General features: G+C 44.6%; 2 protein-coding genes across 4 annotated transcripts in view; one reads left to right on the top strand and one right to left on the bottom strand.

Annotated features, from left to right (window-relative positions):
* Nucleotides 1–5,258, top strand: part of YEATS4 (YEATS domain containing 4) — a 17,832-nt gene extending 12,574 nt beyond the window's left edge. Inside the window, exons 6-7 of the mRNA XM_040409675.1 lie at nucleotides 4,828–4,915; nucleotides 4,995–5,258. Coding sequence (XP_040265609.1) covers nucleotides 4,828–4,915; nucleotides 4,995–5,164 — 258 coding nt within the window. The 3' untranslated portion in view covers nucleotides 5,165–5,258. The remainder of the gene's footprint in view (nucleotides 1–4,827; nucleotides 4,916–4,994) is intronic.
* A 12,629-nt stretch (nucleotides 5,259–17,887) lies between these two features.
* NUP107 (nucleoporin 107) lies at nucleotides 17,888–51,585 on the bottom strand. Of its 3 annotated transcripts, XM_040409644.1 has the most exons (28): nucleotides 51,495–51,585; nucleotides 49,892–49,980; nucleotides 48,475–48,555; nucleotides 46,157–46,272; nucleotides 45,924–46,065; nucleotides 40,769–40,872; nucleotides 38,943–39,070; nucleotides 37,484–37,532; nucleotides 36,841–36,912; nucleotides 36,121–36,209; nucleotides 35,374–35,449; nucleotides 33,195–33,308; nucleotides 32,699–32,789; nucleotides 31,980–32,056; nucleotides 31,321–31,380; nucleotides 28,946–29,091; nucleotides 28,802–28,850; nucleotides 27,987–28,056; nucleotides 27,676–27,794; nucleotides 26,941–26,979; nucleotides 25,963–26,113; nucleotides 25,702–25,814; nucleotides 24,617–24,719; nucleotides 22,841–23,001; nucleotides 21,823–21,948; nucleotides 21,577–21,690; nucleotides 18,688–18,855; nucleotides 17,888–18,079 (listed from the first exon to the last, which is right to left on the bottom strand). In XM_040409644.1, the coding sequence occupies exons 1-28, from the start codon at nucleotides 51,515–51,517 to the stop codon at nucleotides 17,972–17,974; spliced, it is 2,778 nt and encodes a 925-aa protein (XP_040265578.1). In that variant the 5' UTR covers nucleotides 51,518–51,585; the 3' UTR covers nucleotides 17,888–17,971. The 3 variants fall into 3 exon arrangements, with proteins under 3 accessions (XP_040265578.1, XP_040265587.1, XP_040265596.1); XM_040409653.1 differs by lacking the exons at nucleotides 45,924–46,065; nucleotides 46,157–46,272; nucleotides 48,475–48,555; nucleotides 49,892–49,980; nucleotides 51,495–51,585 and adding an exon at nucleotides 41,196–41,309; XM_040409662.1 differs by lacking the exons at nucleotides 40,769–40,872; nucleotides 45,924–46,065; nucleotides 46,157–46,272; ... (1 more) ...; nucleotides 49,892–49,980; nucleotides 51,495–51,585 and adding an exon at nucleotides 39,947–40,014.
* Between the last annotated feature and the right edge of the window lie 20,504 nt (nucleotides 51,586–72,089).

Here is a 72,089-nt window from a genome sequence, read left to right as displayed (position 1 = left end):
TCGGGAACAGCATAGGGAGGATGTCTGGATTCATCTTGGACTCCCAGGTCGCTGCTGGGAATGATGTTATCCGAGTAGTACGACACTTTTACAGACTGATGCATCAAGGAAAAATTGTTAGGAAATATTGTTTCCTGTATATTCACTTATATATAAAGTGCAAGTGCTGCCAAAAATTACAAGGAAGAGGCACTTCAATACACCATTTAGTACACATAAAGGAGGGCATCATACACACCCTTGAAAAATTATGATTGATGGCCTGCTGGTGACGCTCTAAAATATTAGGGGCGAGTGCCTGCTGCTGATCTGACCCTCTAAAACATTAGGAGCGAGGGCCTGCTGGTGACCCTCAAAAATATTATGGGTGAGGGCCCGCTGCTGAGCTGACACTCTAAAACAAAAGGGAGATTGATCCATATACCCTTTTTTAGTGATGGAAGGGGTGCATGGGAATTTAGAGTGCCTTTATGTTCAGCCGCTTTCCTCTGGTGGAATAGAGAAGTCAGGGGTAAGCCAGGCCTTGTTCATTTTTATAAGTGTCAGCATTTTCAGTTGACAGGCGGATGCGTGCGCTTATCGATTATTATGCCCCAGCAGCACAAAATACCCACTCTGACAAAACACTGGCGGCGGGGCAGGCCAGCACCTCCAAGTCGTAGAGCACCAGTTCGTGCCACGTGATCAGCTTGTACACCCAATAGTTGTAAGGCACACAGGGATCACTGAGGATGCTGACACTGTCTGCTACGTACTCCCTCTTCCAAAATTTTTCCCTCCTTGTGACACTAGGCCGCGCATCAGGTTGAGGGTGCTGGTGGGGTGTCATAAAACTGTCCCAGCCCTTGGAGAGTGTTGCCCTGCCTCTGTTGGAACTGCTGTGTGTTCCCCTAGTCCAGTGGTCGGCAAAGTGCGGCTCGCGAGCCACTTCAATGCGGCTCTTTGGTGCGGGCTCCCACAGTGGCGTACATGCAAAGGTCGCAGTTGCGACCGGGCCCGGCCGCCTGTGGACCCCCCTGGCCCCTGCAGTCAGTGTTCCCTTACGTCTAAGTGGCGCGGGTGGGCGGCCGCGCAGCCATATCGCGCCGCTCAAGCTGCTTGCAAAATGTCCGTCATGCGCCTCCTGCCCCGTCTGTCTGCTCCTTCCACTTTATGATTGAAGCAGGCGGGGCAGGAGGCGCATGACTGAGGGAGAGATGTCACGCTGCGCACAGCAGCAGAAAGGCGGGCAGCGGCGCTCTAGTTCGGCTGCCCACTGCCGGCCATGTGAGGAGTGGTAAAGAGGCCGCCGCTCAGGAGACTTGGAGCAAAATGTCCTGCAGCAGAAAGGTAGGAGCTGCCCCCGGTGTGTGCACAGCACCGGGCACTGCACCGGCCCCGCCGCAAGTGTCTCTGCCTCCTCCCTTTCCCCCACTAATACATTACTTTACTTACTAGAAGGCACTTATGGGGATATCTGTGGATGCCAGATATCCCCCATAAGTGCGTCATCCACAGATATCCCCCATAAGTGCGTCATCCACAGATATCCCCCATAAGTGCGTCATCCACAGATATCCCCCATAAGTGCGTCATCCACAGATATCCCCCATAAGTGCGTCATCCACATTACATCCACATCTGCAGACAAGTTTAATAAAAGTAAAAAATTATAAAGATGAAATAATAATCAAGATCCAAATAAAAGAAAGTACATATAAAACTATGTAAAAACACACTCTGGGCTCATGCCCACGAATGTAAGGGCGCCGTTCCTGTGCTGCAGACCGCAAATAGCAGTCCGCAAAGCACGGACACAGACCATGGGGCAGCTGCATGAGGATCGCGGACCCATTCACTTGAATGGGGTTTACGATCCGCATCCGACTGCCCGCACCGCAAAAAAGTACCGCATGCTAAAGTGAATGGGTCCATGATGCGGGCTGCACACGGCCGTGTGCAGCCCGCATCATGGACCCATTCACTTCAATGGGTCCAGGATCCGAGATATGAGTGCTACAGTGTGCTTTTGTGGTGCTTCTGGCTGTGCCTCCGCACCGCAAAAAAGTAGTGCATGCGCTACTTTTTTGCGGTGCGGAGGCTCAGCCAGAAGCACCACGGAAGCACTCATATCCCGGATCCTGGACCCATTGAAGTGAATGGGTCCATGATGCGGGCTGCACATGGCCAGTGCCCGTGTATTGCAGACCTGCCGTATGCGGCCTGCAATATGGAAACGGCGGGCACACGGTCGTGTGCATGAGCCCTAATAGTCCTCACTGGTACTGTTGACGCAATATTTTAGGTTTTAAAAATGTGGCTCTCGAAAGAAATTTCAATCGTGGTTTTGGTGATATTTGGCTCAGTTGACAAAAAAGTTTGCCCACCACTGCCCTAGTCTCCCCTCCTCGGTTGGCCAAGGAGCTACGTACTCTGCAGCCAGCGTTGTCAGCTGGAGATTTTTGGAGCAATTTTTCCACAAGGACCTTCTGGTATTGCACCATTTTGCACATCCTCTCTACCACAGTATAGAGAGATGAGAAGTTCTCTTTGTAGCTGGGGTCGAGAAGGGTGAACCAGTCGGTGTTGGCCAAAATGCGTACAACGCGAGGGTCACGGGAAAGTCAGCCTAACAAAGTCAGCCATGTGTGCCAGAGTGCCAACAGACAAGGCTTCGCTGTCCTCATCAGGAGGATGACTCAATCTCCTCATCCTTTTCCTCTTCTACCCATCCACGCTGAACAGATGGGAAAAAAAACTTCCATGGGTACTACCCTCTGTAGCAGAGGCAACGGTCTCCTGCTCCTCCTCCTCCAATTCGCACTGAGAAGACAAACTGAGGGTGGTCTGGCTATCACCATGTGTACGGTCTTCCCCCATTTATACCTCTTCCACATGCAAAGCATCCGCCTTAATTGTGAGCAGCGAGCGTTTGAGTAGTCACAGAAGTGTGATGGTGACTCTGATAATAACGTTATCGCCGCTCACCATCTGTGTTGATTCCTCAAAGTTGCGTAAAACCTCAGAGGTCAGACATCCATGCCCACTCCTCGCTTGTGAAGAACGGAAGCTGACTGGAAAGGCGACGACCATGTTGCAGTTGTTATTTCACTACTGCCCTCTGCTGCTCACAAAGCCTGGCCAACATGTGGAACATGGAGTTCCAGTGCATGCTAACGTCGCACAACAGTCGGTGAGCTGGCAATTGCAATCGCTGCTGCACCGTGTCCAGACCGGCAGAAGATGTCAATAACTTGCGGAAATGGGAACACACGCGGCGCTCCTTCACCAGTAGCTCGGGCAAATTGGGGTAGGTTTTGAGAAACCGCTGAACCACTAGGTTGAACACGTGGGCTAGGTATGGTATGTGTGTGAGCTTGCCGAGCTCCAAAGCTGCCACCAAGTTACAGCCATTATCAGACACAACCATGCCTGTTTCTAGGTTGACTGGCGAGAGCCACAGCTCAGTTTGGTCCCTTATCCCCGGCCACAGCTCTGCTGCGGTGTGCTGTTTGTCACCTAAGCAGATCAGCTTAAGCACGGCCTGTTACTGCTTCCCCTCTGCAGTGATACACTGCTTTCAGCTTCTGACTGGTGCTGCAAGATAATTCAGAGGTGGAAGCAGAGGAGGAGAAGGGGGATTGCAGCCACTAATGTAGGTTGTGGCAGAAACCCTGATGGAAGTAGGGCCTGCAATCCTTGGCGTCGGTAACACCTGTGCCATCCTAGGGTACAACTCGCTCCCGGCCTCCAACGTTCGCCCAGTGTGCAGTCAGGGAAATGTAGCGTCCTTGGCTAAAAGCACTTGTCCATGTGTCAGTCGTTAAGTGGGCCTTCCCAATAACTGAGTTGGTCAGGGCTTGGGTGATGTTCTGTTAACCAGACTCTTGGCTACTGAGACTGGACTTTGTGGAAGACAGGGTGGTGCTTAACTGACTGGAAGAATTATCTGCTGCAATCCAACCGACCACCTGGTTACACTGGTCTGACTTCGAGAGTGGTGTCCTGTGCCGCCCTGCAAACTGGGGCATGAAGCTTAGGTATCGTGGATGAGTGTGTTTCTTGTGCTCTGCCAGCAGGCACAGTTTCTCCAGCGCTCAGGGCCACGGCCTCTGCATGCACCATCAGCAGCACGGCCACTTTCCCGTCCCTTACTGCTCGCCTTGAGCATATTAAATGGTATATATGCTTGCAAGTATGTCACATGTAAGGTAGACACCACTGGCTACACGTGCAGAAGCGCTACCACTGGAGGACACTCACCGGCCGCATCACCAAGCAGTGCGGACCGCCATACAGGAGATGTAACACAGATAATGTGGCTGTCTGCAGTGGCCAAACAATTCCAAGCTATTTAGCGCAGGTTGTGCTAAAAATATATATTTTGCTGCCATTTACAACTATAGTGCTCAAAAGGACTTTTGGGTCTATAAAAACTAAAATGTTGCTATTACGATCCCTACACTATCTCTCCCTTCTGCTCTCCAGTTCTCCCTGACTAATACTGAGCCGAACACGTGTCATCAGGTGCTATATAGCACCTGATGCCGCGTTCCGGCCAGCAGCCAACATGGCTACAGCATTACAGTGAGGGCAGTACTTTACCTGCACGTTTATTGGCTGCGTAGCAGCCAACAATGCGGGGAGGAGACTCGAGCATGCTCGCCCAACACTAGAATTAACCTAAAAAAATAAATAACAAAAAAAGGCAAAAGCCATATTTTGCGACTTTTGAATTCTGGAGTTCTGAATGTGATAAATCCCCATTCCCCACCCCCAATATGTACATTGTGTTTTGTCTGTTTTCAGTATAGTATCTGCAGAATAACCTATTTTTAATTATGGTAGATTTTCCAAGACCCTACAGCTATGATGCAACAGCTTTTAACAACGTCCCGACAATTAACCCTTGGAGCATATAAACATGAAACAGAATGTAAGTTTTACTTAATGTAATTCTGTAATTAATAACCCTCCGAGTGGGAATCTAAATGCATGAACGATTGCTGTTTTAGTCACAGAACTAGAAGCTAAAAACAGAGAAAAATTAGAAACTGCAAAGAAGAAGACAAGTTTTGAAATTTCTGAGTTGAAGGAGAGGTTAAAAGCAAGCCGGGAAACCATTAACTGCCTGAAAAATGAGATCAAGAAGCTAGAAGAAGACGATCAGTCTAAAGATATATAACAGAACTGGTTGTGGAGTGGACACTATGATGCCTGTAGTGTCTTTTTTTTTTTTTTTTTTTGTTAGTGACTTTGTAAATAAAATTCATTAATATCTCTGACCTTGCTTATATCCTAGGGATTTTTTTCAGTACTTGCTTTTTAGCTCCGCTCCTTTAGGACTAAGCTCTGATGTGTAACAGCTTAGGCTACTTTCACACTAGCGTTCGGGTGTCCGCTCGTGCGCTCCGTTTGAAGGGGCTCACGAGCGGTCCCGAACGCATCCGTCTGGCCCCAATGCATTCTCAGTGGAGGCGGATCCACTGAGAATGCATCCGCCTGCCAGCGTTCAGCCTCCGCTCAGTGAGCGGACACCTGAACGCTGCTTGCAGCGTTCGGGTGTCCGCCTGGCCGTGCGGAGGCGAGCGGATCCGTCCACACTTACAATGTAAGTCAATGGGGACGGATCCGCTTGAAGATGACACAATATGGCTCAATCTTCAAGCGGATCCGTTCCCCATTGACTTTCAATGTAAAGTCTGAACGGATCCGCTCAGGCAACTTTCACACTTAGAAAATTTTCTAAGTTTTAATGCAGACGCATCCGTTCTGAACGGATGCGAACGTCTGCATTATCGGAGCGGATCCGTCTGATGAAACATCAGACGGATCCGCTCCGAACGCTAGTGTGAAAGTAGCCTAAGTCTTGTCTGGATTTCCCAAAAGTAATTATTTGCAGCATTTTGTCTGAGGATCTGTACATACACAATGCCACAAAACCTGTGTCCTACCTGTTCATCCAGCCACCCAATTCTGAACCATTCATATCGGTGGTTCCGCAAAAAAAAAAAAAACTGAATGTACTCCATATTTCCGTATGCCATACAGAAAAACAGAACCGGAAACACTACTGAAACGGATTCGTTAAAAACTGCCCGCAAAACGCTGAAAAGCCATACGGTCGTGTGAACGAGCCCTAAAAGAGACTTGTCACTAGGTCATACTCTCCAAACTGCACATTACCAGATTTTATTCAATTTGGATCTGTTTCATTGCCAAGATATGGCCTACTGGCTATTTTGAAGGCATGCTATATGCAAATAACATAATGGGATGAGGGATGGCAACCACCGCTTCTCCTGGGCTAGAGTCTTACGCGGTCTACACAACGACATTTTGTCGCACGACAATTTTTATAATGATAGTCTATGGTGTCGCACTGCGACAGTTGCAAAAAATCCATTCGAAATAGCATAGCGACACCATAGACTATCATTTTAAAAATTGTCGTGCGACAAATGTTGCAGTGTAGTTGTGCCCCATCTGTCGCACAACCTCTTGTTGTCGTGTAGACCTAACCTTAGTCCTAGCTCTGAATGTCCAGACATGGCTTGGCTGCGTAAGAAGTTTAGCATGTGATCTCACAAGACTCCCACTGTGAGTAAAATTCACTCCGTTAATGCCTCAACTAGAGATGAGCAAATTTCTAAAAATTTTGATTCGGTCAGTTCGCCGAATTTACCTAAAAGATTAGATTCATTTTTTTGTGCCGAATCGCATTAAAAAAAGCTTTTTCCTGGCTGCAGAGAGTGAAGAACACTGTGTCCTGCAGTAACATGCTTAGGGAGTCTGCTGTGGTAGTGAAACAATAATTTGAGTCAGTATGAGGGGCCATTCACACGTCCGTGGTGTGTTGTGGACCTGCAAATTGCGGATCCGCAACACACCCGGCAGGCACCCCCTATAGTTATGGGTCCATAACTGACCAAATAACTCAAGTGTGAACTCGGCCTTACAGGTCAATGTTAGCGCCAGGTATAAAGAACCCTGCAGAGGCCCAAGATCCTACTATAGAGTGAAAGAGCACACTCCTTTTATTCTGCTGACCTAGATGTCTACAGAACCTGTATAAGCGTTTAATACAAGTAGAGCCCCCCTGACAGAGTGGAGAGGGTGTCAGCAGTAAGTTTGTGTTGACGTCTTGCCCTTCCTCTCATCTGTCAGAACAATAACCCCCCCCCCCCCCCCAAAACACAAAAACATATCTGATCCTGTCTGTTGAGCCATCTGCCTTCACTCGGTCAGCAATCCATCAGTATTGCTAAAACAGAAAAAAAAATACAGGAGTGGATCCAAAACAGATGACACATGAATGGAATCTTTGCATGTTTTCTACCCACTCCTGCTTTTGGCTACCAAATCATAAGCCAATTCTGATGCAAAATAGGGACCATGTCATAAAGCTGCTACATCGACAGGATCCGTTGTGCGTCTCATTTCTCGCACATGCCATTGGGGGACACAGACCATGGGTATAGCCTAGGTCATTACTAGGAGGAGACACTATGCAAATAGAAAAAGAAAGCGCCTCCTCCCTGGCCTATACCCCCATGTTCCACCGGGAGGACCCCAGTTCTTGCTTAGTGTCGGATAAGGAGGATGACATCCTCTACTCCCGTTAATTTTTTTCTGCAGTGGACGCAGGGTTGCAATTCTGCTTCCCTGGTCTCTTGGTGGAGCAAGCGCCGGGGTCGAATTGACGTCCCCAACTACCTCCCACCCTCCTCCAGAAGTTAAGTGGAACCGGGCTCTATCTGTAGCTCCGGCGGCCTACCAGATTCGCGGGTCACCTTCCTGCCCTCCTCCAGATCACTGCCACTCCTTGTGCCAGCTGACTGAGGTGACCACCACTGGTGTGGATTTGAGGGCGAAGACTACAGGACGCAGATAAGTACACTGCCTCTCCTGTTTCCCGGTGTGACGCTAGGGCCGCTTGGGGGGGGGGGGTTTGTAGGGGGAGAGGATACCTGTCTGGGGCATCGCTACATAAGCGGTAACTTCCCGGCTTACTGGGGCTATTTAAGTTTGCGGCTTGCCACTTTCGGTCTCTGGGTCCTGTGACTCTTGCCTTTGGACAGGATCATCCTCTCCTCCCACTCAGCCCAGTCCTCCCTCCGCCCGCGGAACCCGCTTGGGCCTTTTTACCATTTCTAGGGCGTCCGCTGACTTAGCCCAATTCTCTCGGGCCACCATGGCCTTCATGGAACGCATGGCGTCTACGGATCCTGCGGCTACCACCATACCGGTTCCCACAGAGGACCCTCAACCACTAAGAGGCAGCGTACACAGCAGCATCCTCCCTCGGATGATTCTGCTACCCCTCCTCGCCTAGAGGCCCGTTCAGACACTTCCCCTCCTCGCAGAGATCATAGATCGGAAGGGGAGAGATCCAGTTCTGACGAGGTCACAGAGCTGGAGCCCTCGCCCAAGCTGTCCACTATGGTGACAGACTTGGTGGCGGCGGTCCGGGATACTTTCGATATCCAGGGGGAATCTCCTTCCGCTGGTAGCCAGGAATATCGTTTGAGGTTTCCTCGAGTGGAAAAGAGGGACTTTTCCACTCGAGGAAACCTCAAACGGTTGTATTCCCCATACATGGCGAGTTCGACAAGGTCCTCTCTAAGGCCTGGGACCGCCCGAATCATTGTTCTTTTCTGCTACGAAATGTATGGATACTCTTTATCCATTTCCTGCAGAAAATGTGCAGCAGTGGTCTTCTCCTCCTAAGGTTGACCCGCCAGTGGCCAGATTAGCTAAGAATACGGCCATTCCTGTCTTGGACGGTTCGTCTCTACGGGATGCAGTGGACAGGCGTTTGGATTCTCTGTCCAAAGCCATCTTCACTCTGGCAGGCACCGGCCTGTGGCCCGCTTTCGCCTCGGCCTGGGAATCCAGAGCGCTTTCCGTATGGTTGCAGCGCCACCATCAGGACCTGGCGGAGCAGGATGCCTCTGTGGACACCTGGAATTTTGTCCTCCAGATGTCGCAGGCGACGAAGTTTCTCTGCGAAGTTTCCTTTGATGTTAGCATTCTCTTTGCGCGTATCTCGGCCCTTTCGGTCACACAGCGTAGAGAAGTCTGGTTGAAGGTTTGGGACACTGACGCTTCCTCTAAGCGTTCCCTCACTAACCTCCCCTTTTCGGGTTCCAGGCTTTTTGGTGCTAAGCTGGACAAGATCATCTCTGACGCGACGGGGGGCAAGAGTACCAACCTGCCCCAATCTAGATCCAAGCGCACCTTTGGAGGTCGGTGCTCCGGTTCTAGGAACCAGTCCTTTCGTCGCTTCTCCTCTTCCAGATCTGTGGCGGCCCCCTTCCCGGGTGGCTCTCAGGACTCCCATAAGAAACCTGCCTTTAAGCCCCAGCCTTCCTGGCGCCCGTGGCCACAGTCAGCCCGCCCTGCTGCTCCCAAGCAGTCTTCCGCCTGAAGGGGCGCCCCCACCTCTTACAGTGGGGGGCCGATTGCTCTCCTCTCAACAGGTTTGGAGAGATCATATCCAGGACACCTGGGCCCTGGAAATTGTAACATCTGGTTCCAAAATAGAATTCGCTTCCAGGCCTCCGGAGCGTTTGTTCTCTTCTTGGGTTCCGGGGGATCCGGTTCGGGCTTCGGCTCTTTTGCAGGCGGTGTCTTCCCTTTTGGACAGGGGAGTGATTATCCCAGTCCCCTTGGAGGAGCAAGGCGCAGGTTTCTACTCCAACCTATTCGTGGTGCCAAAGAAGGAGGGATCGGTGCGTCCTGTTCTAGATCAGAAGCTGTTAAACAGGTCTCTGCGGGTCCGGAGGGAGTCCCTCCGATCAGTTATCGCTTCTCTTCTTCCAGGGGAATTCCTCGCGTCGGTGGACATCCAAGACGCCTATTTGCATGTCCCTATAGCAGAATCTCACCACAGGTTTCTGCGCTTTGCTGTCGGCGGGCAGCATTACCAGTTTGTCGCCCTGCCCTTTGGGCTGGCTACGGCCCCTCGGGTATTCACGAAGATCTTGGCGCTCCTCCGTACCAGGGGCATATCTCTGTTGCCCTACCTGGATGACATACTGATAAAGGCTTCCTCCCTTCCCCTGGCCAGGGACAGCGTCCGGATCACTGTTCAGACTTTGGAGCAGTTCGGCTGGCTGATCAATGTCCAGAAGTCATCTCTTCTCCCATCACAGAGGTTGACCTTCCTAGGGATGGTTCTGGACACCACGGCAGCTCTGATATTCCTGCCGAGTTCCAAGTCCTCTCGAATTCAGGAGTCTGTATCTCTCCTACTGCGCTCTCGACGACTCTCCATCCGGGAGTGCATGAGGGTTCTGGGGCTGATGGTGACCTCCTTCGAAGCCGTCCCCTTTACCCAGTTTCACACTCGGCCTCTACAGCAGGCGATTCTGTCCTTTTGGGACAGGACGTCGCACGGTCTGGCCTCTCGAGTCAGTCTGCCTCCTCAGTCTGGCATTCCGGATTACAGGCCTCAGCCTCCCGGACCGCACGCCAGAAAGGGACACAGAGCCCATGCAGACAGCAGTGTTCCTGCTGACCACCGAGGAATTGCCCTATCCAAAGCTTCCCTTGGACCTATTGCGGACACAATCCGGTTGCACTGAAGAAGGCTTCACAGCCGAAAACGTTTTGACTGGAACCGCACTAAATAAAAGCTTTGCACTAAAATTCAAGTGGAATACAGGAGTCTTCTTATATTGCATATATCTGGTTTGGGAACCATCTCCTGATACCCACGCCATACAATTGGAGAACCATCCAACCTTTTATCATCTCCTCGGGTTCGGGCGGACCTCTTGTGGTGGCTTTCCCCCCAAAATTTGATTTCAGGGAGGTCCTTTCTTCCGATCTCCTGGACAGACGTCACCACCGACGCCAGCCTCCTAGGTTGGGATGGTGTTCTACAGACCCGGACGGTGCAGGGGCTTTGGTCGGCGGCGGAGGCCCGCCTTCCGATCAACGTGCTGGAGCTCAGAGCAATTTACCTCTCCCTTTCGCACTGGACTCATCTCCTGGCAGGTCTCCCGGTAAGGGTCCAGTCGGACAATGCCACTGCCGTGGCTTAAGTCAACCAGCAGGGCGGGACCCGCAGCCGGACGATGATGCAGGAGGCGGAGAGGATCCTCCAGTGGGCGGAGACTCATGTTCCAGTACTGTCGGCAGTGTACATCCCGGGGCTCGACAATTGGAAGGCGGAGTTTCTCAGCCGCAACACGGTGGATCCAGGAGAGTGGTCCTTAAATCCGGAAGTTTTCGAGGACATCTGTCGCCGGTGGGGCCGCCCGGATGTCGACCTGATGGCGCCCAGGCTCAACAACAAGGTTCCCACGTTTCTGGCCCGTGCTCGCGACCCGGGGGCGTACGCGCTGGTGTCTCCGTAGCGAGGCTTCCCTCTCCTTTATGTATTTCTGCCTCTACTACCGAAGGTCCGTCGCAAGACACATTGGAAGGGATTCCGACCATTCTCATCGCCCACGATTGGCCACGCCACGCCGGGTTCTCGGACGTTACTCGGATGCTGGCATCTTCCTCTCAGGGAGGAGCTACTGTCTCAAGGACCGCTCTTCCACCAGAATTTACGGTCACTGCGTTTAACGGCGTGGCTGTTGAGACCGCCATCATGAAAAAGAGGGGCTTCTCGGACTCTGTGGTGAAAACCATGATCAAGGCCAGAAAACCAGTTTCATCCCGGATATACTATCGTACCTGGAAGGCCTTTCTTGCCTTTTGTGAGAAACTGGGCGTTTTTCCCCTTAGTTTCTCGGTTCCGGTGGTCCTCTCCTTTCTCCAGTCGGGTCTTGAGATGGGAATGTCGTTGAGCTTTCTGAAGGGTCAGGTCTCTGCTCTGGCCATTTTCTTTCAGCGATCCCTGGCTCTGCTCGGTCCAGTGAGGACCTTCCTACAAGGGGTGGCGCATTCGGTCCCTCCGTATGTTCCTCCCCTGCCCCCCTGGGACTTGAACTTGGTTCTGTCTTCCCTCCAAGTGGCTCCCTTTGAACCTTTGAGGGAGGTTTCTTTGAATCTTCTCACCTGGAAGGTGGTCTTTTTGGTGGCGATCACCTCGATCAGGAGGGTATCGGAGCTGGCCGCGCTTTCCTGTAGGGAGCCCTTTTTGGTCTTCCATCAGGATAAGGCGGTGCTGCGCCCAGTCCCTTCATTTTTGCCCAAGGTGGTCTCCGTTTTCCACCTTAATGAAGATATAGTCCTGCCCTCTTTTTGTCCATCTCCGGCGAACCGAAAGGAGCGCGCTCTCCATTCCCTGGACATTGTCCGGGCTCTGCGTGTGTACCTGTCAGTGACTGCCTCTTTCCGCCGTACGGATTCCCTTTTCGTGATTCCAGAAGGGCCTCGTAAAGATCTGGCGGCTTCCAAGGTCTCGGTAGCCCGATGGATTCGGTCGGCTATTGCCACGGCTTATCGTGCCCGTGGCAGGGTTCCCCCAGCCGGGGTTACCGCGCACTCCACCAGGGTGGTGGGGGCCTCCTGGGCTAGGCATAATCGCACCTCGGCATCTCAACTTTGTAAGGCGGCCACCTGGTTTTCCTTGCATACCTTTACAAAGTTTTACCAGTTGCACTCTTTGGCATCGGCTGATGCTGTCCTGGGGTGCAAGGTATTGCAGGCGGTGGTTCCTGTTTGACCGCTGGGCGTTTTCTCCTGGAGGTGCCGGTTTTTCCCACCCCAAGGACTGCTCTAGGACGTCCCATGGTCTGTGTCCCCCAATGGAATGTGCGAGAAAAGGAGATTTTTTGTGAAACTCACCTGTAAAATCTTTTTCTCGTCTTTTCCATTGGGGGACACAGCTCCCTCCCATTCTTACCTGTTGTAGGAAGGGTTGGTTTAGTTCTTCGGGTCCTGAAGGTTTTCGGTCCGATGGAGGTATTCAGTTGTTCTGGTCTCTATGGCTTTGGTCTCCTCCTCCTACTGCTTTTGCACGCACTGGGGTCCTCCCAGTGGAACATGGGGGGGTAGAGCCCAGGGAGGAGGAGCTTTCTTTTTCTATTTGCATAGTGTATCCTCCTAGTAATGACCTAGGCTATACCCATGGTCTGTGTCCCCCAATGGAAAAGACGAGAAAAAGATTTTACAGGTGGGTCCTTTTGACAGATTCAGAAGAAGGGTCAAATAAATTATGTCAACCAGGCAAAAAATAGTGGCCCAGTCATGAAGTAAGAACAGCATGAAAAATCCACAGAGTGGCCCGGTGAGGTGGCAGCAGCATGAGGAGACTACAGAGTGGCCCGGTGAGGTGGCAGCAGCATGAGGAGACCACAGAGAGTCCCAGTGACATACAGTCATGGCCATAAATGTTGGCACCCCTGAATTTTTTTTTTAAAATGAAGTATTTCTCACAGAAAAGTATTGCAGTAACACATGTTTTGCTATAGACATGTTTATTCCCTTTGTGTGTATTGGAACAAAACCAAAAAAGGAAGGAAAAAAAGCAAATTGGACATAATGTCACACCAAACTCCAAAAATAATCCGGACGAAATTGCCACCCGTTCAAAATTGTGGATAAATAAGATTGTTTCAAGCATGTGATGCTCCTTTAAACTCACCTCGGGCAAGTAACAGGTGTGGACAATATAAAAATCACACATAAAAGCAGATAAAAAGGAGAGAAGTTCACTTAGTCTTTGCATTGTGTGTGCGCGCCACACTAAGCATGGACAACAGAAAGAGGAGAAGAGGACTTGAGAACCAAAATATTAACAATCTCCAGATATCTAGATTTGCCTTTGTCCACAGTGCGCAACATTATCAAGAAGTTTGCAACCCATGGCACTGTAGCTAATCTCCCTGGGCATGGACGGAGGAGAAAAATTGATGAAAGGTGTCAACGCAGGATAGTCCGGATAGTGGATAAGCAGCCCCAAACAAGTTCCAAAGATATTCAAGCTGTCCTGCAGGCTCAGGGAGCATCAGTGTCAGTGCGAACTAGCCGTCAACATTTAAATGAAACGGTATGGCAGGAGACCCAGGAAGACCCCACTGCTGACACAGAGACATAACAAAGCAAGACTACAGTTTGCAAAAATGAACTTAACTAAGCCAAAATCCTTATGGGAAAACATCTTGTGGCACATCATTCTGTTTACTGAAAACAGAATGAGGCCTACAAAGAAACACAGTACCTACAGTGAAATATGGTCGAGGTTCATTGTTGTTTTGGGTCTCACTGTAGAGCCCAGGGTCAGAAAGCTGGGTTTGCGTACGATATCTTGGGTCTTTCAGCAGGACAATGACCCCAAACATATGTCAAAAAGCACCTAGAAATGGATGGCAACAAAGCGCTGGAGAGCTCTGAAGTGGCCAGCAATGAGTCCAGATCTAAATCCCATTGAACACCTGTGGAGAGATCTTAAAATTGCTGTTGGGAAAAGGCTCCCTTCCAATAAGAGACCTGGAACAGTTTGCTAAGGAAAAGTGGTCCAAAATTCCGGGTGAAAGGTGTCAGAAGCTTATTGATGGTTATAGGAAGCGACTGGTTTCAGTTATTTTTTCCAAAAGGGTGTGCAACCAAATATTAAAAAGGTGCCAATAATTTTGTCCAGCCCATTTTTGGAGTTTGTTGTGACATTATGTCCAATTTGCTTTTTTTTTTTTTTACTCCGTTTTTTGTTTTTGTTCCAATACACACAAAAGGGAATAAACGTGTATAGCAAAACATGTGTTACTGCAATACTTTTCTGTGAGAAATACTTCATTTTCTTGAAAAATTTCAGAGGTGCCAACATTTATGGCCATGACAGTGGTGAGGAGACCACAGAGTGGCCCAGTGACATAGTGGGGGTGGGGGGGGGGGGCGCAATACCAGTAGCAGCTGAAGATGGTGGGTGGCTGAAGGAGCACCTGCCAGCATCAGAATAGTAGCTGAAGCAGGTAGCCAGAATAAACAAATCTCTTGTCAAAGTGTAGGTGTGGCACCATGGATGATCTAGTCTGATGCATCAGGCACTGGTGTTTAAAAATCCTGGCTGATCCACGACTGATTCATCTTCACAAAAGGTCAGTTTCTCAACATTTTGGGTGGACAGGCGAGTTCTCCTTAGGGTAACTATGGCCCTTGCCGCACTAACCACCCGCTCTGATGCCACACTGCTGGCCGGGCAGGAAATCTTGTCCAGGGCAAACTAGGCCAGTTGCGGCCACAAATAGAGTTTGGCTGCCCAGTAGTCCAGGGCATCTTCGATGTGGGGTGGCAGGGTACACTCCAAGTATGCCACAACCTGGTTCAGGTTCTGCTCTATGTTTAGCTGCTGCTGGTGAGTAGTTCCTTTAGTAGGCGGGTGAAGAAAACTGCTCATCAGCAACTCTAGACTTAAGTTGCTGCTGATGGAGCTGGTACTGCTCCTGCCCCCCACCCCCAGCAGCCATGGCAGTGGAACGTGAGCACAGAGGGCCCTCCCGGTCAGACCTGCGTGAGGATGGGCGATGGTGCACATAGGCAGCGGCCAACTGACTACATAGGATGTCTCGATAGTAGTTCAGCTTGTCCTCCAACTCAGCGGGTGTAAAAAAGGACACCATTTTCGACCGGTAGCGAGGGTCTAACATGGTGGAGAGTCAGTAGTCATCCCTCTGTCGAATAGTGACAATTTGGCTGCGACTACGCAAGCAAGTGAGCATGCATCAGACCATTTGCGCAAGTGACTTGGAGGGACTCCCTGCCTCCATCTCCACTGCATACTGTCGCAGTGTGTCTGGGTCCTCTGCCTAGTCTTCCTCATCGCCCTGTTGCTCCTCTGGCTGGTCCTGCTCCTCCCCCTACTGTCACCTGTATTGAAAAACCACCCATTTCGCTACACATTGCTTGTGTTCAAATGTCCTCCTCCATGAATCAGTGGAATGATGTTCATCCCGCAGTCCGGGCGAATGACAAATAAAGTGGGCTCCTCAAAGGGCCCAAGCAAACGACAGATGTCACACATGAGCTGCCACTGGTTAACATCGAAGTTACACAGGGGAGTACCTCTGTCTGCCTGTATCATCAAGAAATGGTTTATTGCCTGTCTCTGTTCATATTATCGGTCCAACATATGGAGGGTGGAAACGTTGCATATCAGCCTGTGTTGGGGGATGCCGTTCAAGGAGGGTGTGCTTTGCGGTGTACGAGTGGCTTAAGTGCATACAAAGTTTCCTAGCCATTTTCAGCATGTTTTGTAGATGGGGTGAAGACTTCAGGAACCGCTTTACAACCAGATTGAACACAAATCGCTAGTCAGACCACACATGGAGTACTGTGTACAGTTCAGGGCTCCTGTGAACAAGGCAGACAGTTGCAGAGAAGGTCCAGAGGAGGGCAACTAAAGTAATAACTGGAATGGGGCAACTACAGTACCCTGAAAGATTATCAAAATTAGGGTTATTCACTTTAGAAAAAAAGACAACTGAGGGGAGATCTAATGACTGATAATGTATAAATATATCAGGGGTCAGTACAGAGATTTATCCCCAGGACTGTGACTATGACGAGGGGACATCTGCGTCTGGAGGAAAGAAGGTTTCTACACAAACATAGAAGAGGATTCTTTACGGTAAGAGCAGTGAGACTATGGAACTCTCTGCCTGAGGAGGTGGTGATGGTGAGTTCACTAAAAGAGTTCAAGAGGAGCCTGGATGTATTTCTGGAGTGTAATAATATTACAGGCTATAGCTACTAAAGAGGGGGTCGTTGATCCAGGGAGTTACTCTGATTGCCTGATTGGAGTCGGGAAGGAATTTATTCCCCTAAAGTGGGGAAAATTGGCTTCTACCTCAGTTTTTTTTTGCCTTCCTCTGGATCAACTTGCAGGATGACAGGCCGAACTGGATAGACAAATGTCTTTTTTCGGCCTTATGTACTATGTAGCGCATGGCTCAGCCCTCCTTGACGCAGTGTCGACACCGTGTTCTTCCCGTTGTCGGGCACCATGGTTCTGATTTTGAGTTGTTGTGGAGAATGCCAGGATTCGATTTCTTGATGAAGGACACAGAGCAGTTCCTCCCCTGTGTGACTCAGTTCGCCCAGGCAAACTAGGTGCAGAACAGTGACACCATCGTGCCCTGCACATGTGGTATGCTGGAGGGGCACTGTGAATTGTCCCTGCAGTGGAGGCAGAGGCGGATATTGTTGCAGGACCAATGGCATGAGAACGTGGAGGCGGAAGCGGCCAAGTTGCTGGTGTGGCTTGGCAGTAGTGATGTCCGGTTCATGAACGAATCGTTCATTTGAATCGATTCAGTTCAGTGAACCGGAGGAGTCGATTCATTTGAATGATCCGATCCGTTTGAAACGGCTCTTCTCAGTCCCAGCAGACAGAGACCTCACGCTGGCAGCAAGAGCCTGAGGGAGGGACTGGGAGGAGTCAGTAATATGATCTTAGAGTGGAAGAGCTGCTTCTGCCAGCCCCTCCCCGCCCACCAACCAATCACCGACCAGAGCTGAGGGGGCGGGGCAAGCACAGCACACTGCAGCTCTGACTCGAGTCCTCTGAGCCGTCTGTACAGGGAGTCTAAATGAATCTAATGAGTCACAAGAATCTAAAGATCCGACTCCGTTAGTGACTCATTCGATTCATTGAGTTGAAAGAGCCGTGAGTCAGACTGTAGAACAGGTAGAGGCTGTCGGCTCTCGGCTGCAGCAGTGATAAGATTAAGGGACAGACAGGAGCAGAGAGATAAGAGAAGGGACAGATGAGACAGTTTAGATTACAGGTTGAATTAAATTAACCCTTTAGAATCAAATTGGCTTCTCAGGAGATATATATGACATTTATATAGCTACTGAATGAGATGCCTATATGTCATATATATCTCGTGAGAAGCCAATTTGATTCTAAAGGGTTAATTTAATTCAACCTGTAATCTAAACTGTGATTAGACTTTCTAATATTTTTGCCAAGTTGCATATGTTTGAGAAACGTGTATGGAATACCAAGTACAAAGAAAATTATATTTATTGTTTTTAGTACAAAAAAATTACAAACTATTAGGATACCAGATAACCAGTTTCTGAAGTGACTTCAGGGTTGATTTTCATAACCCAAAGGATCAAGCTGTAAATCCAACAACATTAGCGATGATTCTCTTAGTTTTCGCAATAGTTTCTTTAGTTCTGTCTTGGAGAACACCTGTAGAGGCAAAGAAAAAGGTATACATAGACAATCTAGAATGTATAATGTGTGCATATTCCAAGTAGAGTCACCTTTTAAACAAAATATTTGCTAGAGGTAGGCCTCATTCACACATTACAGATCTGGCCAACATTCTGCATCGCTATTTGAAAGCCAGAACCAGGAGAAGATGCTGAACCCAGGGCAAACACAAGGGCTCATTCACACGACCGTACAAGTTTTTGTGGATCCGCACTGGCCGTGTGCCTTCTGTAGAATGGAACATCCTCCTCCATGATAGAAATACCTATTCTTGTCCACAAATATGGGCAAGAACTAGACATTTTCTATCTTTTTTTTGCAGGGCCACGGAACAGGCATATGGCTATGGACAGCACACTGTGTGCTGTCCGCATCTTTTGCGGCCCCTGTTGAAATGAATTGGTCCACATCCGATCCGCAAAATTGTGGAACAGATGCAGACAGAAATATTCAGTTATGTGAATAGGCCCTAAGGGACACATTCATACTTTTGTTTGCAACCGCTCCTGATTTTGGATTCAACATACTGATGCTGGCCAAACCTGCAATGTGAGGCCTAACCGTTAATGACTGGCACAACTTACCTTATATAGCTTCTGATTTTCAGATGAGATTACATCAGCCAGGCGGAGGCAATCCTGGTATTGTTCTGTATTATGTAGTACTGTGTGCAGCAAAAAACACATTGTGGGCAAACAGAGACTCCGGAGCAGTTCCATCTGGTGTTTACGCTCAGCATCTTCTTCCACATCCTAGGTTAAATTACAGCATTTTAATATACACACAAAATCATGTAGAATAATTATTTATGGATACTTTTATGCACGGTCTTGTAATAAATATCTAATCACTTAAATGCGCAAGCACTAAAATTTCATGCGGATGTACTCTTACTTTAGATCAGTGATGCCCAACCTACGGCCTGCGGGCCACATTTGGCCTGCGAAGCCGTGTCATGCGGTCCGTGCAATGACCGGAGGCAGAGCTTGCGCACAGTGGAAGGAGGAGAAGTGACACGCGGCTGCTGTGGCGCAGTTCTGAATCTCCATTCTAAACATCAAGGCAACTCACGGAACGAATTTAAGTGCAATAAGTTCCTGTCATTTCTGTGGCCCAGTAGTTGTTTGTAACGGCAGTGCTCTGTCTGGATGTGTGCACCGCTACGTGCGGTCTGTGTGAGCAGTGTGGTTTCAGGAGAACTGTCCCCTATAAGTGTGGCTGGTACCTTAGTGAGGAGAGTTGGTAAACAGTCAGGTCCATAAATATTGGGACATCGACCCAATTGTAAAATGTTTGGCTCCATACACCATCACAATGGATTTGAAATGAACTGAACAAGATGTGCTCTAACTGCAGACTGTCAGATTTAATTTGAGGGTATTTACATCCAAATCAGGTGAACGGTGTAGGAATTACAACAGTTTGCATATGTGCCTCCCACTTGTTAAGGGACCAAAAGTAATGGGACAATTGGCTTCTCAGCTGTTCCATGGCCAGGTGTATGTTATTCCCTCATTATCCCAATTACAATGAGCAGATAGAAGGTGCAGAGTTAATTTCAAGTGTGCTATTTGCATTTGGAATCTGTTGCTGTCAACTCTCAAGATGAGATCCAAAGAGCTGTCACTATCAGTGAAGCAAGCCATCATTAGGCTGAAAAAACAAACCCATCAGAGATGGCAAAAACATTAGGCGTAGCCAAAACAACTGTTTGGAACGTTCTTAAAAAGAAGGAACGCACCGGTGAGCGCAGCAACACCGAAAGACCCGGAAGACCACGGAAAACAACTGTGGTGGATGACCGAAGAATTCTTTCCCTGGTGAAGAAAACACCCTTCACAACAGTTGGCCAGATCAAAAACACTCTCCAGAAGGTAGGTGTATGTGTGTCACAGTCAACAATCAAGAGAAGACTGAATACAGAGGGTTCACCACAAGATGTAAACCATTGGTGAACCTCAAAAAACAGGAAGGCCAGATTAGAGTTTGCCAAACGACATTCAAAAAAGCCTTCACAGTTCTGGAACATCATCCTATGGACAGATGAGACCAATATCAACTTGTACCAGAGAGATGGGAAGAGAAGAGTATGTAGAAGGAAAGGAACTGCTCATGATCCTAAGCATACCACCTCATCAGTGAAGCATGGTGGTGGTAGTGTCATGGCGTGGGCATGTATGGCTGCCAATGGAACTGGTTCTCTTGTATTTATTGATGATGTGACTGCTGACAAAAGCAGCAGGATGAATTCTGAAGTGTTTCGGGCAATATTATCAGCTCATATTCAGCCAAATGCTTCAGAACCCATTGGATGGTGCTTCACAGTGCAGATGGACAATGACCCAAAGCATACTGCAAAAGCAACCAAAGAGTTTTTTAAGGGAAAGAAGTGGAATGTTATGCAATGGCCAAGTCAATCATCTGACCTGAATCCGATTGAGCATGCATTTCACTTGCTGAAGACAAAACGGAAGGGAAAATGCCCCAAGAACAAGCAGGAACTGAAGACAGTTGCAGTAGAGGCTTGGCAGAGCATCACCAGTGAAAGTTTCATTTATGATTATTATTCTGTCCCATTACTTTTGGCCCCTTAACAAGTGGGAGGCACATATGCAAATTGTTGTAATTCCTACACCGTTCACCTGATTTGGATGTTAATACCCTCAAACTAAAGCTGACAGTCTGCAGTTAAAGCACATCTTGTTCGTTTCATTTCAAATCTATTGTGGTGGTGTATATAGAGCCAAAAATTTTTTAATTGTGTCGATGTCCCAATATTGATGGACCTGACTGTATATCCTAAAGGGCTAGTGGTGTCCATGTGGCAGGGGGTCCAGCAGTAGATGCCTTTGAGGGGTAAGAAGCGAACCCCTCCTTGTTGTTTCGGAAGGCCAAGACATGAGTGTTGTTCATTGGTCTTGGTTGGAATTGTGACACTGATAGGGGTGGTCTGTGCTATGGCTGGCAGTAGAGAGAGTCGGCCCTTTACAGGGGTAATGCTCACATGTGCTCCCTTTACAGGGCTAATGCTCACATGTGCCCCCTTTACAGGGGTAATGCTCACATGTGCCCCCTTTACAGGGGTAATGCTCACATGTGCCCCCTTCATGGTAAAAACACCCAGATGCCCCCCTCTACAGTAAAAATGCCCAGATATGCCTCTTCACAGAAAAAATGCCCAGAAATTTGCCCCTTCACAGTAGTAATGCTCACACGTGCCCCCTCAGTGTTTGCATTTCTTTCTGGCTTTAGATAAATGAGGCCATGACTTGAAAAGTGTCAGCGTAAAATACAGAGAATTTAATTCATAGAAACATCCACATCTGTGACGAGATGAACAAGTGGGATGTTGAGTGTCTGTAAAGCTGATCTTGTAATTTTCATGTACTACTCATCTATCCATAAACATGATGATATTATGGACACAAATTTCACACATATCCCGACATTTGAGTGCAAGAGGGATGACTTACATCTCTTACGTCCACCATCCAGCCTCCATCAACAAACAGCAAAACATTGTAAATTTTCTCTTTGACATCAACTGTTAGCATATCCAGATGATTATTCCAGGTACTATACTCCATCTAAAAAAAGAAATCTAGGTTATTGCTAATAAGTCTCACCATGTGGATGCTCATATTTTACTATCAACACTGTTTTCTCTCAAGGTGATGAACTTTACTTTCTACACAATCTGCACGGCAGGCAATACTTGCCTCATACTTCTTTTCCTTGTGCTCAAAAGCCACTTTCTCTGTGAAAGAAGCATGTTCAACTAGTCCTGGTTTCTGCGGTGGAGAATTGATATGCTTGAACCACTCATTGAATGCTTCATGTGCCTCCTGTAGAACAGAAATGGTGTAGTTACTTAACTGTCACCTCCAAGTTTAGCCACTCGGAATATAGGTGCCCATACAAGACAAACAAATGCTGGTTAAATCCACTGACTTTGGCAGACCATCAACTGGGTACTGGGTTGTCCTCCAATTCTCCCCCAATTGGGAGATGTCGGGAACTAAGGGTTGGGCACTGGATTTCAACATGCCAAAACATTCTCATTCCTCACGGGCACAGCGGCCCTGTGCAGGTGGTCTAACATATATTGGCATTTTTAGCTGCAAGGAAGGAAAACAAACCCCAAACAAGCTGTAGATTTCCTACAATGATTTCCATTTCGGCCACACAAAGGATGTACCTTCTAAATATTTTTACAGGTTAATAAGATTAACTGTAACGGTGCCTATAAAAACTTTCAATAGCAGTTGACCAACTCCCCCATACAGTTTGGGCCAAGCGTGTATGTATTGTGAATGGGGTGTGAGGAGGAAGCCGCTGCCAGACGCATTCTCTCCCAGGAGAACAAAAGGATCAGACAAAAAATTATATTTGCCCAACCATTCTCACCCAGACATCATGAGAGTTGAGAGCTTCCCATACAAGGTTAGATCGTTCACAGGTTCGGGCAACAATACGCTAATGTATATTGTTTTCCACCCATAGGTCAAACTTTTCCAACCCTTTCACAGTGAGGGCTCATGCACATAGCCATATTATTCACCCTTTTGGTATGCACATAGCCTAAGCACATTCAAGACAAGACTTTATCCTTGACTTTTAACAAAACCCTGATAGAACTATGTGGTTTTGCGAATACACCATTGCAATGGATGTATGGAGAGGGTTACTACATTTTGAGTTTTGGTACATAAATAATACCCATTCACAAGTTCTCACCAGGTAGGCTCTTATACACAGATGCTCCCGGATAGCATTGTCATCCTCAGCTGGTAAAGCACTGTCCATCCCTTGCTCTTCCCATTGAGAATAGATCTCCGCTATCGAATCCTGAGGTATTTTAGCAAATACATCTTTTGCAGCTTCATGCTTCTTTGAGGCTAAATAATGTATGAAAATGTATGAAAAATACAGACTGTAGCTTTTTATACAGAATTTGATTGGGCAACTAAACATAGAATACATTACATTTCTAAAATACTTAGAGGTTGTGCCATCTCAGACACAGGGGCATATTGCTAGGATATGTATGTGTAAGTCTGATAGGTGCGGGTCCCACCTCTGCGACCCGCACCTGTACTTAAAACAGAGCCCACAAAGTCCTGGATGTTGCATCGCACTTGCATGGCACCCTTCATTCATTCCTATGGAAGCTCTGAAAATAGCAGTGTAGCGCGCTTGGCTATTTCCATCAGTCCCACAGAAGTGGAGTGGTGGCTGCATTTGCGTGGTGTGCTTCCTATTACATTTTAAAGGGACTTCCGAAAATAGCCAAGCATGCCGCTCGGCTATTTTTTGTCGCTCCCTTAGGAATTAATGGACGGTGGCCACTCATGCACGGTGTGCCATCTGGGACTTTGCAGGCTCCGTTCCAAGTATAGGTACGGGTTCCAGCAGTGGGACCCACACCTATGAGACACTACAGGAATATCCTAGTGATATGACCCCAATATCCCAGATAGGAATATCCCAACTACTTGGCAGTGTAGTTAACCCCCTAATGAGCTATTTGAATAGTGTTTTAAGGATTCTCAGTGAAGATTATTCTAACCAACTGCTCTCCTATTCACAAAAAGTTGTCTGTCCTATACCATACATAGCATTTCTGGGTGGAGAGGGCTTCCTCATAACTGGTTTATCCCATACCTGGACACATCATAGCCGGGTCTTAGGAGCCAGCTCCAAAAGATATGTCTGGCACCAAGACACTGCAGAGCCAGGTCCTATTGCTGGCTGCTGTACGTAAATTCCTGCATCAGCCATTTCTGCCAGAAATGATGCAGAAGAAGCAAAAACCAGTAACATTATGACAGGCGCCGTGCGCTTTTTCTGCAGCCTCCGATACCTTCCAGTCACCAATCTCACATAGCAAAGTCTGGGCTGATTTTCTATTTGCTACAAAAACCTGGCAACTCTGGATAATCTAGGAATGGTCTACTTAGGCTCCTTTCCACACGTACGCAAATGGGTCCGCGTCCATCCGGCAATTTTGCGGAACGGGTGCGGACGCATTCGTTCTCTATGGGGACGGAAGGATGCGGAGAGCACACTATGTGCTCCCCGAATCCGCATTTCCGTAGCGCGCCCCCGATCTACCGGTCCGCGGCGCCGGAAAAAAAATAGAACATGTCCTATTCTTGTCCGCAATTGCGGACAATAGGCATTTCTATGGGGGTGACGGCTGGGTGTATTACGGATCCGCAATGCACTATGGACTTGTGAATGGAGCCTTACAGTCAGAAAGAAGCCATTACCATAATACTTGCTCTCAAGATCACTACCCTTGATTTCATCCCAACAATGCCCAAATTACATAGTTCTAGAAGACACACAAATTTTGAATAAGCGACATATAAAGGAGAATTTTAAAAAAGTACTATTACAATTTATCGTATTGGCAGGTTCATATGGCCTACGTACATGCAAGGCAACATACATTTTTTGTAAGTGCTAGCAGCAACACTGAAAAAAATAAAAATAAATTCTAAAACATACCCAGAAATGTCCGCATGATAGCATTGCTTTGCTTAAGAGCTTCAGCCCTTTGTGCCGGATCGAAAACCAGCCAGTCTATCACATCGATCTTTGCTTTGTCTTCCTGTTTGAGAAAAACTTGCTCAATACTTGGCATTTGGATTTATAAACTACTGTGATATTTTTTTCAAATGGGTTTTTGTTGTTTTATGGCTCAATTTAAAGTTTGCTGCACCTGTATATCTATACATCAGTATCATCACCCATCAAAACATTGGTCACACAAAACTGTGATGCAGTCTCCTGTACTGTGAAAGGAGGAGGAAATCCATATCACACACTGCTTTATTTTTTTACGTTATTTATGTGGTGAAGTTAACTGATGACCAGTATTCACTGATGAATTTTACTAGACAACGCTAGCTGTAATCTAGATCAAGGATTTCTTTCTTTCTATAATGCTATATGAACAGTCACCTACAAAGCAGAGTGCTCGTCACCTCTTCTAACCTGCCGGTTTTACTAAATCATTGTATTGCCCATACATCAACTGTTCTGGTGCAGTTTACTTACAACTTTACTTAGAACTGTGTGGTGCTGTTTCTCAATTATTCCTCTTGGAAATGTATGAATTGATAACTGGATGTTTCCAGGTGGGTTGTGTCCCTACATAGCCGAATGCCTAATCAGTGCTGCCAACAGCAGCTGCACCTGCATTCCCCGAATTTAATGGAGGCCAGTCTAGCACCAAAAGAGGTAGTATTTAGCGCAGATTTCTGTCCTAAAGAGATTGCCTTGCCCTTGGCAGACAGGCACAAATGATTTTGTACAAAATGTATTTGCCCAGAATATCTTCTATGGTAAGTATGGCACGAAAATATATATATGTAATAAATGAATATGTAGGAAATGGTAAAATTCAGTCAATTTATTCATGAATTTCTAGGATGAATAACAGAGGAACATCACAATGCAGAATTCTAATAAGAGTTTTGTTATTTTAAAGGGTTTACTGAAACAGGCATGAGCAGATAGCTGGCAGATCGTTAATGATAATTTCTTTGAGATTAATGTAGGAGTGGAATTAACTATTGTTATCTTATTACCTCATTGGTGCCAGAATCCAGAGCTGGTGTTAAGTCATGATGAGCAAATTCGCCTACATTTTTCCTTCGTGTGTTTTCCACCACACTCTTAGTTATTGTTGCAACGTCCAAACCTAGAGACAAATAAGTCATATGTTCACCACAAAAGAAAGTGAACAGCTTGGTGGAATAGACTAAAGGTTCTACTGGCAAAGTGCAATTCTCATCCATCAATTTCCCAATTTTATGGGAGGAGATTATGTAAAATGTGCGTGTAATAACCTGCTTCCTTTGCAAGCTCCAGACACTGATGACGCTGTTCTGGTTCAGTCACATTTTCCAGAAATGCAGCATACTGATCGATGCCCAGTTTTTGTGGAAGGTGGCTGACGTAGAACGCAATCAAACTAACTTGCTTCTCATTGACAAGTTTCTAAAGTAAAAGAAGACCGTGTTTAATAAGTGAAAACTTCTGAATAAAATATAGTTCAGAGCAAATTAGTACTGGGGGTAACCATCTATACTATAACTTACACCAAAATGTATTAAATGTGCAAGTGGAGAAGGTGGAGAATTTCTGAATAAAATCAATAAATCTCTTAATTCATCAAATGGACATTCCCACATGCTTGGTCAATCAAGAGATCCACTGAAGTAACTAAAGAATGCTGTTGCCTTTTTGGAACAGGAGGATGCTCTTTGGTGCAATTCCGCCATTATTGTATGGGTCTTGTTTTCATGGCGTTAAACCCCCATGATTTCAGTTAGGCTACATGCACACGACCGTATGTGTTTTGTGGTGCGCAAATTGCATCTTTTTTTGCGGATCCATTGTAATAATGCCTATCCTTGTCCGCAAGCTAGAAGAAAATAGGACATGCACTATTTTTTTTGCGGAGCAACGGAACGGACATACTGATGCAGACAGCACACGGTGTATGAATGAAATGAATGGGTCCGCATCCTATCCACAAAAAAACAGATCGGACACGGAAACAAAATACGGTTGTGTGCATGAGGCCTTATTCTGCAGGTCAGCAGGATTTCGACGATAACAAATTTATATACTGGCTTTCAGTGCTCTAATATTCACTGTGTTCCACTTATCTAATAATAAATCTGTAAGCAATTTTGTGGTTAAACCAGCAAATATATTTGGTAATTGCAGCTGAGGTGGTAAAATAAGAACATGTCTGAGGAAACATCTAGTACTAGAAATAATGGAAAGAGAAGCACAAAAATAACTAAAAATCTGTGTACCTGTATGTAAGTCTTTAGCAACTCCACTGACACTTCCTCCTAAAAACGGAGTTTGCAAACTCATTAGTTGTAGAAATTGAAACAGATAATATAACTAGTCTAGAACAGAAACACACATTTGAAGTTATGGTGAAAAGTTACATTGGGAAACTACAAAGATACCCACTTGCACAACCTTGTATGCAGTAGCTGACAAAACAAAGGGGTTTTCCAAGATTATCATATTGATGACCTATTCTCAGGATAGGACATCAATATGAGATCATGGGGTCTGACTCTCGGGATCCCTCCCGATCAGCTGTATTAAGAAGCCTCTGGTGAGCGTTTAGACTTCTTGCAAGGCTATGTGATGTCATGTTCATTGCTCACATGGCCTAGGTGGAGCTCCGTTCCATTCAAGTGAATGGCCTAACCGGCGATACCAAGCACAGCACTGTGCTTGGTAAGCAGCGAGGTGACCACGGCGCTCTGGTGAGTCCTGGGAGTCGGTTGCTCCATTGCTGGAAGTAGGCGCTGGAGCTATACAGCACCGTCAACACTGTAGTGGAGGGAGCTTGCAGTGCACACAACAGTGCTACTTTCATTGAAGTCACTTACTAAAAGGCTGGACAACCCCTTTCTCAAGTACTGAAGTGAAGGACCTAAATCCATCAACACCTGAAGGATTGGCGACTGCAGGAATAGTCAAACTGTGCTGTACATTATTCCACAACATATTTCTGATCAAAACACTACCTTGGTTTGCAGTCCTAGAGTTCGGAAGAACAATATCAGGTGTGTCAAGAAACGCAGTAGGTGACCAAGGAGCAGATTTTTTCCTTTTGACAACCATTCACTGAGCTCATCCATTAAACCTAAAATTTCAAAGGAAACATCATCTAGTTTGAACACTTTTGTGGCCAGTTTATCCTGCAGAGGGATTATTGTATAAAGAGTGTTTAATCTTAAAATATTGCTGATGCCTGATGTGAAGGCACTGGAGCATAAACTGACCACTAAGTGTATGAAATACTTTTATATCCACACAAATAGCTTAAGGATCTTACCATCCACATCTCCCAGAATTATATACTTCTGAATAATATGGTAATGTTCTTTATTTTCTTCCAACACCCTCTGAAAATAAAAAAATGGTACTCTTACATTACTGGACATAGATGGAGCATTTCAGTGTAATATCATGAGAGTGAAAGATATCAGAAAGAGCACTTCTCCAACCACCATATTTATACGATTATATAAGCCCATTACACTGCTGCCATCATATTACAAAAAACACAAGCTTTTCATTTGTATGCAAAAACTAGAGAAGTCAGCAATAGAGCCCTTCCCTGCTGTGCACGTGACCAAAGGGTAGCCAGTGCCAACAACCTAAAACATTCAAAGCATAAGACTTTTCTATTGCAATAGAAAACTACTGCAATACTGTGATTTCATTTGTGTTATTTGATATTCTTATTCTAGGACGCCTTAGACCTAAAGGCCCCTTTACAATGCTCAATTGAGCAGATGATTGGTGAGAAGGAAGGGTTCCTTCCCAACAATCACCTGCTCTTCAGTGAAGGGGAGGAGCAATCACTAATGCCATCGCTCTTCCCCATATGTGGCACAATACTGCTGGGTATCAACATGCCCGATACTTTGTTTCCATGGGCAGGAAGTCACTTTTAGGTGCCTGGCATCTAATTATCTCCTCTCCCCGCTGAAGTAAACATGCACTCAGCCTAGCAGATTGTGAATGTCTATGGTGGAATCTGGTGAAATATCTGTCTGCTAAACTAGCATTCAACAAAAGCTATTGGATATGCATGACCAGCCTTATTACACTGCCCCTAATAAGAAACTGAACTAAATAGCTTACCTTCTTATCTGTAGCCTGCAGTTCCTCAAAAACCTTCTCTAAAGTCCAGCTAGAAAAAAATAAATAAATAAAAATTACATACTACAACGAGAACCTGTAGGACACCGTTTGGTCTGGCAGTCTTAGCAATAGAAGTCCCCTTACTTTGCTTCAAAGTATTCTCTGGGCAATTCATCTTCTTCTGTAGAGGAAATAAAAGAAGCGCGGATATCTTGTTCAACCAGACTGTCCACCATTACTCGGAAATGTGCCCAAACTGTGTCTTCCCAAGTTTCACAAACAGGAAGGAGCTGCAGATCAGAATAAAATGGTCTGTAAATCCACTAGTATTTCGGTATAGGTAGTACATAACATAAAACAAGTAATGTACAATAAGTATGCATTCACCAGTGCTTTATAATTGTAGCACAGGTGGGAGGGGCAAAAAAATATGAGAACCCAATTTTTTACTATTCCATTTTATACAAGCATTTTCTAAAATGGTATTGAGAAAGTATAAAGTACTTACTATACAGGGAGTGCAGAATTATTAGGCAAGTTGTATTTTTGAGGATTAATTTTATTATTGAACAACAACCATGTTCTCAATGAACCCAAAAAACTCATTAATATCAAAGCTGAATATTTTTGGAAGTAGTTTTTAGTTTGTTTTTAGTTTTAGCTATTTTAGGGGGATATCTGTGTGTGCAGGTGACTTACTGTGCATAATTATTAGGCAACTTAACAAAAAACAAATATATACCCATTTCAATTATTTATTTTTACCAGTGAAACCAATATAACATCTCAACATTCACAAATATACATTTCTGACATTCAAAAACAAAACAAAAACAAATCAGTGACCAATATAGCCACCTTTCTTTGCAAGGACACTCAAAAGCCTGCAATCCATGGATTCTGTCAGTGTTTTGATCTGTTCACCATCAACATTGCGTGCAGCAGCAACCACAGCCTCCCAGACACTGTTCAGAGAGGTGTACTGTTTTCCCTCCTTGTAAATCTCACATTTGATGATGGACCACAGGTTCTCAATGGGGTTCAGATCAGGTGAACAAGGAGGCCATGTCATTAGATTTTCTTCTTTTATACCCTTTCTTGCCAGCCACGCTGTGGAGTACTTGGACGCGTGTGATGGAGCATTGTCCTGCATGAAAATCATGTTTTTCTTGAAGGATGCAGACTTCTTCCTGTACCACTGCTTGAAGAAGGTGTCTTCCAGAAACTGGCAGTAGGACTGGGAGTTGAGCTTGACTCCATCCTCAACCCGAAAAGGCCCCACAAGCTCATCTTTGATGATACCAGCCCAAACCAGTACTCCACCTCCACCTTGCTGGCGTCTGAGTCGGACTGGAGCTCTCTGCCCTTTACCAATTCAGCCACGGGCCCATCCATCTGGCCCATCAAGACTCACTCTCATTTCATCAGTCCATAAAACCTTAGAAAAATCAGTCTTGAGATATTTCTTGGCCCAGTCTTGACGTTTCAGCTTGTGTGTCTTGTTCAGTGGTGGTCGTCTTTCAGCCTTTCTTACCTTGGCCATGTCTCTGAGTATTGCACACCTTGTGCTTTTGGGCACTCCAGTGATGTTGCAGCTCTGAAATATGGCCAAACTGGTGGCAAGTGGCATCTTTGCAGCTGCACGCTTGACTTTTCTCAGTTCATGGGCAGTTATTTTGCGCCTTGGTTTTTCCACACGCTTCTTGCGACCCTGTTGACTATTTTGAATGAAACGCTTGATTGTTCGATGATCACGCTTCAGAAGCTTTGCAATTTTAAGAGTGCTGCATCCCTCTGCAAGATATCTCACTATTTTTGACTTTTCTGAGCCTGTCAAGTCCTTCTTTTGACCCATTTTGCCAAAGGAAAGGAAGTTGCCTAATAATTATGCACACCTAATATAGGGTGTTGATGTCATTAGACCACACCCCTTCTCATTACAGAGATGCACATCACCTAATATGCTTAATTGGTAGTAGGCTTTCGAGCCTATACAGCTTGGAGTAAGACAACATGAATAAAGAGGATGAAGTGGTCAAAATACTCATTTGCCTAATAATTCTGCACACAGTGTACTATTGTATCACCATTAGTGTAACAAAACAGCGAGCATCTGTATGAGTCTGTCCACAACAAGGGCCAATTCAAAATTTTAGGCTACTTTCACACTAGCGTTTTTTGCGGATCCGTCATGGATCTTCAAAAACGCTTCCGTTACAATAATACAACCGCATGCATCCGTCATGAACGGATCCGATTGACGAATCTATTGAGATCCTATGACGGATCTCAATAGCGGAATTGAAAACGCTAAAGTGAAAGTAGCCTTAGTGATTTGGTCAGTAATTTTCATCAGTTATTGTGCGCCAAAACTAGGTGCGGACCAAATGACAGAACAGGTGCAGATCTTTCCATAATACACGTACCCTGTGGAGGCTCCACTCTTGGTTTTGGCTCACAATCATTGATGAAACACTGTGTGAATAAGGCATAAATGGTGCAAAACATAAAAACCGTACCTGCTTTAGATTTCCGCTCAGCGTAGCATAAATCGCTCTTTCATATCTACTGAACTGCTCCTGACATACAAAAGAGTTTACATGGAAAGAAAAAGAAGATTGACACACTGTAAGAGGCAGAATATAACACCAATAGATAAAATAAGGCTTTGCTTACAATTGCCTGCTTTTTGACAGTCTCCAAGGGTAGCATACTGTGCTATTCTATCTGGGAGCAGGGGAGACCTAAAAGACCCATTAGATCATAATGGATATCTTGAAGTTTTATTCAGGTATTCCCATCAATACAGTGCCATCAACTTTAAACTCAAAAGAATAAATGTAACCGATTTCTGTTAGTTTACATAAACCTAATATTACAGAAAAATACTTTGATTTCAAGTGTCCCTTCAGTTCCATTCTCCCACCTGATCCAACATTAGATATAGGGAGACGCAGAACGTTACAGCTGCTAGCTGCTAAGGCAACTGTGCAACGATGGGAAACTCTCACCCCCGGGTCCTATTAAATAGAATGGTACCTCTCTGTATGCTTGTAAATCTAACATTTCCCGCTTACAACTTTTTTTTTTTTTTTTACAGAAACATAACATTCTTTAACAATAGAAATCAGCCTTTTTCACATGCCCTAACAACAAAGAGTGTAGTAAAACTACTTACATCATCAGCCATACGCCAGCAGCAAGTTTTCCACACACAGCGATATGGATTGCCCTCAACTTGCTGCAAATCTCCACCTACATGAAAAGCACAAAAATGCCAAAAATAGCTGCGGTATTAAAACAAAGGGGTTCTCCGGGATTTACATATTGATGACCAATCCTCAGGATAGGTCATCAATATCAGACTGGCCAGGGTCTGACACCCGGCACCCCTGCCGATCAGCTGTTTGAGGAGGCCGAAGCGCATTGTACAGCGGCTGTGCTTGGTATTGCAGCCTCTTTCACTTGTATGGGACTGGGTTGCGCCTAGGCCACGTGACTAATGTACAGTGACGTCACATGGTCTAGGAAGAGGACTAAGCACTCACTGACCGCTGAGGCCTCTTTGTACAGCTGATCAGCAGGGGGTCCCCCGATTTGGACCCCACCGCTCTCATATTAATGAGGACAGATGATCAATATGTAAATTCTTGAGAAACCCTTTAAATTTCAGTATCTTTAGTATTGTTTATATTTTTAGCAGATACAGCATACTAATATTTTCATCTCTTCTAACCTTTCTGCTGTACATGCTTACCCAAACCCTCCAGACCAAACCCCTCTGAAAATCATGCAGTCTGTTAGAGAGCGTATATCAGTCACAGAAAGTAATAATAACAGAAAGAATAGTATTTGCCAGTGCTAGAAGAGTTTGAGAGCCAGTATAGTGAATAATACCTTTAGTTATGTTGGGGTCATGATAAAGTTTCCATCCCTCTAATGTTGCTGCTCTCCAGGCTTGACCACATCTTTTACACAGCCGTTGTGCCTGATACGAGAGGAGAAAGGTATAACTGCTGCTGATTAATTCATTAAATGCAGCAAATACTAAGCAAGCACAACAGAGCCATAAAGAGAAATCTATTAACTGAACTCCAGACAGCCAGAGCTGCACTCTATTACCAGTTTTACTTCACCTCTGTTTTCCCTGTCACTTACACATATACTTACTCCTTCACAAAAAGAGTTTTTATTTATGCATTTGCTCAAGGAAAAAAAGTGAGGGCATCATTTCATTACTGGACACATGTTCAGGGTGCTAGGATTAAGGGCGCATGGTGCTTAAGTGATATCCTTGCACTGCGGCTTGCTGGATTTTAAAGACGTTACAGTAGAAGTTTCATTTTACATCGAAACATCTAAACATGTGAAGAAATTTCACTGAATATTTTACCTCTTCAGTCATGCCAGCTCTGATCAAGGTGAAGAGATACTTCAGAAGTCTAATGTCATCTTCACGATCAAGATCATCCAAAGGAAGTTTCTGTCTTATGGGAGCATCGGGATCCTACAGAAAATAATGATAACATGGCATTTGATAACCAAAGTGTAAAAGTATAAAATATGCTAAAAATAATATAAAATCAGTAAGACTAGAAAGACACGCCAGCCAAAGAAAAGGCAAGAAAACAATCCAGTGGCATCCAACTCTAGCAAGCAGCAGAGAACTGCTTTAGGCCATAAAATGATTAAGCAGAAATAAAAGCGATAGATCAGCGTGCAATATCATATCTAATGTATGCCTATGCAGTATATGCAATTCAATGTGAACTGACAGTTCCGGGTGAGACAATTTTTGCCAGTTTTAAAGCTGCGTTCATGGTGATGCAAGGATATAAACCCGTAAAAGAACTTATAACGTATCATAAGTCTTCATTCATTTCAAAGTGAAACGTTAAACTGACAGTTTATTTACAAAAAAAAAATACCATATACTAATGGGTTAATCTTACAGCGTACATTTTTTCATAACCATTTCATACATATAAAATATCCTCGAGACAATCATTGTTACATGTAGATGAGGTAAAGCAAACAACTGATCAGGAGTCCTCAATATGAAAGTAAATTGCTGATTATTGGTGAAAATTGATGGTTCCATACATCAGGGCTTGACAAATTTCCTTGGAATCTAGGAGCCAGCTAAAAAAGTTAGGAGCCAGGCGGAGCCGCGTCATAAAATCTATATTGCGAAATAATTTTAAGCATGTATATCGCAATATATTGTTTTCTATATTTGGGGGGGGGGGGGGTGTTTTTTTTTTTTTTTTTTTTTTTTTTACTTTATTTAATAACTATTAGCCTTCTTAAGGGCTAGAACCCTTGTCATATTCACCCTAATAGAGCTCTATTAGGGTGAATAGGACTTTACACTCTCCCTGCTGCCCTGCGCATAGTACACACAGCAGGGAGCTGACCATGGCAGCCTCCCTCTCATCAGCCCCTCCAGCCTCCCTCTCATCAGCCCCTCCAGCCTCCCTCTCATCAGCCCCTCCAGCCTCCCTCTCATCAGCCCCTCCAGCCTCCCTCTCATCAGCCCCCCCAGCCTCCCTCTCATCAGCCCCCCCAGCCTCCCTCTCATCAGCCCCCCCCCTCCCTCTTATCAGCCCCCCCCCCCCCCCCTCTTATCAGCCCCCTCTGGTAACAAACCCACCCCGCCTCCCTCCCCAGTATTAATCATTGGTGGCAGTGGCCACAGGGTCCCCCTCCTCCTATCATTGGTGGCAGTGGGCAGTTCCGATCGGAGTCCCAGCAGTGTAATGCTGGGGCTCCGATCGGTTACCATGGCAGCCAGGACGCTACTGAAGTCCTGGCTGCGATGGTATGTTAGTAAGCAGCATTATACTCACGTGCGCCGTGATCGCCGGGAGCTCCTTCTTCTCATAGGTCTGTGCGGCGCATTGCTAATGCTATAAGCATTAGCAATGAGCCTCACAGACAGAAGAAGGAGCGCCCGGCGGCCTCGGCGCACGTGAGTATAATGCTGCTCAGTAACATACCATCGCAGCCAGGACTTCAGTAGCGTGACTCCTGGCTGCCATGGTAACCGATCGGAGCCCCAGCATTACACTGCTGGGACTCCGATCGGAACTGCCCACTGCCACCAATGATAGGAGGGGGACCCTGTGGCCACTGCCACCAATGCAGAGTCGAGACTGAAGAACCTGGCACCCGACCTCTGACAGGACGCTGTGATCCGCGCGAATAACCCCTCAACTGAGGAGTTAATCGCGCGGATCACAGCGTGCAGTCATAGGGGCCGGGATATGGCCGGCACATTCATTGGTGGCGCAGTGGCCACAGTCCCTCCCCTCCTCCTCTGTTCTTAGTGGCCAGCGGCAGCCGCACACAGTGGGGAGGGAGGGACTCCTCTCCTCCACTGTGCCGCTCAGGAAACCATGGTGCGCGCCGAGAGCGCATCTTTGAAAACGGGCTGACAAATACCCAAGCGCCAGGACCAAATTCATGGTCGCCATGGCGACCTGGCGCCCGGGATTTGTCGAGCGCTGCCATACATAAAACAAAGTATTCTCAATGGTGTGACATGCCTTGTAAGAAATGTTTATACATACCAATTCTGTGACCAATGGTCGCTTGCTTCCCAATACTGAAAAACTTTTCTGTTTCAATGTGTGTAGAGTATTTTCCCTAGGAAAAAAAGAAAGAAAAGGCATCGGTAGTGTGCCACGGGACCAGAAACAAGTGCCTTAAACTTGATTCACCTGTAGAAGCCATACAACCAAACAGAGATAAAACACGCACATTACTGATGCTATCGGTTCCATTCATCCATCTTTACTACACTGCTCTATTTAGGTCTTCAACAAGGCAATACAGCCATTATTAAATCCCTGCCATCTGCTGATCCTGTCCCAGCCTACACAACAAGCCTGAAAAGATAAAGGACAGGAAAACTACTCGGTGTGTGCTCTAGTTAAAGTGAAAATTATTATTATTATTATTTTTTTTTTTTTATTATTTTTTTTTAAAACTAGTCGCATAAAATAATCCCCTACAAAAAACATAGGTACGACCAGGAGCTCATGCTCCTCTATCTGAATGCAGCAGTGGCCATGCACACGTGCTGCCGCTCTATTCAAACAGGGAGCCACATGCACAGGATAAGTTGTCTTAATAGGACAACCCCTTTAAAAAGTTGAACTATTGTTATGTCACCAGGAAAGAAACCATGCAACACACACACACACACACACACACAAGATGTTGATACAGAAGATATACTTCACTGGAGAGGACAGCAGGCACATTGTACTGTAACAAGAGCGCACTTGTACCATCCATTTTGATTCTTTACATACCAGTATACTGCTTTAGCATAAAACTCAATGTTCTCAGAGAAATCACCGACATCATCCTTGGCAATACTTTCCAGCCAATCTACTACCAACTAAAAAGAAAAAAAAAAGAAATGTTTGTACACTTTCCAGTTTTTTTTCTCCCTGGCTCTGAGCTGCGATTGGACAGTGCTGCTGTCAGGGAGAAGGAGAGACACTGGCGTCTCCTCCTACTTGCACCGAATGTTGAGAAATTACCGGGGGCCACAGCAGGCGAACGGGGCGGCGCCCAGGAATAACAGTAAGTGCACTTAGATCCCTGGGCGCCACTCTATGTAGCCTGCTACTGAGTTCATATTCTTTGGACCCATGAAAGGTCCTTTTTAAGGACTGCAGCACTCAATACTTCAAATCAATCAGTAGCACTACAAAAGGTCACAGTGTAGCCCAGGCCTAAAAGCATCACATTTTTACTGAAAAAAGTAAAATATCAATAAGCTTGATCTGTTCTTTTAAAGGGGTTTTCCAAGATATTTTTATCGATGACCTATCCTCAGCTGGTTGACGATAAGGCCGAGCACCACAGTGCACACCTTCTCTTCAACAAGCCGATTGGCGGGGGTTCCTGGTGTCGGACCCCCACTGATCGGATATTGACAACCTATCCTGAAAATAGGTCATCAATAATCAAAATATCTCGGAAAATCCATTTCATGTCACCCCTTCACACACCCTGTATCATACCTGGCTTTGTCTTACAAGCGAATCCCGCTCAAACAGTTTGTCCACAATCATTTTCTCACTGGCATTTGGTGTCTGTTAAAGGAGGAATAAAATAAATAAATAAAAAAGCGCACACATTAAACCTACATAAACTGTTCCACAACTTTGCATAGAAGTCTCTACGTGTAATTGTTATATAAACTACTACATTACATTGCATCCTGGGGACAAAAATGAAGACAATCCCTTTAACATAAAGCGATCCCAGAAGTCATCGCATTTCCTGCTTAAGAACCCCCTAGCGATTAGTTGTTACGACTTATGGACAGGAGTGGTCTTAGGGAGACACTCCACTGCACATGGATCTATTATTAAATGGTAGCAATACAAATCATTATGTAGTGAGCTCCAAATTGAAAGAATTGTACTATGGGTGTGTGAACAGAACTAGAGGCCAAGCAGGGAAGGGAACTCTCACCCAGCGCAGAATTTCTGCTCCCTGCACAATGCCCATACCCCTGCAATGAGATTATGGGGAATTCAGAAACTTCGAGTCTTCTCAAACAGTGATTCAGTACTAAATAAACTTCAGTGTGATGCAGATTATTTTTTTTTATTTTTTTTTGTTTTACAGGATTTAACCCTCCACAAGACAAAAACTTACCACAATCTCAAACATATTTTCATCTTCTAATGCAGACTGTATCCGGTCTCTACAGAAATGGGAAAGAAAATGTAATTGACAATAGATACGCTGTTGTTGGGCTTTTGAAAAATAATTCATGTAGCCTGGAATCCTTTTCTTAAATATTTCGTTTCAGAGCATTAAAACATTTGCAGAAACATCAATAATTAGGCTACTTTTCACTCGATTTACCATTCGTCTGTATAAGATACATTCTGTTTGTCCAGGATTAGAAAACATGGCTGCTTTCTTCTAGAAACAACTCTGCCCATGGGTTGTGTCTGATATTGCAGCCCAACTCCAGTAAATCCCACACACACACACAACCCGTTTTTGGAAGCAAGCAGCCATATTTTTCTAATCCCAGACAACCCCTTTAAATGCAAAGTCCTGATCTTAACCACATAAAACACCTCTGGGTGGAAACTGGATAGTGACAGGCAGCGGTCAGGTTTTATCCCCCAATATTAGTGCCTGACCTCACTAATGCTGCTGTGAATAGAGGACAGTATATTGGAATACACTAAACTCTACAACTCACCACACTATTGGAAAGGATTGGAAATAAGACGTTCAACATGAATGTATGTGCGAGAAGTCTGGGACTCCCTGTACTTTCAGCTATGCAGAGTATGGGGCTTAGACTCTTACTGTAAGTTTACAAGCAGAGGATACACTGCGCTTTTACAATATCAGCAAAGTGAATGACATTTTAAGAAATCTCATCCACGCACAGCAAAGAAATCTGCAGCATAATTTGACCTGCAATGTGTGTTTTAAATCTGGAGCAAGTCCCTTTATGCTGCAGATATACAATGTAAAGTGTGAAATCCATACACCAACGATCTTAAGACTATAAAAGCTATCCATTTTTAATGGACCTTTTTCTTTCCACTGATCCCTTTCTAAGAAACGGATGTTAAAAATGGTCCCCTTCAATTGTATGGGAGCTGTCGGTCCATGAAAACAGACAAAACAGAACATGTTCTATTTTTTGACGTCTGTTATTCACTGGCTGTCAAACGCCAGTGTGAAAAACCCCACAAACTAGCACTGTACTTAAAACTGAGGTGTGGCGGCCAATAAAAAAATAAAAAAAAGTCACATGTCCATTTTTCACTTTTCATTCATGTGAATGTTGCCTTACACAGCCTTCCTTCTGCTAATCAAGGTCTTATTTCTGCCATGCTATAAAACAGGCATCCTCAAATTGCGGCCCTCCAGCTGTTGCAAAACTACAACTCCCAGCATGCCCAAACAGCCTACAGGTAACAGCCTACAGCAGGGCATTGTGGGAGATGTAGTTTTACAACAGCTGGAGGGCCGCAGTTTGAGGATGCCTGCTATAAAATGATGCTGCAGGGGAAAATGAGTTTTAAATCCTTTAAAATCAGCAAAAAACACATGGAATACCTGCAAATCTTAGAAAGAGACAAACCTGTATAGGGATGCAATTAACCTCCAAGTCACCATTTCTTGTCGAAGTAACCATAAGACACTGGCAGTTTTCGAAAACTTTTGCTGCCCTGGAGTGACACGATTGACAATCTTTTTCAGTAAACTAACCTAAATGGGAGAAAAAAATAAATAAATAGAAGAAAAATTAAAAACAAACTGCCATATTTTATTCCAATAAAAAAAATCAAGTATTCAAATATCCCAAACAGAAAGAGGGAAGGGGAAGGACACCTCACCAGTGAAACCACAACAGTTTGAGAAGCATTGAATTACTGAAATGATACTGTAGAGAATTAGATCTGTAAGAGACCATCTCAGCATAGCGTAGTGACAGACCCACTGTTTTCAGCAGTCTGTCGCTTTTGTGATGGCATACAGAAGTACCAAAGCCCCTAAGATGTGTCAGATGACTCACTCTGCCCTGCCCTCCCCAACAATGATGGACAGATTTTTCTCCTGCATAGGAAAGGTGGGGGGACGGGACAAAGCATGCTTCGTTAGACTCATCTCTCTTTCAGCACTGGTGCACGATGCGGCCTTTGGCAGCTCAGTACTGTAAAACCACTGAATGCCATGACAGGAGTGACAAACAGCTGAAATCAGCGGATCTGTCACTACACTAAGCTAACCACAGTGAGAGCAATATATTGGAGTTGACGGGTTCGCTCTAACCACAGATGCATGGTAATTACATAAGATGTAATATATGTGTCTACATGTTTATGACAAGAAAGGGTTAAGATATTTTCTTAAATATTTTTTAAAAATTATACATTTTTAATATGCATGGCAAGAAGTTTAAATACGATACATGGTTCTTAAAGGTTTTTTTTCCAGGAAAGATATTTTACATTTCTTAAACCAGCCCCTTTATCTGAATACTTTTGTAATTGTATTTAAATTAAAAATGTAGTATAGCCACCATTTACAATACAATAATAAAATATATACAAAACTCTATAAGATTACTCTGTATACCACCACCTGCTGTGATCTTTTCCTTATTTCTTTGTCTGCCTTGCTGAGATGGACGCACATAATCAGTTCCTTCCTTCAACTGCCATCAGCCCTATCTACTTTTAGAAGCTGTGCAAGTTACAGGGCGAGAACTGCAGCAGAAAGAACACACCCCCTGAGCTGCCAGCCTGAAATAAACCTAGCAAAGCAAATGATGCAATGAATAGGGGAAATCTCTGGATCCATGTGAGGTACAGGGCTGGTTCTAGCCTTTTTAGAAAGATTGCCGGGTACTTTAGGATGTCTGATTTGTATTTTTTTATATTATTCTTCGGATAACCCTTTTAAGGCTCCATTCACACGTCCGTGGTGTGTTGCGGACCCGCAAATTGCGGATCCGCAACACACCCGCCCGGCACCCCTATACAAATGCAAGCTGCGGACAAGAATAGGACATGTTCTATCTTTTGCGAAGCTGCGGACCCGAAGATCGGGGGCGCGCTCCGCAAATGCGGACAGCACACTGTGTGCTGTCCACATCCATTCCGTTCCCATAGAAAATGAATGGGTCCGCACCCGTTCCGCAAAATTGCGGAACGGATGCGGACCCATTTGCGGACATGTGAATGGAGCCTTACTTGGGATTGCTCACATTTTTCAAGCTGGGATTTTGATATTGAGGATAAGTCATCAGTATCAAAATCCCAGAAAACCACTTTAATTATACCTTTTATATAGGCATCATTGACAATACGCTTTACATAAACAATAACATGCTAGTAAACAGGCCCCATTTCCAAGCACAAAACAAGACTAAACGTGTAATAAACAAAAAAAAAAAAAGTTCACCTGTTCACTGCATAAATTTTCATACTCTCCCACAAGGTCAAAAACTGCACTGGAAGGAAGCTTCTGAAATGACTTCAGGAATTCCTGATATAGACTCATTGTTGCTGAAATCAGGGGAAGAAAAAAAAAAAAAAGTTAAGGGTGAACATTGGGGGAGATTTATCAAACTGGTGTACAGTATAATTGGCTTACTTGCCCAACCAATCAGATTCCACCTTTAATTTTCCAAAGGAGCTGTGATAAATGAAACATGGAATCTGATTGGTTGAAACTAAGCCAGTTCTACTTTACACTAGTTTGATACATCTCCCCCATTGTGTCTATTGCATTTCTGTATTTCTTGCAAACTGTAAAGATTGGAATAATAAATAAAAAAAAATAAAAAAAACACATGATATTATAGATATATCTATATACACACACACACTTAACACTGGAGTTTTCAGTGCATTTCCAAAGTTAATTTATCATCATGTCCAGCACTGCAGAATTCTGGCTTAAAAAACTCACAAAAGAAGTCTTTGTGACTTTTGGGTTTATTTGTGCAAACGTTTGGCAAAAATTGGATTTTTTGTACTCACCGTAAAATCCTTTTCTCGTAGTAGGCATTGGGGGACACAGCACCATGGGTATATGTCCAACTACCACTAGGAGGCGACACTAGACATAAAAAAGTGTTGGCTCCTCCCCGTTGGGCTATACCCTCTCCACAGACACTAGGCAGCTCAGTTTGTACCAAAAGCAGTAGGAGAGAGAAGAAAGGTAAGGAACCAACAACTCCCGTACCGGGAAAGATCAAGAGACCAGCCCGGAGAAGCGGAAGTAAAACAACATAGGGTGGGATCTGTGTCCCCCAATGCCTACTACGAGAAAAGGATTTTACGGTGAGTACAAAAAATCCAATTTTCTCGTGCATGGCATTGGGGGACACAGCACCATGGGACGTCCCAAAGCAGTCCCCGAGGGTGGGAAAAGGACAGCCATGCCACCGGTTGGGCATACAGGTGCGGGAGAACCACGTGACCCAACAGGGGGAAAGCACAGAATAGGCAAGAAGCCTCATAATAAGGTAGAAACCCCAATGAAGCAACAGCGAAGATTGCCCGCACTCCAGGACAAATGCCTGGGAGAAGGACCCAAATGCAAGAAGGCGGCAAAAGGGAAAGAAAAAATAAAATAAAAAAGTAGCAGGATGACCTGCACAAAAAAGCAGGTCAGGTCTGCCTCCTACGGACACTAGAACAAGACTGGGCTGCCTAGTGTCTGTGGAGAGGGTATAGCCCAACGGGGAGGAGCCAACACTTTTTTATGTCTAGTGTCGCCTCCTAGTGGTAGTTGGACATATACCCATGGTGCTGTGTCCCCCAATGCCATGCACGAGAAATTCTGTATTTTTACAGCACACACAAGTTTTAAAAAGTGGGTGGGGAAGAGGATGTGGTTAGCATTTGAAGCTGAAGATCTATCACATATACATGATACCCATTTCCCTCCTGCCCGAACCTCCCCCCAAAAATCACTAGTAGTTAGGAGGTTTTTATTTTTCTTGAGGGAAAAAAAACCTAACCTAATAACTGATCTAAACACAGACATCAGACTGAGGTCACTTTCACAAAGGGGGGCACGTCCAGCTGCCATTGGGAGACACAGCACAGTGGGACATCCTAAAGCAGTCCTAGAGGGTGGAAAGAGAACAGCCATGCAAACTATTTAGAGCATAGATGTTAGCAGAACCGTACGACCCAAACAGGCATCAGCAGAGGCCATAGATTTGATCTGGTAGATTGGAAAAACTAAGAAAGGGATGTTATAGTTCCAGGTAGAGTCTTAAGAATTGAGGGAGACCTCAAGGAGAAGCACTTGAAGAAATCTACCTGCAAGGAGGGAACCAAGGAAAAAAGCCCTAGCTTCAAACCCTGCTAGAGCAAAAGGACAAAGAAATTGCCCCCGACCCCCCCACTGAGGAAACAGCAAGTGGAGCAGTTAGAAAAAGCATCCACTGAAAAACTACCATCCATGACTCCCAGGAACGAGAATGACCATGTCAATACTGCCAAGCTGCAGAGGACAGTCAGGCTGGATAGAGCTGGACACCCTAATAAAAAGATCTAGAAAAGAACAAATCAAAAAAGGTAAATGGATAGCCAGGTGCAGGGGACAGATAGAATCTGTCAGGAGAAAAGAAAAAGACAATAGTGGTCCTGGACCAAAGGAATAACCACACTGGAGAAAGGGCTAAGGGAGGGCCCTGAGGATGCCAACCAAGACAAAAAAAAAAAAAAGACTATTCCATAGAAAACAGAATATAAGGAACCTTACTGGGAAGACAGTCAGGCAAGGAAAACTAATTGTCCCAGACTAAAGAATCGCCATTGGCAAACACCTATGTGAGGGCCTAAGAGTAGACGTCAGGGCAAAGGGGATGGGGACCTCATCCTTCTCAGGAGTGCAGTTGACTTCTGGGGGAGAAGGGGGTCCATAGCAAAGGCTAGGAGGAAAGCACATAAAAACAAGGAAAATGCATGAAAACATGCAATAGCTTGTCACCTAAAGGGTACCCAGCCAGAGTACAGTACAGAGGGCTAGGCAAAATCCAGCAAATAATAGCCAGGTTAATAAAAGAAAAATGCAGTGTAGCAATACTAGCCATTGCTAAAGAGCCATGTCAGGCAAAGTGACCAGCATTCTGCAATTACACCACCATGGAGGGGGCTAATGCAACCTGGAGTTTGATAAAAAGGATGCCAGAGACCATTAAAGCAATAAGAGGATACAGCAGGAGCTGTCAGGACCTACAGATATGTCAAGTATAGCGACCAACAGAGCACACTTACGCCACTTATGGAAGGGAGTATAGAGGCTGACAGGTGAGCACAATAACAGCAAAGCCAAGACAAATAGAGTGTCTGGCATTCAGCAAATATTCAGAAATCTGAATGGAGTAAAGTGGATGACTGGAGCATGAAGCAACTGCGGGCCCACATCCGATACTGGATCCGGCAGCAGAAAGATCACCGCCATCTAAGCAGGTGTTTGGTACACTTAACTGTCACAGCTATATCAGAGAACAGCCAGCAATGAGCTAAAAAGTTTCCTCTGTGACTGGTGCCCACAAGTTTCTGTATCCATGGGATGGAGCATCCAATGGTGAAAAGTACTCCGCCAGGACTGGAGCCCGTAAGTCAGTGAAAACAAGGTAGAGGGAGACAGTTACAACAGCACAATTCCTCCGGCCACTAAAGAAGGTAATGTGGGTGCGTGGAGTACAGCAGAACTGCATAAGTTTATCAGATAATGCATCAAGCAATAAGAGAAAAATTCTGCCTACTATGGGGACAATCTGGGGCACGCCAAAGATGCATAGGTTTGAGAGATAGTGTCCTGCAATGACATGAATACACTGCCTAATGAGGGGCCATGGTGCAGGGCAGAACTGCATAGGGTATCAGATACTGCAATTAGCAATATTACAGATAATCCTACTAAGGGGTGGGGGAGACCAGTAACAATTACTCCAGCAGAGAAAAGAAGCAATGTGATGGCCGAAGTAGAACCAGAAATGAGCAGGCCTGCCATAGAAAGGATCTAACAAGGTCACTACTCCACCCAGTGAAAGGGGGAGTAGTGTTGCCTGCTACATATTAGACCTAGCAGGGTTTGTTGGTTACACTATTTGATGATGGTACAATTACACTGCCTGAAGAAGGGGGTAATGTGGTTGCCTGGAGCACACTAGAATCAGGAGGGTTTATCAGATACAGCACCTAAAGATGGTACAATTATTCCACCTGGGAATAACGCAACTGCCTCAGGCAAGTCATAACTGCACACACATGCGAGATACAATGAGGGAAAGTGCAGCTGGCTGGAGTGTCCGTAAACCAGCTTACCTTTGTGGATGAGAAATTGCCCAGAGGAGTGCCACCTGAGAATCCACTAAAGGGAAGACCAACCACTTGAAGAGGTATAGACGTCCCTTGGTGGAAGGTGATCTTTAGGATGAGATCTTGCATGGCAGAAGACACTCTGACCCAATTCCAATTGGAATGAGAAGAGTCCCCCAAAAAGGCAGAAAGAACCAGAGGTGTTTCCACCAGTGTTAGTCCTGTCCTAGGAAGGACCCAGGATGCTGAGGATGAGCCGGACCTATGAGGTAAGAGCATAGGCCGCTAATGGAACCTGCTCCTGGATATGGAACAGAGCATATGAGCAATAGATTTCCTGGGAGGGGCTGATGCTACTGCAATGTTAGCAGGCAAGCACTCGGGTATCTCGACCATAGCCGGGAAAGGGTGCCTGTCCCCAGGGGGTTGGAAGAGTCCCATTCGGAGAAGGGAAGGAGGGCAACTCCTGTACAGTGGAGTCTGTAGCATCCTAAGATGCACAGCAACCCCCCCCCCAGGAAGCCAGAAAAGGGGTGGGATAAATTGTGGCCTAGCCCTGGTAGAATCAAGGGACTAGAGTAGATGAGGTGGTTGAAAACAATGGGGATGGGTGAGGAGGCCTTCAAAAATGTATGCCCAGCGAGGCTAGGAAAGGGGGCTTGTAGTGACCCCCAGTGAGGGAAAAAACTGGCACAAACAGAAGCTTTGGTTGCCTGAGTAAAGGCAGTACCCGGCGTGGCCTAGTCCTGGCAGAAGCCAGGGACTAAAGTAGAAAGAAGGCCAAGGAGGTGAGAGGTAGCCAGGGAAGAGGCCCCAAATTGAGGGTGATGGAGGCTAAGGAGACCCTAACCAGGAGTGACAGAGAGGAGAAGGTGGAAACATACAATCTGGTGTATTTTGGCTCAGCAGGGTCACCCCTTTGGTAAACTCACACCACAGTGGGATTACTGGCATTCCACTGCACAGGCACTGGGTGACTAGCAAGGTACCCAGGTATGTGCCCTCAGAGGGTGCTACTAAAGTGGCAGCCCACGATGAAGACCCCCTGCAGAGTGTGGGGGGGAAAAAAGAAGGTTGTGTCTGCCTCCTACAGATACTAGACTAAAACTGGTTAGGACAGTGTCTGGAGAGGGTACAGCCCATCTAGGCAAGCCAACTTCTCTTTATTTCTATTGTCAGCTGGTTGTACTGTGTCCCCCAATGACAACAAGAAAAATGCAATAGTTACCAAATCTGTGTAAAAGTGACCTAAAAATAGTATTGCATCTTACCAGCTTCTCCGGGATCTTCTTCTCTCATCATGACCGCACTAAGTGTGATGTCCTCAATAAAGCTGGGACTGTCAAATGTAAAAGCACCAGTTCGCTGAGGAGAAAACGAGCCTGTGTATGCACTGTCATCCAGATTTGGCAGCTACAATAAAAATAGTGTTCAGTAGGCGACATATAAGGCGCAGCTTGATATCGTAACATTATATCAAATAGGAAAAAGAAGATCAACCTACCAAAGAAACATCTAGCAAGCGGCCAGGAGTCTGGACTAAACGAGGTGATCTGCCAGCTGAACCCATAATTGCAGACACATCGGGCGGCCTTGCTGTAGTCCAATGCTGTGGAGTCACTGCAAGAACAAAATCATTAATATTCTACATAAGGCAGAACATGTTGAAGAGATGTTTCATGAATGCAAGTAAAGGAGAAGCTTCATTGATTAATAGGTTTCATTTAGGAAGAAGGAAAATTGAAATACTCAATCCCTGTGATATTAAAGGAGTTTTCATCCACCACTTCTGACCTCTGGGATAGCCAGACATCCTGAAGATTAAGGGAACATAGCAATGTCTCAGCACTGACCCTATGTGGTCTTCCCCTACACAGAACTGCTCCCAGCCACCCGCTGTGCAAGAGTTCACTACACCCAGGCCGTCTGCTGTGCAGGGAAATACCAGTGAAGGGGGCACCGTGCTATACTAGCACTGCAGACCCTTCATTCTCAGGATTGGTGGGGTTCTACGGGTTGGACCCCAACTATTCATAAAATGATGTTGAAACTTAGGGAAATGCCCTAACTTTTTAAGTCTGGTGTCAAAAATAGAGCTTTGGTCTGCATTTTTGCAGTTTTAGATTTGTTAGGCCCCTTTCACACAAGCAAGTTTTCCACGCAGATGCGTTGCATGATGGGTCTGTGTACATTAGAGTTTTTTTCACGCATCAGTTCTGCGTTGCGTAATCGGAGCATGTTCTATATTTGGCGTTTTTCATGCAGCTCTGGCCCCATAGAAGTGAATGGGGCTTCAGTGAAAAACGCATTGTAAGGCCTCATGCACACGGCAATTTGGGGTCCCCAATGCACGGGCAACATCCGGGCGGTGGCCGGGACGGACCGAGACCCATTCAACTTGAATGGGTCCGTGAGCACTCCGTAGTGCTTCCGTGCCCCAGTTCCGCACCACAGCTCTGGTTTGTAAACCTTCAAGTTTTTTTTCCCACGCACATGAAAAATGCTTAAAACGGATTGCACCCGTGCAGAAACAAAACTGAACAACTGAACGCAATTGCAGACAAAACTGACTGAACTTGTTTGCAAAATGGTGCGAGTTTCACTGAACGCACCCTGAACGCATCCGGAGCCAATCTATATCGTTCATGTGAAAGAGGCCTTATTCCTATTAAAAACTCCAGATGTTGCAAGGCAGTCTGTTTGAAATATTCGATGCGAGACAAACAAGCATTTTTTTGTGTTTTCTTTTTTTAAATCGCAGCATGCTCTGAGTCGGGGTCTTTTCCCCTCATTGTCTGGCATTTTTCTCCCATACACCTCCATAATGTTTTTTTTTTTTGTAGCTTTAAAAAATAAAAATTAAATGCAACATGATGTTTTTTATGGCATTTTTGAATGGCTTTTTTGTACCAATGTAAAGTGACATTTAGGCCCCATTCACACAACCGTATTTTTGCTCCACATCAAATCCGCATTTTTTGTGGACCCATTCATTTGAACGGGTCTGCAAAAAATGCAGACAGAACACTGTGTGCCTGTTCCGCATCCCCACGAAAAAGATAAAACATGTCCTCTTCTTGTCTGTTTTGTGGAAAAGAATATAAACTTTAATAGATCCGCAAAAAAAAAAAAAAAAAAAAACACGCATGCAACATGGACGCCATACATATTTTTAGCAGATCCGCATTTTGCGGATCGCAAAATACATCCAGTCGTGTGAATGCACCCTAAAGGAGGGTACATAGTCTACAATAAAAATAAACACAAGGCATATAACAGTATTAAAAACACCAGTTAAAATACCCTATATATGCAAATCATGCATTTTTTTTAAGCAATAAAAATTTATTTAAAAAAAGCGTAACAAGAAACTGTGTGTGTGACGGATCCGTCCCCCATTGACTTTCAATAGTGTTCACGACGTACATAATACCACCAGATCCGTTCATGACGGATGCATGCAGTTGTATTATTGTAACAGAAGCGTTTTTGCAGATCCATGACGGAGTCGCAATAAACGCTAATGTGAAAGTAACCCTAGCAACGCTCCTCTGTCTTCTGTTTACATAACAGTCAGTGTTAGCAAGTCTTCACAGTTATGTAAACAGAAGACAGAGGAGCGTTTCAAAAGCTCAAAATGGGACACTTTAGAGCTATTTTTCTAATAGAGATGTATGATTTCAGTAATTAAAGTATATTACATAAATGGTCAGTATCACTGCCCCTACACATTACACAAATAAAAATACAACGGCAGTTACACTTTCACCACACTGAGGGGTCTTCCTGCACACACAAAGTTTTCCTTCTTGCACCACTTACTGCTCTGTCGGAGAAGAGATGCCGGAGTCTTTGAAGCCATGGAGGTTCTTCCTGGATTAGATCCACTCCAGCTGTCATTAGCTATGGCAAGTCATCAAGGAAAAAGACTGGCACAGCACTCAGTAGATGTGGCTTTATTCTATAACAGGGGTGCAAGACATGTGGCCCGCCATGCTATTCTGTGCAGCCCCCCCATCTAGATGCAGAATTGCATGTCTATGGGTGGGTGCTCACATGTAATTGGAGAGATGAGAAGTAGCAGACAGCTCTGGAGCAGATATGGTTAAGTGCTAATGGCACACTGTGTAGACATCACTGGGTCCCCCATATCAAGAGAATAGGGTTCCTTGACACCCTAGAAAGGGACATATGAATTAGAGAGGTGGCCAACTATGCATATGGCTCTCAGCATTGTAGTTTATGGTGGGAAATTCCAGGCTGTTACCACAACACCCATAATATACCATGGAGAGAACCATACACAGTCCCCTCCTCAGATTGGGGAAGAGAAGGACCTCCATTCTTCTAAAAGGGGACAATTTTACTTCCAAGACTCACATCTGTCAAACACTTATGGCATACAGTTTAGATATGTCATTAAAGTTTTACCGTGAGCCTTGGATGTGGGTTAATATGACAATGCGGCTCTTGCACCAGGAGGAGTTGTGCACCCCTGTTCTGTAGTCATAACCCTAACGACTGCATGGACATACTGAGAGGAATAGATGAGGCTTCGCTCACGTCTGCGCTGGAATTTCCATTAGGGTACCTGCACACAGTATTGAAAACACAAGGGGGGACATTTACTAAAAGTTTTACGCTACTATTGTGGCACAAAAAGTCACAAATGATGACATGCCATAGTTGCGCCATAATTTGTAATTCTTTAAAGGGGTTATCCGGGTTCAGAGCTGAACCCCCTCCCCTGATATGAGCATCTCATGCTTCGATGCTCTCCTTTGCCCTGCACTGAATTGTGCAGGACAAAGGCTTTTTTTTGGAGATCCGGTGACGCACCGGGCTCTCCATGGGGAAAGCTAGGCGGAGGCTTCCACCTAGCAGTGAGCCCGGTGATGTCACTGGCTCTGATGGGTGAGCTTTAGCACTGCCCTAGCCTGTAAAACGATGTCGTCTCCGGCAACACTGCTAGGCAGAAGCCACCGCCTAGCAGTGTAAAAATATTAATTAAACAGTCCTTGCCCTGCGCGATACAGCGCAGGACAAGGCAGAGCATCAGAGCATGAAATGCTCCAATGCTCATATCAGAGGGGCTGCCTGGATGAAAATGGGGATATGTCCGGGTTCAGATCTGAACCTGGACAACCCCTTTAAGCTCCTCACCACTCGCCAAGGACAGGAGATTATGATACTAGCCTAAAAGAAAACTTTCCCATAGAAACACACATTAACCGGATACAGGATAATCTTTGATGAGAACTTTGGCGCCTAGCTGTTCTGGAGATTTCAGCATCCCGAATAACTGGGGAACTATCCATATGTGTCCTTCTGTAAAAGAAAAATATAAAGAGGCAGTCATCTAATGCAGCAGTCATTTCAGTATAATGGTCAATCAAAACTATAAAAATCTAACAAGAGCATGGAGGGTTGAACAACATTTACATTAACTCTGATTACCTGGAACTCGATCTACTGGGGGGGGGAAACACACACACCAACAAGGGGTCTCACAAAGAAATACTGCCACATTAACGGCTATGTAAGGGCATTTTTTATTATTGCATATTACGGTACTCATTTTTAGCTAAAAAAAAAAATTTTAATTGGTCTTTATTAAAAATGTTGAGCCCTTTTCTCTGTATAGCCTTGAGATTCTCTAGTAGCATGCTCTGTAATTTTCCTGTTTCCCGTCAGGCATCTCAGCTGACGGCTCCTTATCTCTGATTTCTGTCCTCCTAAACCCTCATTATAGCTTAGTCCTTATCTTACTGATAACACTGTGGCCTAAATAAGTGTTTATGACCTCTTAGTAATTTAGAGGTAAGGTTTATTAGATGACCAACACAAAGTGAAAGTATGATTCACACAGCTAGCCGGTTAACCCTTTGTGACAAAATGGCAAAATATTTTTAATAAAGACCAAAATGAGTGAAATGTAATCAATCATAAAAATAAAAAATGGGCCATGAAGGTGTACATAGCCTTTAAGACTGCGTTCACATCTGTCTCTGCAGCTCCAGGGCCTCCGTCACAGATTCTGTCAAAAACATGGGACAAATAGCTGAGCACGCTGTACTACTTGTATCTGGAAAATGGCTGGACTCCCTGTGGAAACCGGACAAACTCCTTTATAGTCAATGGGGTCCATCAAGCGACATTTGTTTCCGTCATGTGATGGTGCCGATATGAAAACCCCATGACAGACCTGTCATGTCATGACATGTCCTTAAGTCACTTTAATGCATCTGGCACACACCAGTGATGGGGCCACAGGAGCGGAAGTGCTGAAGTAGTGGAGGATTTAGGGTATGACCAAGTGTTGCAAATACGCTGCAGATGTTCCACAGCAGACACGTGGATGAAAAATCCTTCAATGTATGATCAGTGGGGTCTAAACTCCAGGAACTAGCCCCCAATCAGCAAGGATATGTTCAGACAGATTTTCACACTGAAAAATCCTACACAGATTTGAAAGAAAATCTGCACAACTGTCTTAGTTGCTCATAGCAACCAGAGTTTAGCTTTTATTTCTTAAAGTGTTCTGAAAAAAATGAAAGGTGAGCTCTGATGGGTTGCTATGGGCAACCACGACAGTTTTCCTGTTAGAAATAATAACTTTTCACTGCATTTGTACACCGAGTGAATGTAAGTGAATGGCTATAGCCAAAATAATGTAAACTAATGCATCCCGTGGGTCCTGAGGTCTACTGGACAGTATTATGGCAGCTGCACTGGGCCCCATGTGCTACCCAGCAGTCCGCCAGTTCTCCATACATTATGAGCCCCGCAGACGTCCGCCGTGTAAACGACACCTTGGAAAAGCCGCCCGCTACCCGGCTCACCTGTCCATGATGTCTCCAGTCATCCACAGACTTCCCGCTCAGCAGCTGCTGACATTCCCCTCTCTGAGAGCCAGTGAGAGGAGCAGGCTCCGGAAGACGTCACACCAAAAGCGCCGACTTCCGGGTTAGACATGTCCGGCAGCCATTTTTGTGAAGGGAACGTGCCAGGAATGGGAAGTTGCGGGCTGCTGCGCCTGTCAGCCATAATCACAGACATCCCAACCTGCAAAAACTAATTTCAGGGAGGTGCACGTCTCATTTCAGGGAGGTTTTCTTTTTTTTTCTTTCACGAACTTTTTATGACATTTTCCAAACATATGCAGTATCTGCACACTGTGCTCTATGGTGTGGAGGACTGGGCTCATTACCCTGCCCAAATTATCCTATTTATGTATATGATTAAAGGGATTCTGTCACCACCTATAAGCCCTGTGAGCTAAACATCTGCTCATGTCCAGGGCAGCATTCTGATTTCTAAGGTGGCCTTATAAAAGCTATTTGTGGCTTTATTCTGCGGAAAAACAGGTTTTACTAACCTGTCAATTATTGAATTAAGGTGCCCAAGCAGGGGAGATCTGTGGATGCATGGTGCCCGGCCGCACACATTGCCGTTCGTGCCCAGCGCCGCCTTCTACTCCTCAGTGCCGCCTCTCCCTCTCCCTCCTCCTCCCGCTTTGAGATCCTGCACGTGCGCACAGGCTCAGCCTGATGCGCCATTGCGGACTGCTGGCATCGGCACTGTGCACACGCGCCGAGAAGGGGACACTGCTACAGGTTGCCGGAAAGGTTTACTGCGAGTAAACTAGAGATGGGAAGTTCGGATCTTTCACATGAATCGGTTCATTCGCTGAGATGACAAGAAGCAAGTGAAGCGAAGCTTAGGTTGCGCAATGCGCATGCGCGGGTGCTTCCATTCACTCGGTGAGTCGGCTCTTGGTCTGAGTCAGGAAGTTTATTCTATAAAACCCTGTGTGTAATTTTCTACCCCACTGTAGGAAAAAAACAAGCATCCGGGGGGTGAATTTAACACTGGGGTAAATAATATAATTAAAATGGAGGGTTAAATGTGTAAATATATTTTTTTTAAAAATACATCTCTCTCAATAGTTCTAGAGCTACTGAATGAGACAGAAGGAGGGATGCCTTTAACATATATATCTCCTTGAGAAGCCAATTTGACCCTAAAGGGTTAATTCAACCTAAAATCTAAACTCTGTGTCCTGTCACTTCTCTTATCTCTCTGCTCTGCTATCAGTAAACCTTTCCGGAGATATTGTCTCACATGCTGGTGTCAGGGAGCCGCTATCTAATAGCGGGAGACTCCCTGAACCTCCGGGAGACTTGAGATCCCTGTAATCATGTGCTAGCTTTTCTATATTCTGTGCTTGCTGAATTAAAGTATATGGTTATTAAAATACTACTAAGGGTTTTCTATCATAACTCCAACACACATACCGCCATCAGCATAGTGAAAATGATTAAATGCACTAATGGTTCCCTCACACACTATAGCAGGCATGACCAACCTGTGGCTCTCCAGCTGTTGTAAAACTACAACTCCCACCATGCCCTGCTGTAGGCTGATAGCTGTAGGCAGTCTGGGCATGCTGGGAGTTGTAGTTTTGCAACATCTGGAGAGCCTCACGTTGGCCATCCCTGCACTATGGTTATGCAAAAAAAAAATCTGTGGTTCCCTCACACTATAGCAGGGGTGGGCAACCTGCCACACTCCAGCTGTTGTGAAACTACAATTCCCAGCATGCTCAATTTATTTCTTTGAGAGTTCTGAGAAGAGCAGAGCAAGTATGCATGCTGGGAGTTGTAGTTTCACAACAGCTGGAGCGCTGCAGGTTGCGCACCACTGCACTATAGTTATGCAAAAACATCGGTGGTTCCCTCACGCTATAGTTATGCAAAAAAATCTGCATGGTGAGGTGATTGTGTAGAGGACAGGAGTATATCACATGACGTAAAATTGTATAGGGTAAATTCACACTGCGTCAGCTTCCGATATAGATAGACAGGTAAGACCGTATCGTCAGGCTAAGTTCACACGGCAAAATCCGCGGCAGGAAAATCAGTAGCTGAAAACAGGTCGTTTTTGGCGGCATTTGGAATTTAGAATAGTGTTTTTCTTATCCCGCCCTTGGTTGGGATATAATTCAGAAACATTTTTGGAGGCGGAAACGCTAATAAAACAACTTCTAAAACCGCTAGTGTTTTTTTTTTCTGCTTCCCCAATGACTTCAATGTAAAATCCACTAACAATCCGTTTCTATGAAGTAAGTCTAATTTCACACTGGCGTTTTGGCTTTCCATTTGTGATATCCGTTCAGGGCTCTCACAAGCGGTCCAAAACGGATCAGTTTTTCCCTAATGCATTCTGAATGGAAAAGGATCCGCTCAGAATGCATCAGTTTGCCTCCATTCCATTTCTATTCCGCTTTGGAGGCAGACACCAAAACGCTGCTTGCGGAGGCAAAGGATCCGATTTCTATGACACAATCTGGCACAATAGAAAACGGATCCGTCCTACATTGACTTTCAATGGTGTTCAAGACGGATCCGTCTTGGCTATGTTACAGATAATACAAACGGATCCGTTCTGAACGGATGCAGACGGTTGTATTATCTGAACAGATCCGTCTGTGCAGATCCATGACGAATCCGCACCAAATTGTAGTTATGCAAAGAAAAAATTTGTTTGGTAGCCCAAAGAGCGACTAACAGGAGCAAAATAATAATAAAAAGAGGAGGATTTGCAGGGCCACTTATTTATACAGTGGACTTGTAGTTTTAACCCATTCAGCACCCTGTGATTTTCCGTTTTTTGTTTTTGTTTTTTACTTTCCACCTTATAGGGGCCATACCGTTTTTTATTTTTCCATTCACATAGCCGTATGAGGGCTTGTTTTTTGTGGGACGAGTTGTACTTTCTAATGACACAATTTAATATTGCATACGATGTAGTGAGGAGCTGAAAGAAAATTCCAAATGGGGTGGAATTGGAAAAAAAACACAATTCTGGCACAGTTTAATGGGTTCTGTTTTTATGACGTTCCCTACGTGGTAAAACTGACCTGTTACCTTCATTCTGTGAGTCAGTACAATTACAGCAATATCACATTTATATAGTTTTTCTTGTGTTTTAATAAGGCCTCCTGCACACGACCGTATGGCTTTTTCAGTGTTTTGCCGTCCGTTTTTTGTTTCTGTTGTGTTTTTCCGTTTCTGTTCAGTTTTTCCGTTCCGTTTTTCCGTATGGCATATACAGTATACAGTAATTACATAGATAAAATTAGGCTGGGCATAACATTTTCAATAGATGGATGCATTTCCGTATGTGTTCAGTTTTTTTGCGAACCCATTGACTTGAATGGAGCCACGGAACGTGATTTGCGGGCAATAATAGGACATGTTCTATCTTTAAACGGAATGGAAAAACGGAAATACGGAAACGGAATGCATATGAGTATATTCAGTTTTTTTGCGGAACCATTGAAATGAATGGTTCCGTATACGGACCATATACGGAACGCAAAAAACGGCCAGTAAACGGGGGGGAAAAATGGTCGTGTGCAGGAGGCCTTATGAAAAAAAAAAAACTTGCCATGGTCTGACCCCCCTAAAATTTTCATAGTTACATCTATGGAGCTGTGTGAAGGTTTACTTTTTGCGGGCCAATTTGTAGTTTTTATTGATACTCTTTTGGAGTGTTTATTACTTTTTGGTCACTTTCTATAAAATTTTGGGGGGGAGGTGAAGTGGGGAAAAAATGGCAAATTGTAATTTTAATTTTTTTTCTGTTATGGCGTTCACCATACGGAATAAATATGTTTATATTTTAATAGTATGGGCATTTTGGGAAGCAGAAAAAAAAATTAAAACGTAAAAAAAATGCAATTTTTTGTCACCTTACAAAAAGTGTAATAGCAAGTGATCAAAAAGTCATACGCACCCCAAAATCACACCAATCAAATCGTCATCTCACCCCGCAAAAAATGAGACCCTACCTAAGACAATCGCATAAAAAGAAAAATATATATGGCTCTCAGAATATGGAGACACTAAAACATGATTTTTTTAAATTCAAAAATGCTGTTATTGTGTAAAACTTAAATAAATTTAAAAAAGTATACATATTAGGTATCGCCGTGTCTGTAAGAACCTGCTGTTTAAAAATATCACATGACCTAACCCCTCAAGTGAACATTGTAAAAAAATAAAAAAATGGTGTCAAATAAGCAATTTTTTGTCACCTTACATTACAAAAAGTGTAATTCCTTATTCATACGTCAGTGTTCGGTCAGTGATTTCCATCTGTGATTTTGAGCCAAAAACCAGGTGCAGCTCTAAACACAGAACAGATGCAGATCTTTCCCTTATACCTTATGTCTGTGGAGGCTCCAATCCTGGTTTTGGCTCACAATCACTGATGGAAATCACTGACATGTGAATGAGGCTTAATACCAAGCGATCAAAAAGTCATACGCACCCTAAAATAGTACCAATCAAACCGTCATCTCATACCGAAAAAAAATTAGCCTCTACATAAGACAGTCGCCCAAAAAATAAAAAGAACTATGGGTTTTAGAATATGGAGACACTAAAAAATCATAAAAAAAAAAATGCTTTATTATGTAAAACTGAAACAAACAAACAAAAAAATTGTCATATTTGGTGTTTTCGCGTCCGTAACAACCTGCTTTATAAAAATACCACATGATCTAACCTGTCAGATGAACATTGTAAATAACAAAAAATAAAAACAGTGCCAAAACAGCTATTTTTTGTTACCTTTGCTCACAAAAAGTGTAATATAGAGCAACCAAAAATCATATGTACCCTAAAATAGTACCAACAAAACTGCCACCTTATCCCGTAATTTCCAAAATGGGGTCATTTTTTTGGAGTTTCTACTCTAGGGGTGCATCAGGGGGTCTTCAAATGTGACATGGCAGCTGAAAATTATCCCAGTGAAATCTTCTTTCCAAAAACTATATGGCGTTCCTTTCCTTCTGCGCCCTACCGTGTGCCAGACATACCTCCATTTTCACCCCGGCAGCCCCCCTGACTTGAGCATCGGAGCAGTTCATGCTCCGATGCTCTCCTTTGCCCTGCGCTAAATCGCGCAGGGCAAAGGCATTTTTTGGAGATCCGGTGACGTACCGGGGCTCTCCATGGAGCTGCCAGGACGGCTGGTGACGTCACTGGCACTGATGGGCGGGATTTAGCACTGCCCTAGCCAGTAAAATGGCTAGGGCAGCGCTAAACCCCGCCCATCAGAGTCAGTGACGTCACCGAACACACTGCCGGGCGGAAGTTTCCGCTTGGCAGTGTGTTATTGAAAACAAAAGAGACCTTACCCTGCGCAAAATCGCGCAGGGCAAGGGAGCCCATCGGAGCATGAGATGCTCCGATGCTAGTCTCAGGGGGGCTGCCTGGGTGAAAATAAGGGTATGTCCGGGTTTAGCTCTGAACCCGGACAACCCCTTTAACACTTGCTTTGTTAAAGGGTTATTCCCATCACGCTGTTTCATACTTACCTGCTCCCGGCGCGCTGTCCACTTCCTGGTTTCGGCAGGGGCGGGCTCCATCTTGATTGAAGTCTTCTCCCGGCCGGGCCACGCGCTGGACTGAGCGCGCACACTGCCGCGCATGCGCCCTTGTGACTTCTTCCTGGCAAGTATACTATACTGGCCAGGAAGAAATCACCATAGCGCATGCGCGGCATCAGCATGCGCTTTCGGGACTGCGCGCGGCTGGCCGGGAGAAAAGAAGTCGTCTGCGCAAGCGCGGCCACCGCGATTCCGGAGAAGAGCGGTGGCCGTAACCAGGGGAGATGGAAGACAACAGTCAGGTAAGTATATGTTCATTTTCTTCTAAGGGGTGGGAATTAGTTAATTAAATATATTTAGAAAACATATCACTGTTAAATCATTAACAGATTTAACAGTGATCATTAAAAATTATTAAAATGGAAAATCTGCCAAAAAAGTGAAATTCTGAAATTTCATCTCTATTTTCCATGAATTCTTGTGGAACACCTAAAGGGTTAACAAAGTTTGTAAAATCAGTATTGAATACCTTGAGGGGTGTAGTTTCTAAAATGGGGTCATTTTTGGGTGGTTTCTATTATGTAAGCCCCACAAAGTGACTTCAGACCTGAACTGGTCCTTAAAAAGTGGATTTTGGAAATTTTCGGAAAAATTTCAAGATTTACTTCTAAGCCTTCTAACGTCCCCAAAAAATAAAATGGCACTACCCAAAATGATCCAAACATGAAGTAGACATATGGGGAATGTAAAGTAATAACTATTTTTGGAGTTAAAACAGACAAAATCTGTGGATCACTTCGGTTAGACAATGTGGACCAGGTGCTCTTGGTCTAAAGTGGCCCGCCCAGCCACAGGTAAATGAGTACGAATATAAAGCAAGATAAACCAGGCACTCTATATACGATGTCACAATCGAGATATTTATTAATATATATAAAATCGGTATAAAAGCAGTATATATCTAACGAACATTTAATATAAATTCACACAAGTATTCATAAATGTGTCACAATGTCAGTAAGCAGCAATATGGTATAAGCGCATCAAATGTAAGTCCAAGCGGTACCGCTATAGTGTTCAGACAAAAACCGCAAATAGGTTCTGCATCCTGTCACGGAACCATGAACCAGACGTACAACAAGAGATAAGTGAAAATAAGAAGGCTTTATTGAAAATAAAGCTGTAAAGCAAAAGTCCAAACGAATGGTGAAACCGAAGCAGAGTCTTTGAGAGGCCAGAGATCAGGAACCAGAAGGGTAGTCAGACGAAGCCAGGATCAGGAACCAGTAGGGTAGTCAGACGAAGCCAGGATCAGGAACCAGCAGGGTAGTCAGACGAAGCTAAGATCAGGAACCAGAAGCAGCAGCAGTCTTAGAAGCATGTGAACACAGGAGGACCAAGCAAGGAACTGAAGCCACAGACCTCCTATATATATGAGCTAGGCATCCAGCTTCTCCCAGTGGGAAGGAGGAGCCGCAGGGTGGAAGGCTACAAAAAAGCCAGAAACCAAGATGGCCGCCAGCACATGTCAAACGAAGGAGAACAGCAAGAAGGTAAGACCATGACAGTACCTCCCCCTCAAGGGCCCCTCCTCCGCGGAGCAAAAAACGGTTTCTGAGGGAAGCGTGCGTGGAAGGCTCGGAGCAAGGCAGGAGCATGGACATCTGCGGAGGAAACCCAGGAACGCTCCTCTGGACCATAACCACGCCAATGGACCAAAAACTGCACCCGACCGCGGACCAGGCGTGAGTCCAGGATATTGCTCACCTCATACTCCTCATGATTGCCCACTCGGACCGGACGAGGCCGAGGAACCGAGGAAGTAAAACGATTACACACCAGTGGCTTCAACAGGGAGACATGAAACACGTTAGAGATCCGCATGCCAGGAGGAAGCGCAAGGGCATAGGCTACCGGGTTTACCCTGCGAAGCACTCGGAAGGGACCAACAAAGCGAGGCGCCAGCTTGGGAGTGGGCACTCGAAGGTTGAGGTTGCGGGTGGACAACCATACACGGTCTCCGACCTGGTAGGAAGGAGCAGGCGCTCGTCTGCGATCAGCCTGGAGTCTCTGGCGCTGCGCAGAGGCCTCAAGGGACTTCTGGATCTGTACCCAAGAAGCACGTAGGACGGAAAGGTGATCCTCCACAGCCGGAATATCCTGGGGAGAGAATACCTCCGGTAACACGGCAGGTTGGAACCCATAATTGGCCATGAAGGGAGACGTCCCAGAGGAAGAGTTCACCGCCGTGTTCCTGGCAAACTCAGCCCAAGGCAGAAGGTCAACCCAATTGTCTTGGTGATCGGAGACATAGCAACGAAGGAATTGCTCCAAGGCCTGATTGGATCGTTCTGCGGCCCCATTGGACTGAGGGTGGTAGGCCGAGGAGAAGGAGAGATGAATCCCCAACTGGGAGCAAAAGGCGCGCCAGAACCTGGACACAAACTGACTCCCCCGATCCGACACAATCTCCTTGGGCAAACCGTGCAACCGGAAGACCTCCCTGGCAAAAATCGTGGCCAACTCTTGTGCAGAGGGTAACTTCTTGAGAGGAACACAGTGGCACATTTTGGAAAACCGATCTACAATCATGAGAATGACCGTATGGCCTCGGGATGCAGGGAGGTCCACAATGAAATCCATCTCCAGGTGTGACCATGGCCGCTCCCCGGTGGCTATGGGTTGCAGAAGGCCCAACGGAAGGTGCCGAGGGGACTTACTCTGGGCACAAACGGAGCATGCCGCTACATATGCGGCGATGTCGGAACGTAGGGAAGGCCACCAGAACAGACGTGAAACAGCCCAGGACAGCTGATTCTTTCCAGGATGCCCCGCGGTCTTGGAGTTATGGTAGGTTCGCAACAACCGAGTGCGCAACTCCTCAGGCACAAAACATCTGCCGTTGGGTCTCCCAGAGGGAGCACCAGATTGAGCCGCCAAAATCTGCTCACCCAGAGGAGAGGTCAGGCTGGTGCGAATGGCGGCCAGGATCTGATTCGGAGGTATGACCGAAGTCGGAATCGACTCCTCCCTGGACAGCTCGGAGTACTGCCGTGATAGGGCATCCGCCCTGATGTTCTTGGAACCGGGTAGGTAGGAGACCACGTAATTAAAACGTGACAAGAACAGAGCCCATCTGGCCTGACGTGGTGTCAATCTCTTGGCCTCAGAAAGGTAGGTCAGATTCTTATGGTCCGTCAGGATGAGAACCGGAACCACCGAACCCTCGAGCAAGTGCCTCCATTCTTTAAGGGCCTGCACGATGGCCAATAACTCCCTGTCACCAATCTGATAGTTGCACTCCACGGGAGACAGTTTCCGGGAGTAAAACCCACAAGGAAGCAGAGGACCCTCTGGTGTTCTACGTTGAGACAGAAGGGCGCCTACTCCCGTCTCAGACGCGTCCACCTCGAGGACAAAGGACAACCCAGGGTTGGGATGCGACAGAATCGGAGCCGACACAAAAGCGAACTTTAGGGCCTCAAAAGCTCGGATGGCCTCGAGCGGCCAGACCTGGGAATTACTGCCCTTCCTGGTCAGATCCGTGAGAGGCTTGGCCAGCATGGAAAAGTCCCTGATGAACTTCCGATAATAATTGGCGAAGCCCAAAAAGCGCTGCAGGGAACGAAGACCACTGGGCTGGGGCCACTGTAAGACAGCCGAAACCTTCTCAGGATCCATGGAGAACCCCTCAGCGGAAATGATGTAACCTAAGAAGGTTACCTGGGATCGGTGAAATTCGCATTTCTCAAGCTTACCGAACAGCTTGTTCTCTCGTAACCGTTGCAACACTCGTTTGACATCCAGAATGTGGGCCTCCATGGATTCAGAATATACCAAGATGTCATCCAAATAGACCACCACACACTGCTGCAACAGGTCACGGAAAACATCGTTGATGAATTCCTGAAAGACTGCGGGCGCATTGCACAACCCAAAGGGCATAACCAAGGATTCATAATGACCGGTCCTGGTGTTAAACGCGGTCTTCCACTCATCGCCCGCCTTGATCCTTACCAGGTTATATGCCGCCCTCAGGTCGAGTTTGGTAAAGACCGTGGCCCCTTTAAGGCGATCGAACAGCTCGGAAATCAAGGGTATCGGGTAAGCGTTCTTGATCGTGATGCGATTGAGACCCCTGTAATCGATGCAAGGCCTCAACTCACCGCCCCTATTTTTCACAAAGAAAAATCCAGCCCCTGCCGGGGACGAGGATTTGCGAATGCGTCCGCGTGAAAGCGCCTCCCTCACGTACTCCTCCATGGCCTCATTCTCCGCTACCGACAGTGGATAGACTTTGCCACGAGGAGGAACGGCACCAGGTTGTAACTCTATGGCACAATCGTATGGGCGGTGCGGAGGTAGGGCAACCGCGCGCACCTTATCGAATACATCCCGGTACTCCTCGTATTCAGGAGGCAACAGAGAGTCCGAGGAAGTACACAGCAACTTGACAGACCCATGGATGCAACTAGCCCCACACTGCGGTGACCACGAGAGGATCTCGGCCGATCTCCAATCGAAAGTCAGATTATGCTTCTGGAGCCAGGGGTACCCCAAGACCACCGAGTAGTGTGGAGACGAAATAACCTGGAGGCAGACCTGTATATTAGGTACACTAGATGTCCAATCCCTATATACATCGATAAAACATAAACAAGGATTGGAGGCATTGACATCTCAATTGCAGAAGAGTGGCAGATTTAAATCCGCACAAATAGATTATATATCGGAGGCCACCAATTTTATACTTAAACATAATTATTTTAATTTTGAGGAGGAATTTTTTCTACAAAAATCTGGTACCGCGATGGGCACCAGATTCGCCCCCAGCTATGCTAATTTATTTATGTCAAACTGGGAGGATGAGTATATCTCACCGAGATTGGGGGGCGGATCTGGTGCTCTGGAAGCGGTATATAGATGATGTTGTTTTTATATGGAGAGGATCAGATTTAGCACTAAATATATTTTTATCTGAAATTAATTGCAACAATCTAAATCTCCGATTTACATCCAACATCAGCAAAACTCATGTTGAATTTCTAGATCTCAATATTGATGTCAATGCAGATAAGTTGATTTGTAGTACCTATTACAAACCCACAGCTAAAAACAATTTTATCTTACATTCCAGCTGTCACCTACCGAGGTGGCTGCTGAATGTCCCCACTAGCCAATTCAGACGCCTCAAAAGAAATTGTACAAATAATGACACATTTGTTAAAGAGGCTGAAATTCTAAAACAGCAGTTTATGGAGAAAAATTACCCTAACCAATGCATCGAAAGAGCATACAACAAAATCAAAGATCTGGACCGCAAAGATTTTTTTGAAGAGAAAATCACAGTACCTCAAAATGATCCGATGCCACATGAAGGACTACAGATAGTATTACCTTTTAATACCCAACACAAAAAAGTAGGAGCAAGCATTGCCAAACACTGGCCCTTTTTATTGAAAGATAAAACCATAGGACCTATGTTACCAACAAAACCCAAAATAGTTTACACACGTGCCGACAATCTGGGCATAAAAATAGCGCCTACAGTTAAAAGATCTAACCAATCAAAAGTTAAACATTGGTTATGTTTTGAAGGATTTTATAGATGCAACTCTTGTTCTAACTGCAAGTCAACGAATTTCCCGAAGAAAACTGTAAGGGCCATCTCTAATAGTAATGGCTACACACACGAGATTAAAACTTTTTTGACTTGCAGCAGCAAGAGCGTCATCTATTTGTTAACTTGCCCCTGCAAGAAACAATATGTTGGCCGCACGAAAAGACTCTTCAAGAAAAGGGTCTCTGAACATGTGGCCAACATACGCCGGGGCTATGAGAACCACACCGTATCAAAACACACCACAACCAAGACCCTACCGGTCTGATTTATACGGCTTTAGCTAAAGTTGAACCAGACTGGAGAGGAGGGGATTTGGTAAAGAAGATGTCCAGACTAGAATCAAAATTTATATTCGATTTTGGTTCATTGACACCGAAGGGGTTAAATGCAGATTGGGAACTATTTGGTTTCCTGTGAATTTTACTATCTGGCATATGTAGGCCCGAACCATACCTTCTCCCCTCGATTTCGAGGTTCACTCATATACAAAATAAAAAATAAATAAATAAAAAATACATACTTTTAAAAAATATATATATGTTTATTCATATATAAAATAAAAAAATATACATATAAAGAATATATATATGAGGATTTAGTAAACCTCTATTATGGAACACATGCCATCTATATTCAGAGTACAAATTGGGCAGCCATCACTTTGATGTGAGACTGCTACTGTCTATGCGTCTGTAACATTGGGGCTTCTGGCATACACATAATTCAATAGATTCCATATTCAATCTATATTCAATATCAATGTAAAATAAAATTGGTAACACATACATAATGTTTTATATTATACTGTGGATTATTTGGATTTTATGTCTATTTTTATGTATTATACTTCTAAAGTCATTTATATCAGTTCTGGCTATTTTTAAAGTGCATTGGTAATTTTAACATAATTTTATATATTTTATCATTAAATAACACTTTTAAAATTGTTGATGGTTGTATTTTATGGATTTCTGATATTAATTATGTCTTAGAATGCATATAAGCAGCTTTTATACTGAAAACGCACTTTAAATAAGAGAAACCGCTTAGAAAACGCATAGGAAATTGCACTATAACAAATCCGGGTTTTATATTTACCTATGGAACATTCTGATTCCGGTCCGGTTTTTCGGATATTCATCCCAGTATAAAAGAAGGAGGGGGAAGGCTGTAAGGTTACCACTGATGAAGGGGCACACCCCCGAAACGCGTATGGGCTACACCTTACACCGGCATGCTGGAAAAGAGTCTCCCCTAGACTTGAACTAAAACCTTGGAAACTACGGAACACACTTGGACGACGCCTGGTCCTATGGAACATATTATCCGCTGATGATAAAAAGCACAGTCAGCCGACATCCAACAGACCACCACAACCGGCGTCTAGAGGAGTGGATCGACCAGTTTAAAGGTAACAGCTCAACAGCAATTTCGAATGGTTGGGACGCCACCATGAAAGCTTATTGCATTTAAACCTACTGGTCTCATTGTTTTACTCACTGGCATTGAAAGCTTATAACGGAATTACGCATATACAAATACCTTTTGAAATCTGGATCATTCATAAAACCATTTGTGCTGCCACTATCCAAGTGGATGCAGAACCTATTTGCGGTTTTTGTCTGAACACTATAGCGGTACCGCTTGGACTTACATTTGATGCGCTTATACCATATTGCTGCTTACTGACATTGTGACACATTTATGATTACTTGTGTGAATTTATATTAAATGTTCGTTAGATATATACTGCTTTTATACCGATTTTATATATATTAATAAATATCTCGATTGTGACATCGTATATAGAGTGCCTGGTTTATCTTGCTTTATATTCGTACTCATTTACCTGTGGCTGGGCGGGCCACTTTAGACCAAGAGCACCTGGTCCACATTGTCTAACCGAAGTGATCCACAGATTTTGTCTGTTCTACTTTTTCTCCGCCCTTTTCTGATGAGCTCCTCGGCAGACAATATGGATATATGGAGTCACATTGAGATGAAAAGACAGAAAGTAGATACATTTGATTTTGATGTAACACAGAATAGTATAGATTCAGTGTCCGGGGTTTTTGGTGAATTGGAGACCCTATTACAAAAACAACTCAGACAGCGGTGGGAGATAAAATCTCTCACACAGTACATAAAAAATGGAAATATTCCAAAGGGTCTTCAGCTCTCCAAAACCCCGGCACAGGATTTATGTGAAGACAGATTTAATATGGAATGGAATCAATTATTGAGGAATCAGTCTGTTGCGTTAATAGAATTGATTATCAAAAGACGAACAGAGATATTGAACGATTTATCCAGTAGAATCATGGAAATTAAAGGGAAGGTTGAGACATTTCCCAAAAATGAAGAATTCAATATCTGGCAACAAAGAATATGTATAAGTATGGACAAACTAGAGCAGGAAATTATTGATAAAAAAATGAGGAAATACAATAGAAGATATGTAACGAATAATAGGGCACATATAGAAACTATTTCATTAGTAGAAAAGGATGAATTACCCACACAATATTCAAAAGCAAAAGGAAAAACCAAACACAGAGATACACACAAAGAAACCCACAAGGAAATAAGGGATAAGACCAAAGATAGGAATGACACTTATCCAGACACTAATATACAAACATCAAACAAATATGAAGTTTTAGGCAGGGAGCCTTTTTTAGATTACACTCCCCCCCATCACCGAACACCGAACACGCGGCACCGATCCCAATATTCCCCCAGAAGAATATCCCGTCTAGACCATCTAAATCCCCCAGTCCAACACACCTACAATTTGAGGAACAAACCACGGGCCCAGGACTGGGATTACGGAGAGACACCACACAGTTTAGCACTCAATCACAACCACTATCGGAGACACAACAGGTCACCAGAGAGATTGCACAGGACACCAGAAAGATCTCACAATTGGACACAAAATCACCAAGACTTAAGAGGAAAACAAGAAGAGCACGTAGAAAGAAGACACAAACACAAACGCTAGACACAGAATCACTGTCACAAACATCTATAATTAATCTAAGTAAAATAAATTTAACATCACCTCAAATTTCATTATTGAATAAAGGGCTCAAGTTTGCCCCAAGCTCATATTTGAGTAAATTTGACACATATGTGGGAATTGAAAAATTTGTGAGGAAAATCTGCCTCAAGAAATACTTTTCAAAAAACCCTATTATCACTAATACACAGGCCACATCGGATTTTATCCACACAGAACTAAGGGCCAAATCTACAAAATACCCCAGAAACGAAATTAGTTCTGAGATTGAGGCCTTTAGGAAAAGTGTGGAGCGAGATCTTAGATCCATAAATATTGGGAATAAAAATAAAAATAGATCAAACCTCTCTAATCAGGAAATTGCGGCTATTAAGCTACTTCAGAAAAATGAAGCAGTCACAATCCGACCCGCGGATAAAGGCGGAGCTATAGTGATCTTAAACACAGAGGATTATAGAAAAGAATGTTATAGACAGCTTACAGACACTGAGATATATACCAAATTGACCAAGGACCCAATAAACGAATTTTATCCAAAGCTAGCAGAATTATGTGAGAAAGGCGCACAGTCAAATATTTTATTGGAGAGTGAGGTCAATTTTATACTAAACACACAATGCAGACTTCCGGTTTTCTATTATTTACCGAAAGTGCACAAGTGTTTGATTAACCCTCCAGGCCGCCCGATAATTTCGGGGATTAATTCGTTGACGGCCAACCTCTCGCAATATGTGGACCGTCAGCTGCAGCCCATAGTCAAAGACACCAAATTTTATCTAAAGGACACCACACAAATTATTAAAATTTTAGAGAATTTTATAGTAGACCAGAATTGTATATTAGGTACACTAGATGTCCAATCCCTATATACATCGATAAAACATGAACAAGGATTGGAGGCATTGACATCTCAATTGCAGAAGAGTGGCAGATTTAAATCCGCACAAATAGATTATATATCGGAGGCCACCAATTTTATACTTAAACATAATTATTTTAATTTTGAGGAGGAATTTTTTCTACAAAAATCTGGTACCGCGATGGGCACCAGATTCGCCCCCAGCTATGCTAATTTATTTATGTCAAACTGGGAGGATGAGTATATCTCACCGAGATTGGGGGCGGATCTGGTGCTCTGGAAGCGGTATATAGATGATGTTGTTTTTATATGGAGAGGATCAGATTTAGCACTAAATATATTTTTATCTGAAATTAATTGCAACAATCTAAATCTCCGATTTACATCCAACATCAGCAAAACTCATGTTGAATTTCTAGATCTCAATATTGATGTCAATGCAGATAAGTTGATTTGTAGTACCTATTACAAACCCACAGCTAAAAACAATTTTATCTTACATTCCAGCTGTCACCTACCGAGGTGGCTGCTGAATGTCCCCACTAGCCAATTCAGACGCCTCAAAAGAAATTGTACAAATAATGACACATTTGTTAAAGAGGCTGAAATTCTAAAACAGCAGTTTATGGAGAAAAATTACCCTAACCAATGCATCGAAAGAGCATACAACAAAATCAAAGATCTGGACCGCAAAGATTTTTTTGAAGAGAAAATCACAGTACCTCAAAATGATCCGATGCCACATGAAGGACTACAGATAGTATTACCTTTTAATACCCAACACAAAAAAGTAGAAGCAAGCATTGCCAAACACTGGCCCTTTTTATTGAAAGATAAAACCATAGGACCTATGTTACCAACAAAACCCAAAATAGTTTACACACGTGCCGACAATCTGGGCATAAAAATAGCGCCTACAGTTAAAAGATCTAACCAATCAAAAGTTAAACATTGGTTATGTTTTGAAGGGTTTTATAGATGCAACTCTTGTTCTAACTGCAAGTCAACGAATTTCCCGAAGAAAACTGTAAGGGCCATCTCTAATAGTAATGGCTACACACACGAGATTAAAACTTTTTTGACTTGCAGCAGCAAGAGCGTCATCTATTTGTTAACTTGCCCCTGCAAGAAACAATATGTTGGCGGCACGAAAAGACTCTTCAAGAAAAGGGTCTCTGAACATGTGGCCAACATACGCCGGGGCTATGAGAACCACACCGTATCAAAACACTTCAAAACACACCACAACCAAGACCCTACCGGTCTGATTTATACGGCTTTAGCTAAAGTTGAACCAGACTGGAGAGGAGGGGATTTGGTAAAGAAGATGTCCAGACTAGAATCAAAATTTATATTCGATTTTGGTTCATTGACACCGAAGGGGTTAAATGCAGATTGGGAACTATTTGGTTTCCTGTGAATTTTACTATCTGGCATATGTAGGCCCGAACCATACCTTCTCCCCTCGATTTTGAGGTTCACTCATATACAAAATAAAAAATAAATAAATAAAAAATACATACTTTTAAAAAATATATATATGTTTATTCATATATAAAATAAAAAAATATACATATAAAGAATATATATATGAGGATTTAGTAAACCTCTATTATGGAACACATGCCATCTATATTCAGAGTACAAATTGGGCAGCCATCACTTTGATGTGAGACTGCTACTGTCTATGCGTCTGTAACATTGGGGCTTCTGGCATACACATAATTCAATAGATTCCATATTCAATCTATATTCAATATCAATGTAAAATAAAATTGGTAACACATACATAATGTTTTATATTATACTGTGGATTATTTGGATTTTATGTCTATTTTTATGTATTATACTTCTAAAGTCATTTATATCAGTTCTGGCTATTTTTAAAGTGCATTGGTAATTTTAACATAATTTTATATATTTTATCATTAAATAACACTTTTAAAATTGTTGATGGTTGTATTTTATGGATTTCTGATATTAATTATGTCTTAGAATGCATATAAGCAGCTTTTATACTGAAAACGCACTTTAAATAAGAGAAACCGCTTAGAAAACGCATAGGAAATTGCACTATAACAAATCCGGGTTTTATATTTACCTATGGAACATTCTGATTCCGGTCCGGTTTTTCGGATATTCATCCCAGTATAAAAGAAGGAGGGGGAAGGCTGTAAGGTTACCACTGATGAAGGGGCACACCCCCGAAACGCGTATGGGCTACACCTTACACCGGCATGCTGGAAAAGAGTCTCCCCTAGACTTGAACTAAAACCTTGGAAACTACGGAACACACTTGGACGACGCCTGGTCCTATGGAACATATTATCCGCTGATGATAAAAAGCACAGTCAGCCGACATCCAACAGACCACCACAACCTAGAGGAGTGGATCGACCAGTTTAAAGGTAACAGCTCAACAGCAATTTCGAATGGTTGGGACGCCACCATGAAAGCTTATTGCATTTAAACCTACTGGTCTCATTGTTTTACTCACTGGCATTGAAAGCTTATAACGGAATTACGCATATACAAATACCTTTTGAAATCTGGATCATTCATAAAACCATTTGTGCTGCCACTATCCAAGTGGATGCAGAACCTATTTGCGGTTTTTGGCTGAACACTATAGCGGTACCGCTTGGACTTACATTTGATGCGCTTATACCATATTGCTGCTTACTGACATTGTGACACATTTATGATTACTTGTGTGAATTTATATTAAATGTTCGTTAGATATATACTGCTTTTATACCGATTTTATATATATTAATAAATATCTCGATTGTGACATCGTATATAGAGTGCCTGGTTTATCTTGCTTTATATTTTTGGAGTTATTACTATCTATTATAAGAGTAGAGAAATTGAAATTTGCTAATTTTTGGGTAAATTTGGTATTTTTTTATAAATAAAAATGAAATTTTTTGACTCAATTTTACCACTGTCATGAAGTACAATATGTGACGAGAAAACAATCTCAGAATGGCCTGGATAAGTAAAAGCGTTTTAAAGTTATTACCACATATCATGTCAGATTTGCAAAAAATGGCCTGGGCAGGAAGGTGAAAACTGGCCCAGGGTTGAAAGGGTTAAGGTTATAGGTGGCTATAACAAGCAATTATTAGATTGCTTCTCCAATACATTGCAATGTTCACTATTTTCTTATGGAGCTCTGCCACCTGCAGGACTCCATAGGAACTGCAGCTTTAAAAGCCTTGGTTTCTTCAGAGAGACCAGGGCTTGTATATAGAAGCAACAGCTTCCCCTTGAGGAGTGCAGCGCTCCTGGGGAAAGCCACTTCAGATGCTGTGGTCACTATGTCGCTGATCGCAGATATTAGCCCAGGGTGTTTGCCATTTAAAACAGCAGCTATGGTGCTTGCTTAAATTGTAAGGTGCAAACAGAACGGTGTAAACAATGTATGCAGTATACCTGTATAGTGCAGACTGTGAAGTGTGAACCAATATCTCACAGTAAGGCTACTTTCACACTTGCGGCAGTGTGATCCGGCGGGCAGTTCTGTCGTCGGAACTGCCCGCCGGATCCGCCGATTTGGATGTGAATGAAAGCATTTGTGATGCGGATCCTTCTCACAAATGCATTGCAAGAACGGATCCGTCTTTTCGCTTGTCATTGTCTTGTATTTTTTTGTTTCACATTTTTACCGGTCTGCGCATGCGCAGGCCGGAAGGACGGATCCGGCTTTCCGGTATTTTGAATGCCGGATCCGGCACTAATTCATTCCTATGGGGAAAAATGCCGGATCCGGCATTCAGGCAAGTCTTCAGTTTTTTTCGCTGGAGATAAAACCGTAGCATGCTGCGGTTTTATCTTTTGCCTGATCAGTCAAAACGACTGAACTGAAGACATCCTGATGTATCCTGAACGGATTACTCTCCATTCAGAATGAATGGGAATATACCTGATCAGTTCTTTTCCGGTATAGAGCCCCTGTGACGGAACTCTATGCCGGAAAAGAAAAACGCTAGTGTAAAAGTACCCTAAAACAGTAGGCAGTAGGTATTGCACATATTGTATAATTATATTTGTAATGTTAGATGCAAGTGCAAACAGCTTGGGAAGGAAAAGGAATGGGGGGGTGAAACGGGCTATTGCACATAATCAGTACCGGTGTAAGCACCCGGAAAAGCAGGGCAAGTGCCGGGGCCCACTGCTCTTGGTGGTCTAATCGCAGATCCCTGAACAGTGACAGTGGGGAATTCCGAAGAGTCAGACTCTTGGCTTAGGAGTCCCTGCTCTAACTCCATATATGGAATCAGTGCTATGACCATGAAGGGGGTATCCCCAAGCATTGTCAGTATGCTTGGGGACACCCTGTGTATTTAATTCTAATTACCCTCTCTTTCTAAAATGTTCCTGCTGGGATTTGAACTCACAACCTTCTACATCAGGGATGCTCAACTTGCGGCCCTCCAGCTGTTGTAAAACTACAACTCCCACCATGCACTGCTGTAGGCTGCCCATGCATGATGGGAGTTGCAGTTTTACAACAGCTGGAGGGCTGCAAGTTGAGCATCCCTGTTCTACATTAAAGGCAAGAACCTTAACCACTGAGCTATTGAGCTCAATGCTAAGCTGTGACAGAAAAACCTCATATATTAGGTACAGTATTCCTATACAGCAGAAGTGTCATTTTATTTTATTTTTTTAGTAATTGTAAAAAAAAATGTATGGCACAAAATAAATGTGTAATTACTAAATAAAAATATATAAAATCATACCTCATATGATATATATGAATGCATAATATACTATTGAGGTTTTTAGCCATGATATAGTTACAGCAGGTTAAGGCCTCATGCACACGGACGTTTTTTTTCACGGTCCGCAAAAACGGGGTCCGTAGGTCCGTGATCCGTGACCGTTTTTTCGTCCGTGGGTCTTCCTTGATTTTTGGAGGATTCACGGACATGAAAAAAAAGTCGTTTTGGTGTCCGCCTGGCCGTGCGGAGCCAAACGGATCCGTCCTGAATTACAATGCAAGTCAATGGGGACGGATCCGTTTGACGTTGACAAAATATGGTGCCATTTCAAACGGATCCGTCCCCATTGACTTTCAATGTAAAGTCTGGAGTCCCTTTTATACCATCTGATCGGAGTTTTCTCCAATCCGATGGTATATTTTAACTTGAAGCTTCCCCATCACCATGGGAACGCCTCTATGTTAGAATATACTGTCGGATATGAGTTAGATCGTGAAACCTCATTTCCGACAGTATATTCTAACACAGAGGCGTTCCCATGGTGATGGGGACGCTTCTAGTTAGAATATACTACAAACTGTGTACATGACTGCCCCCTGCTGCCTAGCAGCATCCGATCTCTTACAGGGGGCCGTGATCAGCACAATTAACCCCTCAGGTGCCGCACCTGAAGGGGTTAATTGTACTATCATATCCCCCTGTAAGAGATCAGGGCTGCCAGGCAGCAGGGGGCAGACCCCCCCCTCCCCAGTTTGAATATATTTGGTGGCCAGTGCGGCCCCCCCTCCCCTTCCTCCCTCTAT

The sequence above is a fragment of the Bufo bufo genome, chromosome 1, assembly GCF_905171765.1.
Source record: "Bufo bufo chromosome 1, aBufBuf1.1, whole genome shotgun sequence".
Classification (NCBI taxonomy): Eukaryota; Metazoa; Chordata; class Amphibia; order Anura; family Bufonidae; genus Bufo; species Bufo bufo.
The sequence above is the reverse complement of the archived record's forward strand: the minus strand, read 5'-3'. Positions and strand labels throughout refer to the sequence as shown.

Bases quoted from the DNA above. Each gene is read 5' to 3' on its own strand.
- NUP107 (XM_040409644.1), bottom strand. From the start codon at position 51,517: ATGACTGGAGACATCATGGACAG. The intron at 28,851-28,945 runs GTAAGGGGACTT...ATTTTTTTCTAG, and splicing joins AGAGAATACTTTGAAGCAAA to CTGGACTTTAGAGAAGGTTT. The intron at 26,114-26,940 runs GTACACAGATTT...CTTTTACTTTAG, and splicing joins TGCTAAAGACTTACATACAG to AAACTTGTCAATGAGAAGCA.